Raw genomic sequence first — 72,089 nt, forward strand, 5'->3', positions numbered from 1 at the left:
GAACAACATGTCCATGATCAACCACAACCCTTGAAAATGTTTGAAAAATAAAATTATAACATATACACATACGATTTAGTATAATATTGATAACAAATCCTTGACCCCTTGATCCCCTTTGACTGGATTTGACCACTACCACTAGCACTGGAGCTCCGGCCATTAGTGGTGGCTGGCAATGGTGAAACTTTTTTTTTTAAAAAAAAAGAGGAAAGGGCATTTATGTTATTTTGGCTTAAATTTTAATTGCATGAAGGGCCCTTGGGCCTGCAGAATAATTTCATATTCATTTGGATCCTTCATGCATTTAACTTGTTTTTTAAGGTGCTAAATGAGATTCCCCCTTACAAATTTGTATTTGCAAACTAACAATCGTAGCATCGCTATGTTAGTTATTATTGAAGAATAATTGATTCAAAAGTGCACCCAAGTCCATTACCAAATGTCAACCAATTTTTTATTTTTCCTAAAGATTACTACTAAAAAGACAGAAATCGTGTATTAGTAAAACCTTCTGATTGTCATCTAAAATTGAAATGAAAACTTATAAAAGTAAACTTTCCCTCTGTCAGTTTTTTTCTAAAACCCCATGTCAAAATTTTGGCATTCCAAAAGACCAGAACCACATTCTTTCAAGGACCGGATGGACTGCGCGAGAAAAACAAAGTGGAAACAGTATATTTAATCTCATGTTCTCTTCCTCTCTTGCAACCTTCTTATCAGCATTTTTATTTTATTTTTTTTATAGTTGGCTTTGTAAGCATTTTCCTTTTCTTTTCTTAAATCATTTTTGTAGATAGGTTTTCATTTTATTTTTGTTCTATTTAAACAGAGTCTTAACCATTGAAGCGTCACCATACTATATATTTGGCATCAAAAAGATCATATCACCAACCCAATTCCATTTCCCTCTTCTTTGTGACAGTAAGTTCTGTTTTTTTATTATTATTTTATCTACATAAGTTTTATTATATGTTTTAATTGTATCTCATGAAATCATTTTAATTTGGGATAAAAAATATTTAGGAGAAAATTTGATTGGGCCATAATGATATTCTTTATGATTATATAGGAGAAATTTTCACTATGGGAAAGCCCACAACTATTGATAATTTTATTTTTTTTTTCAAAAGAACAGCTCAAAATCTTGAAGTAAGGGAATCAGGTGATCCTGCTGTGGAAACCAATAATGAACAACAACAAATTGATGAACCAAGAGTGAAAATCAATAATGAGCAACAATAAATTGATGGATCATAAGTGGATAGGGATGAAATTAATCTTAATTTACTAAAAAAAGACCAAGGAAAACAAATTTCAATTTAGAAATATCGTGTTAATGAGCGTGATAAGATTGTGCTTATATTAAATTAGCAACCTATCAACCTCCTTTATCTAAATTTCCAACTTCTAAAGGATCATGTCCTCATCATTTTCAAGCTTCTTGTTTCAAAAAGTTTCCTAATTGGTTGGAATATTCACCAACATTAGATGTGGCTTTTTGCTTACCATGTTATTTGTTTAGTCATGATCCAAGAAATGATGGAAAATATGCATTGACATTTCAAGGATTTCAATCATGAAAAAAAGTTAATGACGGTGTTAATTGTGCAATTCTAAATCATGTTGGAACAATTCCTAATTCTCCACATAATTGTTACGTACAAAGTTGTAATACTTTGATAGCTTAATACCAATATATAGAAAAAGTCCTTTATAGACAAAATTCTCAAGCTATTACAAACAACTGTTTGAGGCTAAAGGCTTCTATTGATACAGTTAAATGACTTACTTTCCAAGCATGTGTGTTTATCAGTGATGATGAAACATTGACTTATCTAATATGGGAAATTTTATTGAGTTGATACAATTTTAGTCCCTTATAATCCAAATGTTGCTAATGTTGTTGTAAGGTCTCCTTACTTAATCACAATTGACTCTGCAAATTCAAAGTAATCAAGGGTCTAACCCCCAACAAGGACTACCAAGTTTGTAATTTATAGATATAAGATTTCAAGTTTTCATAGTTTACAATTATTCAAAAATTATTTAATAAATTTTCAATCAAAGTAAATATTGTTTTAGATGTATGAGATATCTCAAAAGAGTAAAAAGATTCAAAAAATCATTAAAAAATATTGAAACATGAAAAACAAGGCAATGCATCGTAGCTTGTACACATGCGTCACTATTACCCCTTTTCTGTGCCGCGCACCATGGTGTGTTGTACATATCAAATGGCAATTTTGCTGTCATTTGACAAAAACCTAACGCAACTTTCGACGCACCCCATTTCTTTGTCCAACTTCTGAATGAAATGATCTAGGTGTCTACAAAAAAAAATCTTTTTATAAACTAGCTAATGACATGAGTTTTACTTAAAATTATGTCACACAAGAAAGATGGACATCCAAACATATTTTCATAACTTTTTACAACTCAAAGATCTCTAAAACCCCACACATATGCCAAAAGTAATTTCTAACTATAACATCTTGAATTTCTTAATCTTAAGTTTAGAGGTTAATCAAGGATGAAGTAAAAATTAAAGTGAGATTAGAGATTCAGAGGATTAATTGGTATTTTGACTTGTTTGTGTATTGTATGAACAGATATAGGTGATAGGAGTGCATTTTGTGTCGAAGCAAGTGCTCGTGAGGAGAATAAATCTCATTGTGCCATGCATTTCGACTTGTGCTGCGTGCACCGTGACACATGGATTAGAAATTCACTTCATAAGTCGTGAATTTTCAGAAATTTTAGAGAAGAGAATTTGAGAAACACATGAAACAGAGAGAGGAGAAGGGCTGAGAAGATAGGTTAAGTCATTTTAGAGCGGTGGAAGATGATTCGGATTTGTAACTTGCCAAGTAAGCTACGTATAACTCTTACCTTTCATTCTACACAAATTTATTTGAAAATGAGTTATAGAGAAATTGAATCAGTGGAATTTGAGGGGTTTGATTCTTTCCCAATAGTAATAAAAATGTTCTTGGAAGTCAAATTAGAGCTTTGTGATTGGTTTAGAGTTGAAGGGTAGAGCTTTGAACTCAGAGGCTCAATTTTGGCCTTTAAGAGAGAAAGTTAGGACAAAATCTATCTTGAGGGAAATAAGACTAGTTGGGGTGATGTAAAATAGTAATTAGGTAGTTATAGACTTAGAATGGATAAATAAAAAAGAGTTTACAGATGAATATAACCCTAAATAGTAAAAATAAGTTTTTGGTCAAAATGGACCAAATGACTAAAATTTATCAAATGTGTTCAGATTGACATATTAGATGAGTGAGTAGAGAAAGGAAGCTTGAAATAAGCTTGTATGATAGTGAAAATCCACGGGTAACCTTTCTACTGACAAAAGGGTTGAAGTAACCGAATAACTTTCTTTGTTTGACTGTTTATTGTAACTGCATGCTAGTATGTTATATAATGCATGAACTAGTTTTGAATTGAGCATGTTTTGTGGCATGAAGTGATTGTGTGTGTAAAAATGACTTTGGTCGAAATGAGCATTAAAATTGTGTTTTGTAATGTAAAGTGCTATGTATATATATGTTATATATAAGAAAAAGTAAATTGTAAAAAGGGAACCTTAAATGGTTCGAGAAAGCATGATCTGAGTGGTGGGAGTTCATTCGAGTATAGATGATAAAGACCATATGGCAAGTTTTCTTATTACCTTGTTAGGGTGCGGTGTTGGAAACAATTTTCCTTAATTCCTTGAAAAGTGCTATGTTAGAGAAGATCTCTTGAGTGCCTATTAAGGTACTGTATTGGAGATGAGAGATTCTTTAATATCTTTGTGATACGAGTAGGAGTCAACGATGCCCCATTGTGTGTATTGGGAGAAAACCATCGTCCGTATTATGCGTTAGAACATCTTTGACTAAGTGATTCTACCATTGCAGGTGAGCTCAAGACTAATGAGAGTGTACATTGGTCTAAGATGAGCCTATGGCTTTATGTCGGGGTGATTTAGAGGTTTGGTTAGTAGAGATCATGCTAGTATTTTATGTGATATGATGAAATATATTGACATAGCATGGAATCCTTTGAGATTGATGAAAAGTGAAAAACGAAATGTGATGTGAAGTAAATACTACTTTATGAGATTTTAGTGATATACTATGCTTACTTTCATATTGTTGCATGTGATAGTCAATAGGAGTGAGTTATTCTATTATTGAGATTTTTATCTCACCCCCATGGTTACATATTTATAGGATCGGGAAGTGATCAGGCTAAGGGGAGAGAGTCTAGATCGGCTTGAGTTGTGAAGCTGTGTACTTTGAGGTTGTGTAATGAACTAAAGTGAAAGATTTTATATATAAGTGTATATGAGTTGCCATAGGTTGCATGCATGTATTGAATTGAGTTTTTATGAAATCAAGCCTAAATTATGTGTTTATATGTTGTTTGAGATAAAGGGGCTTCGATTTGAGTATGTTTGCGTTGCAATGATTATATGTTGGTGAATCTTAAGCCAAAGGACAAATTATGAGGAAATGAGTAATTTGGGGGCTAAGATTGTATTGTGATTATGATTAGTGAATCTTAAGCCAAGGGACAAATTATGATGGAAATGAGTAATTTAAGGGCTAAGATTGTATTATGGATATGATTTCATATGTATAAGTCGAGAAATAGCCAAGTAGGCTAAGTTATGCTGAGAAATGACATAATATGTTAAGTTAGTGAATTGTGAAAATTGGCTATAGAAGGTCAAATTTTAATATATGGCTATAGAAGGGACTATTTGTACAACACACCACATGCACATAATATCAATCATATTAAATTTTTACTCCTCAACCCCTTTAACACCAAAAACAAGGGGGGAGGTTTTAATATTGCATTTAACTATATATATTCATATGCAAGATCAAATTAACTCTTCTATACTTGCACTAGTATTTTAGTCCTATCAATATTTACAAATCCTCTAAATAGCAATCCAAAGACCAAAATACATTCCAAAGATCATAAACCTCTATAAGTACAAGTGTATGTAAAATATGACCTAATTGGCAATATCCAATACATTACACAAAATAAATGAGGTGTGGAGGCTTTACAGTAGAAATTCCATGAATTCATAAGCCTCTAGAGTCCTTCCCCCTTTTGTATCAAAGCTAGAACTTATAAAATATTCAAAGAGGGAGGTGAGTCTAGCCACTTAATAACCAAGGTATACTTATCATATACAGTTACATATCAATTAATTTAAAACACATGATAGGAAGTTGAATACTTAAATTTTGTTTTTTTTTACATAACAGAAGTTACACTTTTACTGTTAAGTTCATTTTCATATTTTGCTATTCAAATCACAAGGTACATTATCATAGTACTCATAAACCTATGACGATAACCCAATTTACAACTCAATGCACATTACCACAATACAGGCAACTATGTGGAAATGACATATTCACTATCATGACTTGCCACAAACTTAACAACCAAACGGCACATCGAGTATACACATATGTATGATCAATTCCTCCTTATACCCTTTTTATACCTTTTGACTAATACTATGGGCTATACTATCAATCAGGACTTCATTCGTATGATTGGACTATCCAAACAAAAAGTAATTTATCGTATCCTATCTAGATCCATTACCTGCAAAAGATTTGGAGTTAATAAATTTATTTTGGAAGATTTGAATTTGTTGACTACCTTAATAAAAGGATTTAAAATGGATGTGGCTTCTATCATCTTTGACAAGATCAAATAGCTAGTTTAGATTAACAGAAAGAGGGATGGAAAGTATCTGTTATATAGAAATATGATTTCTAAAATCCTGGAAGATTAGAAAATTATGTACATAAAGGGGAATAAAGTACTAGGAAATGAAGTGATTAACACTACCACTCATAAGAAGATGGAGATTATAAAAGAAAAGAAGGGTGGAGTAGGAGTTCAAACAGAAGAACAATCAACAGCAGCTCCCAATACTCAGGCTAAACTAAGTCTTCAAGCTACTCATCCTACCACCATCAAAAGGTGTCTTCTTGGATTTAAATGTAGTTAAGTGGTTGGATAGAATATTCAAGATTCAAGTTAAGCACTTCACTCAATGCCTTGAAAGACAAGAAAAGGACTTTAATCTGCAGTTGAAGAAATTGTTTGAGGAAATCAGAGATGAGTTCAAACAAGAACTTAGGTAGCTAAGAGCTTTGGTGATAAGTTTGGGAGGTAGACATAAACCAAAGGATTTATTTGATATTCTTCTTAGAATGCCCACTCTTCCTCATGATGACTCTGTACATAAGAATGCCTAAGAAGAACCCTTTGAAGATCATGTCTTATTACACACCTCAAGGACTTCCACTACTATTCAAAGAAAGAGGAAATATGTAGAAGTGGAAGTAGGCAGTGATTTGCAAATCCCTTTAAAGATTGGTAATCTTAAAGTTAGGTCAATCTCCTCTACTAGTTTAGAACTTGTAGCTATATTTGAGGTTAGTTTAGAAGAGGTAGAGTCTCATCCACTTAAAAATAGTGAGTTTTCATTAGTAATAGTAAAGATTGTTAGCGAGTACATTGAGATATTAGATGATGATAAGGAGCAAGAATCTATCAAACAGTCTCGTCCTTCTACTCCTTCCTTCTCTGGCATCAACTACATATAGGCATTCAAGGATTTGATTAGGAGAAATCTTGATTTTGTACTTTCTCCTACTCCCCTTATTATAATTTTAGAATCTAGGGATACCTTCAAGCCTCCCAAGAAGTTTAGTTCTAGGCCAGTTTAGGGTGACAGTGGTGCCCACTCAACTTATACTCCATGACCTAATCTTTTTGTTCTTGTAACCTTCTCTACACCCCCTGATGACAAAAAAAGGGAGAAAGTTAAAATGCAAAAGTTATTTCTGAAAAGGGCTAAGTTACAAAGATAAAGGAAACAGAGAAAAAGGGTACAGATCTAAAAGGGCTCAGAGGAAGTGGTTGAGGATTCAGGAAGTAGAAAGTATAAGGGTAAGACTATTGTAAGGAGAAAGAAGAGTACTCCTTCTAGACTGAGTAGATTCATACTTAAGGTTGTGAAGGACTTGCCTCCTCCTAACACTTTTGAACCTAAGACTTCCAAGCCTTCATCCAAGTCTTCTAAACCTCAATCATCTTAACCTTCTGTACAATCAAGAAATTCCATAAGTTAATGGACTTCATAAGTACCATTTTCAAAGACTAAACAATGTGTTTATTTTTTAAGTTGAATGTTCTGTCTTTATCTTTATTAAAATAACTCCTGTAAATCTCTTGATTATACATATTCAAGTTCATATCTCTATTTCTATTGTTACCTTAGATTTTTTTTTGTTTAAGGAGAGACTAAAGTCTCTTAAAGACTAATGATTTGCATCTTAGTTTTGTCATCATCAAAAAGGGAGAGGAATGTTAAACCATGGTTTTGATGATTATAAAGTAAAAATAAGATTGTGTTTCACAAGTTATTTAATCATAATTAAGGTAATTGGCTAAAGATTGAATTAAAACTGACTTCAAAGGTAGGTTATGCATTCCAAACAGTGTGGCCCAAAATCTTTTCTAATACCTCATTTGATTCTTTTGAAGAAATTCTAACTTAGTTAAGTATTTGACTTAACTATAAGTAGTTAAGTATTTGACTTAACTATAAGTCTTTTGGATACTTAAGTATCCTTGTGTAAGATTCTTAGCTAAATCTATTGTTAAAAATCTTTTTCTAGAACTTCCTTTTGCCTAGTGTCTTTAGCATTGGTACTGTGCCCTTAGCACCAATTCTATTAATCTTGTTCCTTCATAACTTCTTTGCTAAGTGTGCCATAGCACCAGTACTATGCCTTTAGCCTTAGTGCTACCCTTATTCTCCATACTTTTCTTCATTCAAAAACTTTATCTCGTTCACTCATTTCCTGTCTAGCATTGTTACTCATTATGATAATGTTGATACTATTATTTAGAATACATAATACTTTCTTCTATTAAGTGTACTCTGAGTTAAGTTGACACCTGAGATGTCCTTCAAATTTCTCTACTAACACATGTGCTACTGTTATAATATCAATACTTCTTTAACTTAATTCTTAGGGACTTTGTGTTATTTGATTTAATAGCGGTGCTATCTCTTCTTAACACCTATGTTATCTTGCTTCTTGAGAAAACTCATTATTTCCACAAAAAATGCTAAAGATCTTCATCATTTATGAAGAAGCTTAATTTAGATACTATCAGAATAACACCTGTGCTATTTTCATTATGCTTTTGCTTTTGTTCATCATAGCACTAGTACTAACCTCAATAGCACCTGTACTAATTTAGATTTTTCATGCTCTTTTTACATTCTCAATTCTAAACCCTTTAAAACTTATAGCTTAGCTACTCTTTTCATCTGCAATCAATTATGTTCATTTTATAACCTTCTTAGAATCTATCTAAACATAATCTTTGCTTGGATCAAACTCTTTATGACTCTTTCTTAACTCATAACACCAATGCTAAATGGGAACATCGGCATAAAAATTCACCTACTTTTGTTAAAGCATATAATATTTACAGCTATTACGTTGTGTAAAGAGAACTTTTACCATAAAGTACTGTTACACTGCTTCAACCACCAGAGAAAACTCATAAAATGTCAAATATCTAGAAAAGCTCAAAAAAAAAAAAGAAGTGGAAGATGAGTAACTAATATCCAATGCAAGGATTAATGAGTCTAACGAATCATTTACGATTGTCAATCATAAATAGGCTCATTTATGAACAACGAAGATAGAGAGTTGTATAGCTACCAAGAAAGAAGTTCTATCATTAATTCACATTCAATTTTATATCAATTTTTAGTGTAACATTTATTTCTAGTGAGCTTTACTAATTACATATTCACTCTTTGGGAGAGTTCATAACAGTAGTAGTTCATTTTTGAATGTATTATGTTTATTCTTGTTTTATATCATCAAAACATAGAAACTTAAGCTTGGGGAGCTTAAGAGTATTTAATATTACCTTTGTAACGGGAAGAGATTGAGCCTTATTAAGAAGTCTATTAATGTATCAAGGCAACCAAGAGTCCGATTTAATCTTGGTGATATAGTTGAAAATTTCAAGAGGTTCCTGAGAACTGAACATAGAATCAAGTAGTAAAACTCAAACTAAGACAAACCATTTGGGCAAAACTCTTCTCCTACCTCTCATGTTTGGTAATATCATTCCTACATTTCTCTTGTTATTTTTGTAAATTTACTTTAATTTTTAATTAGCCCAATTCACCCCCTCTTAGGGTCTTTTATAGGAAGACGATTCAATTGAGCATCACTATCATGTCAACTTATTTATTGTTATCATAGATACTTAATTATAAGAAATGAATAGGCAGATTCAATGAGACTTCAATAAAGTTATTAACTCTTGTCTTAGCTTTGGATCCAAAAGATGGCTATAAATTATTCAATATTGATCATATTTGTGAACTGGCATCAAGATTTTATCCAAAATGATTTCACTGAACAATAGAGGATACATATAGGAAGAAGGCACATTATGGGCATGACATTCCTCACCATCTTGATTTCAAAAACATCTCAACAATTTCTCAACTATGCCAAGGATTGAAAAGAACTAGGAAAGTTGACAATTGTCATTTGATTGATTAGTTGTTGTAGCTATCGTTGACTTTTCAATTTCAAGTGCAACAAATAAGAGGTCATTTTCAACTATGAATATTCTAAAAAAATAGCTGTAGAAATAGGATGGATTTTCTTGCAAATTGTTTGGTTACTTATATAGGAAGAGATATCATTGAAAAGTTTAACACAGACTCAATCATTGATGAATTTTATGATATGAAAGAATGCCTAATTTTACTTCGATAAATTATTGAAAGGCGTGTTATAGATTTTAATTATTTTAAAATTTATATATATATATATATATATTAATTCCCTTCCAATCCCCCCCCCAACATCCAATGTTGGATTGGTGCCTGGCCTTAATTCTACCATGATATTTAAAGCAAATTTAATTAACTAGCATGAGCCCTTTTTATGATAGAAAAAAGTTTTCAAGAAACATTCAAAACCACCACAATAAAAAAGGCTAAAAGTTATCTTTTTCCAAACACATACATACATACATCAGACACATGTGCGCATGCAAATTTTCCAACACAAATTTATATCACACAAGTAAAAATAATGAATAAGGAATATGTAAATAAAACAAAACAGCACAACTCATAACCTCCAATCAAATCCCCTTACCTTGGGCCCAAAAATTAAAAGAATGTACATTCCAAATCAAACATCAACAAGTGTCAAATAAACAATAAAAAATAAATGCAACTATTCTTATGGCATGGTAGCAGGGTTGGTCTTTGAGCCATTCTTCTTACAGAGTTGGTAGTCCTTGGGCTTGTCCCTTGTCGATGCTCTACTAACTATTCCTGCAACATTTAAGCATATATTGAGTGATTTTTCTCTTTGAGATATCATGCCAAACAAAAAAATAGGGGGTAAGATAATGCCTAAGCCTCTTTGAAGGTTACGGTGTAATTTAGGTCGATGAATAATTTAATTTAGTGGGTTTTCACAATCAATCATTAATCAATGTAATACAATTTATCTCAAAATATTTTTTAATATTACTGTGATAACACGCGCGTGCGTGTGACATTATACATGTTTATATAACAATTATAATTATATTGATTCATATATTAGGCTATATAATATCACAAGGATTCCTTTCAATAACAATTACACATTTTTATCTCTTTTTGGCACCTTATCTCCCCTTTATTTTTTTAAATTGAGATTCTAGGTAATAAGAGATGGTAACTAACCAAAAGTCTCATCACTCCTCATCAAGCCTCAACGTCTCCCGTCCTTTTCTTTCCTTTTTTTTTAAAAAAAAAAAACAAGAGTAATCAGAAAGCTTTGAGAAATAAAACAATGACAACTATAGATGAGTGAAATCAGGATTAAGTGGATGTAAGTTAACCAATCTCTTGTCTGCCAAAAAGCTTTCCAAGCATTAGGCACGAGGAGTACTTGGTTTTAGACAGTCTCAACCCACCCTGGAAAAATCTGTATACCTCCCATAAAATTTCCCCTCGCCTGCAATTCTCTCTTCTCTCGCGTGATTTCTCTCTGCCGCCATGGACGCTCGCTCATCCGTTCACTGAATTTGGATAACCAGTGGTGGGCCACCTGCCCACCTTGTTTTGGTTTCCTTGTTTTTACTTTTCTTCTTTGAAAAAAAATATATATAACTATTAATTTTTTTATTTTTTCCTACAAAATAATTTTTATTTTCTTACTTGTTCTTTTACCATTTACCTTATTTTTCCCTTTTATCTTGTAGATACTTTAAATTTTCTATTATAATTTATTTATAATTAATCAAAGTTCATTAAAAAAAAATTAAATCTTAGCTGTATTCATTTTTAATATAATTTAAATAATATTTAAATAAATGTAATTTCTTAAAAAAGTTAATATTCTATTTATCTAATTTCACTCAACTTTATAAATTTTTCCTTCCTAAGAAATACTATGTCTTGACATTAAATCCTCAAAATAATTTCATGGTAAATTCAAATTACCATAGAATAATTAATCAAGTCCTAAAACTTCAGATGTTACAATTTTTTCCTAAGTCCAACTGTCTTAAATTATCTTAAACAAGACCTTATTCTATCATTATATCTAAAATAATTCTAAAAGACTTTCCGAAAAAGGAAGATTTTACATTCATCATTGAGAACAAAGTTCCTAGTTTGAAGAATAGCACTGATGTCGTTCATCGCCCATGGTGCTTGTCGTCGATGGTGTTCGTTGCGGGTGTGCTCGCCGAATAAGGGAATTTCTTAACGCGTTGTTCATCCTGTACCTCCAAAAAAGGGGAGGAGTTGGGGGGGGGGGGGAATATATTCAAAGTTGGTGAGGGAACTTAATAAGATGTTTGTGACTTATAAAACGGCCATGCTTCTTAGTAATTTCTCTCTATGCTTCTTGTTATTAGAGTATTAATTATTTTCATAAAATTAGAAAACTAGTTAAATGTCAATCATTTCTACAACTTGTTCAAATTATCCTTCCATTGTAATACTTCATGGAAGGGAGAGGAGGCTTAAAAAGCTACTCTCATGATTTTCAAATATAAAAAATTTCAACCAACTCATACAATTAAAAAAATTAATGTTTGAGCTAAAATACCCTTGTAACTAATGTTTACTTCTTCTTTTTTAAATCTAGTGACACTATCCATTTATGAGAATTAATTTATGAAATATGTAATTAATGCTTATTGAAATTTACAATTTTTGTTGTAATAAAAAATAATAAAAACATAGGGTAGTCTTCCTTATAATAAAAAACAGGAAAGGAAATATTTCTTCCGTGTCAAATTATAAGACACTTTTAGATAAAATTTTATATATCAATAAATCTCATTAAATATACCTAATTTTATCTTTCCGAAACAAAAATATAAACTTTTAAAAATACCCATCATTTAATATATTGAACATAGAAGGGATAGAACTTAGTTATAAAAAGAAAAGGGGTAATATTGTAATTGGCACATTTAATAAAAACTTAATCTATCTAAAGTGTCTTATATTTTGGAACGAAAAAATACCTTTAAAAGTATCCTATAATTTGGGACGGAGAGAGTATTATTTAAGAAAATTGTAAAAGAGAAATGAGTTATAAATATTTCATTAAATATAATAAGAGATATGGATTAAAAACCAACGAATAAAGTCTTATAAATAAGAAGACAGAAAGTACCATTTAGTAAAGCCAAAAATGAACTCAACAATCACTAAAATTTATGGACTTCGTCAAAACGAAATTTCTTAATTTCGATTTTTGTGGCAGATTAGCCATGGCCACTTCATCCCATACCAGCCATATGACCCATATCAATAAAACAAATATCAGACCCGAAATGTTAAAAAATAAATCAGAACCCACAAAAGAAAAGGGCAATGAAACAAAAGCGACTCTTGTTTCCTCAACATAAAACGCCTTAGATGCAGTGCTCTAGAAAGGTGTAGCCTGAATGAAGCAAGGCGTTATTATGTAAAAATGCATAATGTACACCCCTGAAAGATTCCAAGTATGTTCCTTATTTGAAAGTGAAACTCTTGAGTACATGGAAAGTTTGAGTCAAAATGAATATTTACATGTTACATTTTTATCAAATGAACTGAAGTCTAGTCCATTATCTGTGTCCTAAATTTGAAATCCCAAAGAAAGTCTTGAATTCGTAGCCCTCGTATGAATACAGGACAATCCATTGTTTTTATGCGCTGAATTGAAAGTACCAATGGCGTTTCACCGGCTACGTTATATTGGAAGACATCATTTTCTCAAAAGAAGCAGAGATCCACGCAGTACGAGAAAATGAAATCTCGGACAATGTTAAACAATATCAGATCCCCATTTGCATCAGCAAATATTTGGTGGATCTTGCTAGCTTATCTTAATGAAATAAATAAATAACCAAATACACCTTCGTTTGTTCATGAAGAAACAGTAAGAGCTCATGTTAGCAGAGTTTGAAACCAAAACCTGAATCCCGAGGCAGCAGTTTGATATATTCTCAACATCAAATTTTTGGTCAGCTGCACAGTGCAAATATCAAGTAAGGTAGAAGGTCTGATTTGCATGAGATCTTCAACTCAAGGATGCCTGCAATGTGAATCCAAAGGTGGGCAAGGAATTATTCACAGAGATGTGGAGGCAATTCATCTATACATGTTGGAAGCTGTTAACTAAGGCTTGTCAGTTGTCACTTTCACTGAAATAGCTTAATCTATGTTGGAAGGATACACTATGCACTTGTATAGTTGTGATTAATTCTTAATCATTTAATATGAAACTATCATACATCTAATATTCTCTTTACTATTTATTCTTTCCTTTTTGTTTTTTTAAATATCAATTTCTTTTAGTCCCAAATCAATGATACCATGTTAAGGTTTTACATTAATCACAAATTACAACTTGTTACTTACACCAAAATAGCTTAAGCTACTTTGGAAAGGCTTACCACACACTTATATAGCTGTGATTAATTCTATAATCACTCAATGTGGAACTATCATACATCTAATAACTGAGCAATTAGTAAAGAACAAATTTAGATTTAGATACACTTCTTCAGTATGTGCTAACAGATTCTGAATCAAAAATGTGACATATGGATCCAAATTAAATATGACAAAGTTACCAGCAACATGTGAGGCGAACAGTGATTGAAGTTTCTCTTTCAGTTTGTTCTGTCCCATATAGTGTTGTCAGCTAGTTACTGCCATGAGAATGGATTGATGACATTGACCTTCCTGATATAGAAGCAGTAGGGCTTGTAACTTCCCTCTCTGCATTGCCAAACGTGGCTTTCCCATTTATCATCTCTACAGCTATTTGAGAAACTTCAACAAACCATTCATCCTCTGGCAGCACACTGCAGTGATAAACTCAAATTTTCAATGAAATCGTGATACAATAATACAATGTTTGGTAGGTAGAAATGTGTTTTCTAGAAAAGAAATGCATTTATCTCATTTTCTTTCCAAGTACATTTCTCATTTACTTTCTAGAAAACACTTTCCACGTACCACATATTGTCTAACAGTTTTAATATAAAAGACCAAATCAAAACGTCAGCTAACTGTTAGCTAGGAAATAAAGCAGTATGTTTCCTATTAATTTGATGATGAAATACTTTTATGATTTGCCATTTAAGAATAAATGTGAATATGAATATTATATACATTTGAAATTCTGCTTCTGCTAGATGAATGTACCTGTTAGGATCTAACCCAGAAGCGGCAACAGCGTCAATGGCCCTAGCAATCATGTTTTTAATAACTTGAGAAAGCTGGCGAGATAAGTAACGACCTTGGGATGTAAATATTATCACAAACTGCATATCCAGATAGAGCTGCACATTTTGTCAAACAAAAAACAAGTGAATTTGGAGTATTTAGGCACTAAACCAAAGTTTGTTTGATACTCATAATAGAAAGAATAAAAAGAAAAAAGAGAAAGGAAAAAATACTATGGATAAGAAATGATACTCAAGTTTTTACTTGAAACAAATAGTAGAAAAGATAGACGATATTAAATAATGATAATTGAAACATAACAAATATATATTGCCAAGAAAAATTAATTTTTATCTAATTTAAAAGCTAGCTTTAAGAACGTGTTTTAGAGAATCCTTAGAGCCACTTTCATTATATTTGTGCAGATTACTTGAATTTTTTTATTAAGTAGAATGCCGAGGCACGTTTATAAAGTTTCGATAGCCAGTAACTAGCAAACGCTAGTCTTAGTACAAGACACTAGATTCCGCTTAAGCACAATGACTTAGGTTCGAGTTCACATGCATGCAAAAAACAACTTTAGGAGAACTCCTTCTAGTTTAGGCTTACCAAAGCTCAGGTCAAGATTAATCGTAGATTGAGGGACCTAATAATAGGATCTTGTTGCCATGGGAGGGAAAAGGGAAAAAAAGGCGGGGGGGAGCCTTCAACAGGTTTTTTTTAAAACCCCCAAGTATCTTTAAAAGAAACTTGAAAAAATAATAATATTGGAGAACTCTGATACTCATCATGCATTAATGCCTACCTGGCTGTAATTGATGATATCACAATAATATTAATTACTTATCCTTTATTTAAATTTGGGATAATGAAATTTTCTATCCCTCAAGTTTACTTCAATTATTCATTAGATCCCACAAGTTTAATTTTGATCAATGTAGCCTTTTACGTTTTCTTAAATTATTATATTAGTCTTTTAAGTTTTAAAACATAAATTAATTATCAAATTAATTTAATGTGCAAAGAATATTGATGACTTAACATTTATATGTATTTAAATAAGAATATATTAATCCTCAAATCAGTTTAATTTTTATCAATCTAAACCCTTATATTGCATTTTGTTATTTTGTTTTTGAAAATTTGAGTCTGTTTTTTCTTACCTGTATAATTACACTTCTTTTCATTAATCTACATAGTTACCATTAATATTCCCTCATTCATGTCAGTAAATTTTAACTGTGTTATTTCCTCTTTAAAACAATAAGAACCAAATTGATGATTAGGGCAAATTTAAGAGACAAAATAGATAAAAATTAAACTTGAGAGATTACATCAATAATTGAGACAAACTTGAAAGACTAAAAGTTTTATTATCTCTTTAAATTTTATCTAAAAGTTGATAACATGTGAACTAAGCAAGCCATAGGAATTTGGAATATTTTGGGTTTGCAAGAGAGTTTTCCTAATTAATTATGCCAAACCTTTTCATTCTGGGAGCTCCCAACATTACTTTTACATCCTTATAAAACCATATTTTAAAATAGCTTTTCCATCCAGCTTTATAAAATATTTATCAAACACTCGACCTACTTTAGGAAGTAAAATTTGAATGAAATGAAAATTTCTTTAGCATCCATAATGCATTAGTCCATTCTTAGTTGATAGTGGTTTCAAAATTTGAATAAAACAAAATTTAAATTCATCAAACAAAGTTAACGTCATGCTTTGTACACTAAAGAATTTTCCTAATTAATTATAACGAGCCTTATCTTTTGGGGATCTCCAGCATCATTTTAACATCCTTCTAAAACTATAGCTTTAAAATAACTTTACTGTTCAACAATATGCATATCAAACGCTTAACTACTTTTGAGAGCAATTTTTCAAATAATTGAAAATTTCAATGATATCCAATAGATACAAGATTTTTCCTAACAAACGTGCAAGATTAAAGCAAATCACAAGAAAAAAAAAGAAATACCTGTCGAAGGCCAAAACCACCTAAAGGTACTTGACCTGCCTCAATCTCATCCCAGAATGCTTGATCTTCAGAAAGCCACAGAATCACTGTTTCTGACATTCTCATTAGTAAAGTAGTAGCAAATCTTTCCCTACCAACAAACATATCTGTAGCGATGCTTGCCATTCGAGAAAGTTTTAAAAACAGCTCCTACAATATCATGAAGTGAAGGCCTACCCTTAGACTTTAAATTAAAAAAAATGAAATAAAATAATACTAGTTAACAAAAAAATATTAGAACATCAACTACCCTTGCCTCACCCCCACCTTTTGTTACTACATGAGATGGAGAACGATGAAAGATTATTCTAACTTCGTAAGTTCTGTTTTAGTTTCATAGAAGCATTCAGTTTTCATTCACAAAAAAAAAAAAGTGAAATAAAACTATAATAACCCAAGCACATATGGCATCATCAAAAGGGAACAAATCAGTAAATTTGGTTCATAAAATTTATAAATTTGGTTTATAAAATCTAGTAAACTAGTTTACTCATAGATCAATGCTATATTGCATAGAATGGGTACGGATATCCGATCCGATACGGCGATACAACTAATTTTCAAAATTGTAGGATTCGGGTATGGGAATATTTATAATATATATTTCAACATTTTATGATATAAGTATAGGTATTTTGATATTTAAAACAAGAATTTCTAAAGTAATATAAAGATATTTACAACAATCAACCAAAATATTATGTTTTTTCAAGTTTTTAAGTGATATAGTAAAAAATTATTAAAAAAAAACTATATTACAAGTGTTAGAATATGAAATACATATGCTGAAATATCTTATAAATATTGTATCGGATACGGATGTGTTTACTTTTTTAAAGCATTGGTGCTTCATGCCATAAGTATGTTCCTATGAAAGATTCTTCAGGTAGACCCTATCCACACAAAATTTGAGACATTCTTGGGTACAAGATTCAAAGGAAGTCCACCGCGTTAAAGTAGTATATCTTACTCTAGACTCTTAAATTATTTACGAATGTGGTTCACAGAGGACATGGTAGAAACTGTTTATTAAAAAAATAAAGTTGCAAGCAATCCATTCACGAATGGACATAAAAACATATCAGAGATGGGCGGGCCCCATAAAAAATTGTGTTTGACATGCTTATATATTTCTTCAAGATCAACTTTATCCGCCATTTTTTAGTAACGCGTCTTCCCAAAACCTTCTGTGGTCCCATTGAAGTTGAAAATACTCCTACATCATAATATGGTTAATCTCTATTTAGTACTCCAGTCCCAAATATAAGACCATTTTAACTACCTTCACAAGGATTAAAAAAAAAGTAGTTAAAAGTGGTCTGGTATTGTTAAAATGGTTAAAAATTATCACTACTTTCTAAGACTACCCTCTAACCAAAATCTATCCATCTTAATTACCTTTAAATTATTTCTTATATAATCTGTCTTTACAATACAATTACTAAGGGCATCTATGAAAAAGAAAAATTTAATACAATTGACTTTTTGTAAAGTATCCTGCATTTAAGGGCAACACTAGCCAGAAGAAAATGTCTTATATTTTGATGCAGAGTCTGTATGCTGTTTTCTAGGAGATACTTGTGAATTTGCTGGTGTTGTCTTGCACTTAAAACCGTTAATTTGGATTTAATGATTTGGATTTGATAGTTTTTAAAAGTACAAATTAATTTGTATTGTTAAAATTTGACACCAATGATTCAGATTTAAAGTGAAGGTGCAGTGAAAAGAAAATGCAATGGGGAGAAACCAAGTCTAAATTTGTCACAGTGAAAGCAAATTTACCTGAAAAATTGGAGAAGGAAACCAATCAGGCTCCTCTGCATGACTATCCATACTCAAATACATCAATGCATTCAAGCGTGTGTTCCCATCTTCTGTGAAAATGAGTTCAAGAGCATGTTGCCTGCAGAAGCTATCTCTTAGGCGATCAACTTCACGCTGGAGCCTTTTCTTCAGCTCCCTCTGTTCAGGAGCCTTCTGATATTTCTCCGGTGCACCTCTTTTCTGAGATTCATCACTTTTGGTGCTTTGAAAAACCTTCACAACAGCACGTGGGATCAACTCATCCGCTAGCAACAATGCATTTGCCAGCAATGCCACTTGTTGTGCTTCTGTCTCAGCTACCCTGACAATTTTTGGCCCTGTGCCTTCCAGGTTCTCAGTTTCCACTGAACCAGGTAGTGCATTTATTAAGAGATTGGCATAGGATTTGAACAGCTGAAGAAGACCTTCATATGCAAGATTGTCCAACTCTAGGAATTCTAGAGGGCCAACATCTTCGAAAAACTCCTGAATTCAGACAGTGGAAAGCCGTATTAATGAAATGCCAAAAGTCAAGAACATAAGCATAGCAGAGGATGGTAATGAAGAAAGAAAATAATAAACAGAGTGAGCTTCAATGATGATTAATCTGATGTTAACAATTACAATATGCAACTGGTTGTCGCTAACTTGCTGGATAAGATTGGTTTTTGCAAAGTAAAAGAGGCAAGCTCAACATTGCTTTTCTATTTTTTTATTTTTTGACTCAGAAGCTGATATGGATATTCATCAGGACATGATACAAAATATAAACACGTAAAACTTAAAATAGAATGTGACAACACATATATCTGGGCATATGCATTAGAGTCGTATTCATATCATAACTAGTCTCAAACTCCTTTGAAAATGCACGAAAGCTTAGAAACAAATGAATTGTCACTCCAGTAAATAGTAAAATAAAAGTATTTTTTTATTTGTCAAACAGTACTTCGATATTATATTCCAAAAAGTTCTACTTGATGATAAGACGTTAAACCGCATGTTTCAAATTCTTCAACTGACAAAAAAAAGAAAAAAAAAAGGAAAGAAAGAAAAAGAAAACTCAGGAAATAACTAAATTATTAACATTTGTTATTTTATTTGAGTCAATGGTTTATGGTTAAGATCTCTAACAAATCTTCAAAAAATGCCCATCGATCTTTAAGTGTGGACAAATTACAGTCTCACATACTCTGTACTGAAGCTTAATTTCAATCAAGAGAATAGAAGGCAGCAAAGATCGAGTTTATGACCACTCGGTCATAAAGCTCTAATATCATGTCAAGAACTACTGCAATTCTAAAGTTCAATTGTCATGCGCAAAACCATTATTCCTTTTCTTAGTATCTCAAGAAAGAGCCATTCAACGTAAAAACCTGAATCATTGAGTTAAACTTCTGAGCACTGCTAGAAAGCTTGGGTGCTTGGGATGCGTTCATCAACGAAGCAGCAGAAGTTAACCCAGAAAGCCTACTGCTAGGTGAATAAGCAAGCAACCAATCATCTGCAGCAGCTCTAGCAGCACAACATTGTTCAATTCTTTTCAAGTTTGTGTTCAGAGCATTCTCAACAAAGGGCCTGAATTGTTTCAACAACACAGGAGAAAGTGCTAACCCTTGAGCCTCTAAGATGTAACAGTGACTCAAGCAAACTCGAACACAGTCAGAAGAAACTCTCAAGCTCCCAGCAGATGCTGTAGATAGCAGAACATGTTTCTTGATGAGAGAGGCAAGGTTGTCAGCCTGCTTTACAGCCCAAGTGACTAACTCGGAAGCATATGCAGGCTCTTCTTCACCAAACACTGTTATGGAATCACTCATTGCCTGTGAAATGGTGGAAAACACAAGCTTTGAGAGTTTGGCTGTGTATGCTCCTCCACTATGTGAGACAGACCTAAGACTCTGCATGGTACGATGTAACTTCTCTTGGTGAGAGTTCAGGAGTAATGTGTGTGCACGAGGACCATCTCCTAGATTTTTTAAAGCTAGAGCAGATGAACAAAGCTCAGAACTACGAGTTGAAGGCTGGCATATAATTTCTGCAAGCTGATCAGCCAATTTGGTTCTGTGTTCTGTAATGGCAGCTTCTAATACAATTAGCGCACTTGGACTTAGAGCTTTTCTGTCTTTAATTTCTTCTACCATGGCATCTCCCTCTTTTAATTCTACCATGGCTTCTTCTATTCTTTTCTCGGCTAATAGGACTTCAAGCTTCTCAAGATAACCTGTAAGCCAATTCTCTGTCTTTGATTGGTCAGCTTTTTCATCAAGCATGTCCTCTGCATCAGAATCTTTGGCTCCAGTGATCAAAGAACCAAGTCGGCTTCTGTCTGCTAAACCATGAACCAAAGCAGCCTGAGTGGATAGGAGATTTCTCATGGAAAGCAGCTCCCCCTCAAGATCTGAGATCTCTTTTGATGTACTATGTCAACAGATTGCAGGGTGCATTAGGTTCTTGATATAATAATAGATCGTATTTTTTTGCTACAGTTAAGAAAACCATTCTCCATCTCCTTAAAATTTGCTTGAACTTACCTTTAATTCAAGTGATTTTTTAACATTATAATAAGGAAGTGGTTTAAAGTCTATTTATAGATATTCCTTATATAATAATAGATCATCTTTTCTGTTATACTTAGGAAAACCATACTCAATCTCCTTAAAATTTGCAACTTATACGTATATATCAATGATCAATTTCACTAAAAGTTGTACATGACATGTTTAGTCTTAACGTATAATTATATGGTTGCAAAGTAGTATAGAATTGGATTAAAGCAATTACCTGTAGATATTACAGCTACGAGTTTCAATTCTACTCTATGCAATGGGCGTATTTAAGATACAATAACAAAATTACCAGAAATCTGAAGTTGCAAAGCTTATACAAGATAAAACAAATAATAAAGAGATAAGTAATAATCTTGGAGATGAGTTCCATTAAAAAGTGTCTTTGACATACTTATGCATCTCTTTATAATTAGTTTAATCTTTTTTTTATCTTTTTTAATTAAGTTTATCTAAATCTTTTTTAATTAAGTTTATCTAAATTTTTCAGAACCAATGCATGTTTGAAAAGTATGTGAAGCAAGAATAAAAAGTAAAGAATGTCTTCAATTAGAGCAAACTAAAGCTGAGGAGGAGCACACATTGCTAGTTGAAATAGCAAGCACTGTTCATAATGACACAGCTTTAGTCAAAATCGAAAGAACTTCTGGATTTATGCTTTCTTCCAAGCAGTGAGCTTCAATATCTGACAAATTTTATTTCCAAATTGTGAGGGAAATACTTGTCTTCAACCGATGATTTCTAAATTGGAGCTTACCGTATGAAAGCTGAATAATTAGCAAGAACACTTTTGCGCATTTCTTCTGCTGAAGCCCTTTTCAACTCATGAAGGTAATTGCAGGCGAGTTTTATATCCTGCAAACAATACAAACACTGATTAAAAATAAAAGCAGAAGAGTGATAAATGTACAAAACAAATGGTAAACTTCAGACGTTATATAATTATCAATAGCATTACTGGCACACAAACTTAAATGGTCAAAAGCATACTACAATTTAGGAACACATTGAAGGAGAAGGATACTAAGACATCCATGAAGCACTTGTATTTCAGTAAAGTAAAAGTGTAAAATCCGTGATTGATATACATCTAATACGTGTATTAAACACAACATAGCAGTTCAAATTGTACCATGAATTTTATCATAATTGTAATTGAACACATCTTCTTAGATGGGACGTTGTGATTATTGTGCAATGACACTTGGAAGGAAAATAGCTCAATTCCTTACAGGATTACCGAAGTATTTTATCAGTAGTATTCTTATGTCGATTGTTAGAGTCACAAACTTTTGTCTCTGGGACAATTTAGCATGTAAATATGAAGCTATGACAAATAGGTTCAACAAAAACCGCCAAGATAATCTTGCTCCGCAGGCTAATCCTTCAAAACGCTTTGTAGTCCAACTAATCAATGATATCAAGAAGGAAAAAAGGGTCTTTCCCTGTTTCAACTTACGATTTGCGATAAAATTATTCTGCTAGCATATGACAAAGATATCAAACCACATTATTCCAATGAGATGCTTTAGGTCCATCAATGGCATAAAAAATTCACACATTTCCCCTATACCAGTAATGGAACCCACATTCAAAACTTGGAATTTATCGGCGCAGAGAAAAAAAAATGAAGGAAAGAAAAATGGGAGGCATAGAAGCAAACCTTCTCGTTCATGCTACGAGATTTGGTAGTGACGTATTCATTGGGATCAAAGGAAGAGTTCTTGAAGATCTTTAGCTTATCGCTGAGAGTGAGATTAGGATTAGCCTCGAGCTCTGAGGAGTCTCCCATACTCAATGAAATGGATCCTCTCGGGGTCGCGTATGGAGTGTGGTCCATTGTGTGAGTATCCCTTGAGAATAAAAAACACAAAAAAGATATTTGATTTGGTTAAAAGTGGATCATTTGATGAGATTGAGAGAAAAAGTGAAAATCACAGTAAGGAAGAGAGTTTGAATCTGGTGGCTAGAGGAAGAAGAAGAGAGAAACTCAATTGAATCAATCGGAAACAAAGGCGGCAAACATGTTTTGCAGCCATTCCAAATACGTACGACTCGCTTTGGTTGTTTTTTTGATTGGTTCCCAACTTATCAAAATAAAATAAAATTAGTGTAATACTTTAATTTAATTTATTATTAACACTTTCAATCTAATTTAAAATCATTATAAATATTAATGGAAGGATCCAAAATAAAAGGAAAGAATGGCATTAAAATTTCAAAATAATAAATTTATAATAGTTAGGTCTCAATAAAATTTTTTAAAATAAAATATCAATTATAAATATTAATTTAAATAGTTATAAATTCAAGAATTTTAATTGTAAAAAAATTTAAATTTTAAATATAATTATAAATTTATAGTTAGGATTTTTATTTATAATTATTTGAATCAATATATACAATTTTTTTTAAAAAAATTATCAAAAACTTAATTCACATAACTTCTCAATTTTAAAATTTATAAAATGTTCATGCCTATATAGGATAAAAATTGGAAGAATGACAATAAAATTTGAAAATTTAAAATTTATGATAGTCAAGTTTTCAACAAAATTTTTAAAAAATAAATTATAAATATTGATTCAAACAGTTATAAATAAAAATCTCAATTGCAAATTGAGATTTATATTTATATTTAAATATTTTATTTTCCATTATAATTCATAAATTTATAATTATTTGAATCAATATTTACAATTTTTTTGAAAAAAAAATTGTTGGGCACCTAACTATTATAAATTCTAAATTTTAAAACTTTAATGTCATTCTCTATAAAAATTTGGTTTATTTTGACGAGTGTAGTAATATTTACATGTTTATTTTGTTTAACTTGTATACTCGTTGCATTGTCCGATGAACTTGGAGCGCAATAGCTATTTATTTTCAATTTATTATTTCATTGTGTAGGAGACATCTGAACAAGAAATAATAATATTGAAGTTTTGATTGGTGTTGCTATCTATTGATGTTGGCATTTATTATCATATTGCATTGTTCAGTTTTCATGCTATTCTAGAAATTATATTATGATGTTGATTGTTCTTAATTTGTCATATTGTATTGCTAAAATTTTTAGTTGATGTTCTTCTCAATTGACACGGTTCTTGCTATATGTTGTACCATATATTGTAATATAAATCATTGTCTCGATTTAGATTTCACTTTTTAGAATACTCCATTGGTCTTATTTATATGGAAAAAAGATTATTTATTTTGATTCATTTATAGGGCACCTTAATGATTATTTTGTCTATCTATTCTTTACCCTTTTATCTCTATTAAATGTTAAGATGGTTATTTTGGGAAAAAAATATTGGGAAGTAAGGCTGAACACATTGCCCAACAACTCGAAAAGCTCAGCTCAACTCGAGGTTTTTTACCTGGCCTAAATGGAAGAAAATGCTACCCATTAATTTTTTTAAGCATGGTAGGGTTGGCCCAAAACTCAGGTTGGGCAGGGCTAAGGCCAGTATGTCCAACCATCATGCCCAGCCCAACCCAAGGATGTTATTTTAAAATGAAGACATTAAACAATTGAATTCGAGGAAGGAAACCCTAGATCAATGAAGTCAGCCACAACTCACTACTCACTTCACTTTAGTCTTCACATCTTCATTCACTTTCGCTTATCTCATCTCGTCCCTCCTTTGAAGAGGCTCCTCACAGCTTCCTCTTCGCCTCCTCGCGGCTTCCTCTTCTCATCACTCCCTCTTCGCCTCTTTGGTCTTGAGTTCAGACATCATGACTGGTTTTACCATTTCAAAGTTTTCCTTTTTATGAGTTCATGACAGGTACCTAATTGCTTGAGGTTGCAAAAGCCATATCTACTGTCAGCATGTGGTTGCTCTAGTTTTGTGAAGCTGTGTCCATTGTCTGATGTTGCCTTCCTCAGCTTCATTCTGGCTTCCTCGCTGCTCTCAACATTGAAGGTAGGTTTATGTAAGGTCTCCCTTACTATTCTCTAATTAATTCCAATTTCAAGATAATCAAAAGACTATCCTAAAAAAATTACCAAGTGTATAAATTTTACAAAATGAGGATCCCAAGTTTTTCAACATTAAAACATTTCAATAAACCTTTACAATTCAAAATCAGAGTAATTAAATTTCTGTAAAAGCATAGGATCACTCATAAGTTAAAGCATATGCAAAAACTATGAAAACAACAGAAGCTGTGTAGAAAAGCAAACATGCACCGTAGCTTATCATACATGCACCATGTCTTATATGCCTCTGTGCCATGTGCCACAGCTCAAGCACTATGTGTCGTGGTGTATTGCATGTGTTTGACAGCACTGCTTCTATCATTTGACAAAAATAGGGGCAAATTTTTGATTCGCTACATTTCTCTGTCCAACGTCCGGTTGAAGTAATCTAAAATGTTTACAGAGAGCTTTCTCCTACCTCTAACTAATGATATTAATTTTATAATCATAACATAGTCAAAATTTGGATACCCTTTTCAATTTTACTATACAACTTAGGTGCCCAATTCACATTTCAAGTGCAAAAAGACAAAATCACATCCTAAATCACACTGAAAAGACCAAAATGAAGTTATGCAATATACCACATCTTACAATTTCAACACCTTTTCAATGTTCAACCCTTAATTTCAAAAACAAAAGAGGGAGCCACAATCTCATAAATCATTGTACCACATCAAAATAAATTGCATATTTGATCACTTCTCACTTGTACTAGTATTTTGGCCCTATTTTAAAATTCACAATGAATACATATATAATCCTAAAGCCTAAAATTACACAATATAATATCACAATCTCATAGTGCAAGTAAGCCAAAAACATAAATTTCCCCTAGGTGGAAATATCATGCAAGATTATACATATTAATAATAAAAAAATGAGGCCTACATATAGGATAGTAATCCTATGCCTTAGACTGTTTCCCTATGTCTTATCCCCTTGAGCTAGCTCCTGTAATATTTAAAATTAATAAGGTGAGTACAACCACTTAGTAACCAAGATTCCTATAACTTATACTAATGCATGTCAATTAATTTAAATACAAGTGGCAAAAAAATCATTCTCAAATCATTTAGCATGTTCAAGAATACTATTCACATTTCTCATTTATAGTAGCATATAATCATGAGACAATGACTTGACAACAAAATTTCACATAGATATAAGACTAATCACATCATTTTCATCACTAGGGTCACAATACAAACAACTATGTGCCTTTTTATGCATGATCGCACTTCCCTTATATCTTCCTTATACCTCTTACATAAAACCATGGGTTATAACATACTAAGATCATCTATGAATTGAGACTACCCAAGCCATTCACACATGAAGGGCTACCTAGCCAAGATGGCCTGTCACATTTGTGGCTTACAGTTTTTCCCATCTCCCACAATGTGAGGTGTCATTCTCCTTTGATTGACTTTCTTACTGAACAAGTAGAAAACTAGCTAGGTTCAAATCCCTCATTGTACAAGTGGAATAGTCCCTCATCGACCAATTGGAACGATAAATATAAGGCAAACCATCAAGCTTTGATGGCAACCTTATCACATGAATTTCAACTCATTACTCCTCTTCTTAGATAAACTCCTACCTCTCATGATCATACGATGCATAATAATGTAACATTTCAAGGCATGTGATTACTCGAAGTACAAGCATGCAAAATATCATCATTGTACTCAATTTATGAATGAATGTCACATATACATGCATAACTAAGTCATTAAACTCCACTTTACTTCATATCATTGAACTCCTCACTATAAAATTTATTGAACTCTATAAAGAACACATCATAAAACTCCATAAAATACTATTTCCCTTTCTTTTTTCACATATCAAGTCATTGAACTTCATTTAACATATAATCATTGAACTCTATTAACAAACCACACCATTGAACTTTAAATAAACCATGTCATAGAACTATACTAACACCTTTCATAGTTTTGCATATACCACATCATTGAACTTTACAAATTTATAATAATTGCTTTTTAAGTAATTTACACCACATTTGCATTTATGACAATTTCACACACTTCAATTATGAGGTATAAATCAATAAATCAATTAAAAAATAAAAGCACAAAAAAGATTTTTTTCGATTACCTCAAACTTTTGAGAGATCAAAGGTTTTTACATTTCAAATTTACACTTTCCAAGCTTTACAAAGCTTAAATAATGCCAAAAGTGATTTCTCTAGATTTAACCACAGTATAAATCATCAATACTCCTTTTTAGATAATTTTTACTATCTAATTTAAACTTCTCCATTCTTAAGATTCAATCCTTTCACATGATACACATAGTGTTTCTTAGCTTCATCTAACTTTCATTAACTTCATTGAACTCCCAATTAGTCATTAATACATCCACATTGCCCCAACTACTACATTTATAGTGGGATTTTTAGGTATTCATTACCCTATAATTATCAAAACTCATAACACCATAAATGCTATGTTTTAATGGCTTAAACAATTTTTATTAACTCTATTTAAGTCAATAAATTTAGACCTGTAGCCTCTATGGATCAAAATCATCTTTCTTAACTAAACCCTAACTTTCAAATTCAAGAAAAATAGAAGAGAAAGAGAGATTCAAGCTTAAGGAACTTACCTTTAGTGTTTGGAAGCTCTAAAACACTTCTAATCTCAACTCTTTAAGCCCTAACAAAGCTCTTTCATTTCTCCTTCTCTTCTCTTTTGTTTCTCTTATGTTTCTTCTATATATTTTCACATCCTATATCTATATATTTGTCACCACATGTTGTGGCGCATGTACCACACACAGCACCATGTGGCATAGAGCAATATCTTGTTTAGATGGCACCGTGCACCATGACATCTTGTATACACTTCCCAACATATGGCACAGAGCCATTTCTCTATGTTTTTCTTACTTTTTCATGCCCAAGTGATCTAACCTCACTCTAAACTCAATACTAAGGCTAAAACCACAATCAAAAACACCCATTAGCTTTTTGTAACCACATACCACAGTAATTTACATAATTAACCTCATTTATCTAGCTAATTAGGGGTCAGATTTTCCTGGATGTTACAGTTCAATTCAAGTACTATGTGGAGTACCTAAAAATATGTACAAACATACATCCCTTAAGTCGTTGTCAAGGAAACTTTAATCTAATGTTTAATATTTATTTCTATGCATAATTAGATTTATATTAAATTTTTTAATGCCTTTAATAATTTTTTTATAATAAAAAGTTTTAGTAATTTTGTAGAAATTTTGGTAGAACCTCCTCAATAAATAGGACCTCTCAAAATTCTATAACACAAAGTTTCAACCAAAAATATCAAATCAGTCAAGAGCAAAACTCTTTCTAGCCAGCAGACAAAATATATATTAATATAAATAACTTAGCTATAAACTATGTGGAGTACCTAAAAATAAGTTTATAAAATAAAATTTTATAATTAAAACTTTACATCAAGACAAAGCTTAATCCTAAGCTCCTCTAGTTTTAGTCAATAATAGACTCCTCAATATTTATCAGGTAGTTTAGTGTCAGCTATACTATTTGAGATCAAAATTATTTTTAGCGAATAATATCCCAATAATAAATAATTAAATATGAATAAAAAAAGTTAAAAACAATTATATAAATTAAAGAGACAATGATTTTTGTAAAAATTCAAATAAATTCAGAATAAAAGGATTTTATATAATTTTAAATGAAATCTTGAACCATTAAATTATCATATCAAATATGCTATGACATGATTTCAAAGAAGCAAATAAACGAAATAAGTAATTATAAATATATTACTAATTAAAATAATGGGACATAAAATTATTAAATAATCAAATTCATATTTATAGGGACTTATTAAAAAAATTAAGAAAGGCAGACACACAATCCACAAGGGCAAATAACCAAACGCGCTTATGCCATAAAGACAAACGTAGACACACAATCTATAAGGGTAAGTAACTAGACACGATCGAAGCCATGAAACAAATATAGACACACAGTCTATGAAGGTAACTAAACAGATGTGGTTGAAGCCCGTTAGCAACCAGTGTTCTGTATAAAGTCCTTTTGAAAAATTAATTTGCAAACATGCGAGAAAAATAATTATTATCGAATTAAAATTTTCTCTTATCTATATTAGACTCGCATGAATTATGTAAATACCCATTCTTTTTAATATAAAACTTACAAGCTTTTTCACAAATCTTCATGATTGTCTTTGTCAAATAAAATATTACTAGAACTTGTAAAAACAATTTTATCAATATTGTAAGCACATGATATGATTTCAAGAAAGAGAGTTATTCAATCAACAAAAGTAATCAATATTAGATAAATACACACACACACACACACACACACATAAATAGATATAATTGTGAAGTGTTGAGGGTAATATCTTGATAAAAAGAAACTTTGCTAATAAATTATTTGGGACGTTATTCACTTACCTGATAATTTTTCAAATAAATAACTTGCTCTTAACTGATCCTCTTGTAACAATGTTTGCTCTGTAAATCCTAATGCTGAAATAATAACATTGTTATTTTATTTTAAATATTTGTTTTTGTACCTTGTCAATCCAAATTAATTTAAAAAATAACATAGCAATAATTAACTTCAATATATATATTTATATATTGTTTCCACAATACTTGGATCATAAGACTAAATAATTTTCCTCATCAATTCCATTTCCTGAAAGTTCACTAACATAAATATAATTAATCAGTTTTCCAAATTCCATTGTTCAATAGATAAAATCAACCTTTACTCAAGAAAATTAAATCCTCATCATCCACATTCCTCATGGTAGCAAAGAAAGAAGGACAAATTTCACAATCTCAACCCAAAACTTCTCAACTCAATAATTCTAAAGAATTCAACTAGTTACATGTTATTTTTTTCAATATTCAAATTTTATACAATGTCAATTTCAATTCACAAGATAACAACATCCAAACCATTTATATTTCTCAAAGAAATTTAATGAAATTTTTAGGAAATACACAATCAAATAATTCCTTCTTATAACATATATTTTAACAAATATATTATAGTCACCAATCTACAAGTTTCATATCTAAGTTCTTCTATCCTAATCTCATCCTAATTGATTCATTAATCATTAACCAATCCAAATAAAAAAATCAATTTAACTCAAAAATTATGGTACATGTATATCATTAACAAACTTTAATATAAATTTCTAGCTTAAATTTCAATTTCCTTTTTCCCTACACAACATGGGCAGTGGAAGAATCCTAAAAAAAATGTGCAATTTCAACCATTCCTTATGCACACACATAGGTTTAGCACAATTTCACCCACTAACACGCCCCACACACACAAGATCTTCAAAGAGAGGAAAAATGACTTAGCTTCTCACCACACAGCAACTAAAAAGTAGAGAAATGAGAGGGGAGAAATATCCAACTCCCATGCTCAATAATAGCAATTCACGAAGGAGACAAAACTCATGGCCAAATAAGGAAGAGAAGAAACCATGATTCATACCATAATATAGTGGTCCACAGCAAGCACAGAGCAAGGAAGAATAAAGGGATCTCAACAATGTCACAACAATAGCAAGTGGAGCTCTTACTCCTATTAATGGCATGTTGAACGATAGAGTTTGAGGTGACTAGATCAAGGATTCAAAACTTCTTAGCAGCATTTTTTCTCTCCTCAGAGTCCCTATGTGAGCTAAGACAAGGGAAGAAAAGGTAGCCCCTACCTAGCAAAAAAGCAGAGAATGGAGTGGCAACAGCATCAACATCAGCAACATTGAAAAACAAAAAGGAAGAAGGCAGATGAGAGGAGTTTTTAGATGTTAAATCCTAAAACATCTAGTCCTTTGTTCAGTTAAATGAGAGATGATGAAAAGAGAAAAAAAATATCAACTGGAAGAGGGCACAATGATAATTCTCAAAAGGAGAGTAGTAAAAAAAAATCTCACTTTATATCCTGATATTTGAACCTAAGACCTTGGAATTTAAGAGCCATAACAATTACCACTAAGCTAATAGTTCAATCTTGATAAGTTTACTTTAAAGATATAAAAATGAAAATAAATTACCTTGTTAGAAATTTTTCTAAATTCAACTTAAATTATGGGTTATTACATAAAACTTCAATAACATTTGCGTGACTGCCCACTTCATTGATCCTAAAAGGAACCTTCAAAAAGAGAATTCTTAACTTTTGCATGATTGAAAATCACAAAGGTGACATAATAACTGCCCACTTCATTGATCCTAAAAGGAACCTTCAAAAAGAGAATTCTTAACTTTTGCATGATTGAAAATCACAAAGGTAACAAAATAGGAAAGACAATAAAGCAATCATTACTACAAAATAAGTTTACAGGACTGCTTTTTTTTTACCTTAGGGAGCACTTTTGTATTGAGCACTCCAAAATGTACATGAGCACTTTTTTTAAGCATTCTTGTATGTACGCTATACAGGAGCGCTTTTCGAAAAGCACTCCCGTATATAAGGGCACACATCACACACGGGAGCGCTCTCTATGAGAGCACTCTCGTATGCCACTATATCAGAGCGCTCCTGTACGCCACAGAGCGCTCTAGTGCTCTCTATAAGAGCACTCCCATATGCCACCATACCGGAGCGCTCTTTTAAAGAGTGCTTCCGTATGAACCATATAAGAGCACTCTCTAAAAGAGCGCTCCTGTATATAGGAGACCATATCATAACGCTCTTAATCAGAGCGCTCCCGTATGTTACTTTACAGGAGCGCTCTTCAAATGAGCGCTCTCGTATATTACTTTTATTTTTTAAATTATATTTTTTTAAATTTCTCCTTTTATGTCTCTTTAACAATGGCAAATCATAATATCAAAAACTAATTTAAAAATAATATCAACATAAAAATTTATATACAAGAAAAGAATTTGAAATTGATACAACAATTTTAATTTCCTAACTAACCTAGTTTAATTTCTAACAAGCCTAACAAATGAAACTATTGTTATTTTTCTAATATTGAAATCTAACTTACTATTACAAACAGCCAATAATATATTCTGACTACTCTTCAACTAAATCTTCTATTTGCTCCATAATAAAATGCAAATATTTTGCTCCAATAAAGTACTACACAGGATATGAAAGCAATATATAAGTAATTAACATTATATTAACTTAATTTCAAAGCTTTTGACTTACATTTTTAGGAATGATCAAATCTTGCTGTGTGATTACTTCTCTCGTAAACTTCATAACATAGTATCCACACTCTCAATCTTGTAATTATGTAGGTACCTATAAAATAATAAAAGATGTCATTATCAAAATATGGTAGAAATAAATTCTAACTTAATTTAAAATACTTTAGCGATTAAATTATATATATGATGCAAATATTTGCTGTCGAAAATCCGGCAGAGTCTCCCCTATAACTTGGAAGTTCCAGAATTGTAAAAATTCTACATCAATTCCGAACAACATATTCAAAATAACAAACATAAAATATCAATCAAACAATCATTTAGATACGTACCAACTTGTTTTATTAAGAAAATAATACAAGTCTTTATTCTTTTTCATGAATAAAACTCAATAGAATTAGGTCATTTGGTGTTTAGAGGGAGACCTTTGCCACCTCGATAACGTGATATAGCCCTATTATATAATGATTAAGCATACCAAGTAAAAACTAATTGTTATAATAAACATGTATAAAGAATATAGAACTAAAAACTTACTAATTAAATAATATCCTCATGGATTTGTAGTTCTTAAAGTCACTATCTTTTAATGAATTAAGATAATAAATCACAAGGACGAATGGATTGATACAATCAAGCACCTAATGTTGCTTGAAAAAAGAAAATATTTCATTAACTAAAATATCAACTAAAGTTAAAAATAAACAATAATAACAATTTACCATGGATTGTGAGGAGCTAAAAATAACATGTTTCTTTTGCCTTTGGCTTTGAATGCATTAGTAATCTTTTGAGAATAGTACTCAACACTATAGGTACTAGTGTTATGCAGGCTAATAAATAAAAAAATTTTTACCAATAAGCCCGACACTACAAAAGTATGATATAAGTACCTAAAATGAAAACAAATAGAATCATTCACAACTAAAATTAAATAAATACCATAATAAATAATAAAATTGAGAAAGTACCTGATGTATAAACTAATTTGTGTGGTTTGTAGCCAATCCTTGGTCAGAATCTCATTAATATTTTCAGCTGCTAATTTTTTGCTAATCATTTCACCATAAATGTCGTTTTCAAATTCTACTTCATGGATCTTATTTTTAAATGTTGTCTACATAATCACTTCAAGTGCATTTTGATGAGGATATTTCAACTGAGTGGATTTTGTACTGGTCTTCCCTGCCTTAGTCACAGAGGTAGATCCCTTCGACGGCTTTCCTTTCACTTTGATTGGCTTCTTTACAACTTCTTTAGATTTTGAGGACTATAAGATGTAAAATGGATTGGTAAGGCCGTAAGAAAACAAGAATAATTTTAAAGAACCATCAATTATTATACCTGTAACTTAATGAGCTTTGTAGGCCAAGCCACATAAGTTCCAACGATCATCAAAATTATGAATATATCCTCATCTCCTATTTGCACTGGCAATTCAGCATCATTTTCTATTGAAATAGTTATAGTCACCTTTAAGTGATCAGGAGGCAATGGTCTGGAGTGTATAGTAACACTATTGTCATTATACACAAATCCGAGTGCCACAACACGACAATGTGGTAATTCTAACCATAATTGACATTGAGACTCGCCTTAAAAATTAAAAATTAATGTTTTAAAAAAATGTGAAACATAATTTGTGAATAAAGAGAAGATAATATAAAGAAAAATTATAACCTTAGGAAAGTCTTCTTTAGTATGGAATGAGCAACTATCTTTATCACTGGGGCTACCTTGTGGCACATTTACAACTCCAATCATTTGCTCAAATCTTTTTTCCATTTTAGCTTAAAATTTTTTTCATTCTTGCCTCCATTTCTGCCATCCTTGCATGAAAATCATCTTCAATAAAAATTTTAAACTAACGTCTAAAGTAGGTGCCCTAAGAAATGCCAAAACCAACTCCTCTAACACGACTAGAGACCTCTAGAGCTCCCAATGCCCTACCAAGAACATCCACATGTTCACCCACATATCTTGTGATATTGATTGTGATAATACTTCCTGTTGAATAAATTATAAACTAATTATTAAGTAAATAATGTAAATAAAGTAATACACTAAAATATTAATACTCACACAATCCTTCTAGATTTTTCGAGTGCGTTCATTAGGTAATTTGCTTTCTTTGTCTTCTCGAGTAGTCTTCCAAACAAGAGCTTGAGAAATTGGAGCATTAGGTCTAACTTCTTCCCTCTATTTAAAGAAGATATTAGAATGATTAAAAAACATTTCCTTAGATATATAAGTAATATCAACAGAAAATATTAATTAAAACTTACCAAACCATGCTCAATATTTGGATAGCTCTTTCTTCCTGCTCTATATTGAAAAGGAGTACTTGCGACTCTAGAGTGATTGACCTAGCTGATCTGTTGAAATTTAGCCTGCTGGTACATTTTAATAAATTCGTCCTAATGCTGTTGCTGGATCTTTGGATACATTTTAGGAGGATGAGGATTGAATTTTTCATTTGCATCTTTTAGATGATATATTGTAAGAGTAGCTCAAAACTTTCTATGAGCATATACTTCTTTTCTCATGATGTAATGCCTATGACTCTCATCCAGGTTAAAAGATATACATAGATCTTCCCATATATTATTTTTTGCTTCTTCAAGCTGTAGGTCATTTTTCTTTCTCTAGTCTGTAATGCAACAGGGAATATAATGATGAGCTAAGACCCTTATGTAACTAACCAACTGAGGAGACTTAATTAATTGGCCCCTATCATTCCAATTTATTAGTAATTTATAACTAGCTGCTTGTGCCTGTATCATTGCTTTCATAACAGTTTTATGCCATTTAACCTCCTTGAATGCTTTTTCTTCAGTGGGTGGAGCATTACCAATTTTTATGTGCTAAATCTGACACATAAAATACTTGTCGAGCTTGTGATGCTAAAATGCATGGTTCATCTTTATGAGCTACCTTATTAAGATCTACTTGAATAAAACATAACTCGTCAATTCGAAAGCTATTTTTATTGTCAACCCATGTGCAACAAAAGATAGGTTCGCGAAATTTGATATAATACAATTCCCAAATGTGCTCTATAATCCCAAAATATGACAACATCCCATAGATTAGGTTCTTGTCTTTAAAAATAGAGATATACATTGATTGAGCTTTAAATATTATACTATTATTTTGAATAGTGCTCCAAGCATCTTGGCTTTTCATATAAAATGTAAAGTCATTAATTACATAACCTATATAAGAAAATACTTCAAATCTGGGACCCCTAGCAAAAAATCTCAACCTTTTTGATGGGTGAGACTCCTCAAAGATGTGAGCTTTAAACAAATATATAAAATGCCGGTTGTGATATGTCGCTAGCCAAGTTTCATTTTTACCTTTATTTTGACTCTTAACTATAGCCTTGTGTTTGTTGATATTTGGTTGAACTTCCTCAGTGTTGTGTAAAACATACAAGTGAACTTGCTCCCATTATGTCTTGTCTATGCTAATGAGTTTCTTTCCAATGATTCCACCCTGTTCACCTGTGGTGTCCTTTCTATACTTTAGCAACCCAATGGCATCCATATTAGAGAGATATCCAGTGTGTAATTCAACTGCTTCTTCCATGATGTACCTCTCAACAATACACCCCTCAGGCCGACTTCAATTTTTTACATATCCTTTTAATACTTTCAAGTAACGCTCTACTAGGTACATCCATCTCAAATAAGCAGAGCCACACAACTTTATCTATCTAACTAAGTGAAATGATAATGAACCACGATGTCGAAGAACGAAGGCAAAAAATACATTTTGAGCTCGCTTCAAATCTTAGCTATTTTATGTTCTAGCTTTTGGCAATTTTTTCGGGTTAATCACCTTGTTACAAATTGCCTTGAAGAAGAAACAAAATCTAGTAATCATGGCTCTCACCTTCTTTGGCAAAATGGATCGTATACCTAACGGCAACAAATTTTTCATGATGGTATGACAATCATGAGTCTTGAGACCTACTAGTTTGAGGTCTTTCATGGATATGAGGCTACTTACATTTGAAGAATATTCTTCTGGCACTTTAACTTCATGCAAGAATTCATAGAAAAACTAATTTTTCCTTTCTAGACGAGGTGTGAGCTACTAGAGGTAAAAAAGTATGTTTTCCCTTCCTCTCTGGTGCCAACTCTTCTCTTAACCCTATGTTAATCAAATCTATCCTTGCATTAATACCATCTTTACTCTTTTCTGAAATGTGGAGTAACGTGCCAATAAGACTGTAGCAGACATTCTTTTTGATATACATTGCATCCAGGAAATGCCTAACATCTAAAGTCTTCTAATATATCGTAGCTCAAAGAACATGGACTTCTTTTTCTAACCATTCTTAACAATCTTACTTGCAAATGGTTTTCTAAATTCAATATTTAAATCTTTGACCTTTTCAAAGAGCTGCTCACCAGTTAATAGCATGGGAACTCTACCCTTCTCTAGGTGGCCATTGAAGGCCTTCTTCAATCGTCAGTAATGATGTGTTTACGAAGAAAATTATCAATGACTAATGAAGACATTCTTCCTACAATGTTCCAATCGTACTAAACAAGTGTGCTCTTCACATACTGGACATGCATCTCGTCTTTTGATACTGTATCCTGATAAATTGCCATAAGCAGGAAAGTCATTTATGATGCCAAATAACATTGCTCGCAGGATGAAATGTTCTTCTCTATACCCATCATAAACTTCAACACCTGTCTCCCATAAAATCTTTAGATCTTCAATCAAAAGAGCTAAGTACACATCTATATCATTTCCTGGTTGTCAAGGCCTAGAAATCAACAATGATAGCATCATAAATTTATGCTTCATGCACAATGCTGGAGTGAGGTTGTAGATCATTAAAATAATTGGTCGTGTACTATGAGTACTACTTTGCATGCCATGTGGGTTCATTCCGTCAGTGGCTAGTGCGAGGCGTAAGTTTCTATCTTCAACCCCAAACTCAAGGTACATAAGATCAAACTTTTTCCATTGAGAAGAATCTACAGGGTGCCATAGCTTGCCATCCTTAATTCTCTCGTCAGCATGCCATGTTAAGTGTTTAGCATCTTCTACAATGCTATATAAGCGTCTATATCTTGGTATGATTGAAAAATACCACAATGCCTTCATTGGGCTACATCCATTTCTCTTGTACCATGATACATCACATTTTGGACACCTGTCTAAGGTTAAATACTCTTTCTGAAAGAGGACACAATCATTTAGACATGCATGTATCTTCTCATGGCTCATCCCAATAGAACAGAGTACTTTTTTAGCCTTGTAAGTATTAGGTGAAAGTTCATTGTACTCAGGTAACATTTCATATAAGAGTTCAAGCAAATCTGTGAAACTCTTATCACTCCATCCATTCACTGCTTTTAGGTTTTATAGTTTCAAAATAACTGATAGTTTTGTAAATTTTTTACAACTAGGGTATAATAGTTTATTAGCATCACTCTTCAACCTCTCAAACATCTCAGCACAGTCCCTAAGATCCTCTTCAATCATTTTATCAAGACGGTCAACATCATATATCCCACTATCATGATCAAATGTTAAGTAGCTCGCACTATCACTCCAATCATTTGCATTATTCCTTGTCTCCCCATGCATGGTCCAACAAGTATAAGTTGGATCAATCCCATTATATATTAAATGATCTTTCAATTCTATTGGCTTTACTCTTTATCTATAGCAACATTTCAAACAAGGACATATGACTCCACGGGGGTCTTGATCACGACAAAATGTAAATTCAATGAATTCATCCACACCATCCCAATATTCTTTAGATAGCTGATTAGCCGACATCCACTTACAATCCATATCGCTAATATGATTATCAAAATTCAATAAACAAAAGACTTAGATTTCTATAAAAAAAAATTCAACAGCATCTTCCTTAAAAGAAGAACCTTCCAAATGATCAAACAATCAAATTACACAATACAATACATTTAAACTAAAAAATTAATTCATCGAAATAAAAATTTAGTAGCATAATGCAACTAAATTTTGTCAATCAATTGTAATTTAATTAATAATAATAATCTCCCTTAAAAGTATATTTCATAAATAAAATAAAAATGTTCAAGTAGTTTCCTCAACTTTGATCTAAATAATAAACTATAAATACTCCATAATTCTAATATAAATAACTTCAATTCATATATTATCTATAATATTGATTATTAAAAAAATATATATGAAATTTATTCTCAAATATATATAAATATATCAATATATTGCATTGTAAATTAATTATTAAAAAAATACCTTCACAGTATAGTCTTCATGGCGAAAAACGACAGTCTTCACGGCAGCCGCGGAGATCTTTGCAGTGTTGCTTCCTCCGCTATATAGCAGTGACACACGGCAGCAATGGAGGTTTTCACTACGCCACTTCCTCTGGTGTACAACAGTGGCACAAATCTGGAATAGCAATGCAGATCTAGAATAGCAACATAAGAGATGGCGGTGACGGTGACAGCGACACAGAAACAGAGAAAGATAGCATGACATAAAAATGAACTAACAGCAACGGACGATGATTTGGAATAATGAACAGCAATGGACGATGATTTGGAACAGTGAATAGTGCGGACGACGATCTAGAATAGTGAACAGCAACGGACAATGATTTGGAACAGTGAACAGCGATAGACGATAGATTGATACATTAATGATCTGGAACTCGTTGGGAATGCACGGCCTCAGCAAATGAGAAAGAGGTTTGAAAGAAATTGAATGGGGAAAAGAAAATTGACGGGAGATAGAAAAGTAAAACCCGCTAGCATTCTTCTGGAGTGCTCATCAACGAGCGCTCCGGAAGAGTGCTCCTTAAGATTTTCTTCCGGAGCACTTAACTACAAATACTCCCGAAGGTCTTTTTAAATTTTTTACAATATTTTATTTATATTAATTAGGAGCATTATCTTATTGAGAAGCCCTGACATACAGGAGCGCTTATTTAGAAAAGCACTCCAATAAATTTCACATTCACATTTTAGAGTGCTTTTTAAAGAAGTGCTCCTAAATACCCGCTCTTAAAGATATATTTTGTAATAGTGAATGCACGATTGATTAGGGGATTGATAAGGTCTTTACAATAACCATAGACAATGTATCAGCAAATGACTAAGCTCTTTCACATCTCAATAGGAGGATTAAATCTTAGAAAGGTTTAATATATGGTGGGGATTACTTACAACTAAGGTGTTGTGCACATGTGCTCAATCTGGTGGTGTCTGAAGGCTTACAAGAATTGAAAGAAAGTTTTAATGCTATTAGAAATCTTGTGAGATATGTGAGGTTATCTCCTTCAAGGTTTTTAAAATTTAAAAATTGGTCTAGAGAAGAACAATTACACATGAAAAGCCTTGTGTTTGTAGATGTTACATGTTGGAACTCCACTTACTTAATGTTAAAAGCTACTTTGAAGTTCCAAAAAGTATTTGAGAGGATGCATGATTAAGATGATGACTATCATGCACACTTTAACATAGATGATTCTCACACCTCTAGGCATGAAAATGAAGATTCTTGTCCTTAACAGCAATATGCTAATGAAAGAGATTAGAGTAAAGCATGTGTCTTTCTCACATTCCTCAAGTATTTTATGACATCACTTTAATGTTCTCGAGCATACTTTATGTGACATCCCATACATGCTTCTACCAAATTTCACATGTTAAGCATTTATTGCAAAAAAATATTGTCAATTCTAATCCTCTCTTAGGAAACATGAGTATGAGCATGCATATAAAGTATGATAAATATTAGGGAGACATAGATAATATGAATCCTTTATTGGTAGTTGATGTGATTTTGGATCCTAGGTACAAATTGCCTTATGCAATCCACATTTTTTATAAGATTTATTACAATAATGATGAAATATTTGAAGCCGTGAAAGCAAATGTGAAAGATTGCCTCTATCACCCTTTTGAAGAGTATTCTGCAAGCCTATCTTCTCAATCTAGTGTCACCCCCTCTTCATTTGGAACATCTAATGTGGATAGACAAATTGATGATGATGAGCTAGGTCTTGAGTGGTTGGAAACTTAGAAGGAAATGCCTGATGATCCTCAAACAGAGTTTGAAAAGCATCTAATAACTAAATTAGCAAATAAAATGATTCCCCCTAGTAATGATTTTGATATTTTGTTATGGTGGAAAACAAATGCCATTAAATACAAAGTACTATCTATAATGGCACAAGATATATTGGTCATTCCTATATCAATAGTTGATCATATAAGAGCTCATTATCTCCTCGAATGACTAAAGGACTTGTCTGTGCTTAAATTGGTTGCTTGATAGACAATCTCTATCAGAGTTTGCTAATAAGTTACATGAATTTGATAACTTTGAGGAGACAGATAATACTGTTCAATCTGGTAATACTTTCTTTGTATTTTTAATTTCCCTTAATTTCTAGATTATAAAGAAATTTATAATTTGATTCTTGTGTTATTTATTTTTTTCAGATGATTCAACTATCGTTAAGGGGGCATAATATGATATTATGATCAAGGAGGCTTGATGGAAGGGAGGATAAGAGGATTGGATTATTTATGCTTGTTTCATTACTATTTATGTGTTACTTGTGTGTTGTTTTTGCTTGAACTTAGAACCTAGACAATATTTGTTTGTTGAGTCTTGGTTTATATTTGTGTTGGGCTTAATTACTGGCTAGAACAATTATGTTTTTGATAAATGTTGCTACTTTCAAGCCTATTTTATTATTATTTCTAAGAAAATTCCAATGAGCCAAACAGGCATCTCAGCTTAAAGATGCACGAGTTGCCCGATCTTACCACCCAACCCCTCCAACTTTGAGCATTTTTTGGCCATAAGCGAGCATTGGGCTCAATGTTATGCCTGAAGGGGCTCTAGGGTTGGGCAACGGGCGGGGGGCTACGAGGCCTAACCCTGCCCATGTATAGCCCTATTGGAAAGGTTATTAAATGATGGAGTATTCACTTTTAAAGTACTTATATTTAACAATAAGATTTAAGGTTTTCCTTAATTTCAATAAAACATGTTGAAAATCACTTATAATTTTTTTTTAGATTTATTAAATTTGGTTTACATTTTATTTTACAATTGTAAATCCTTTAAGTAAGCTCAATGCATGTTTAGTGCATGCAATAAGCCTTGAGCCAATTTAAGGTGTTCAAGGCTTAATGATCAGCTTCACAAGTACATGAGATTGAAATAGTAGTAAATTTAGAGTATTTCGAGTCAAACCCAAAGCAAGATAATAATATTTTTTGTTTAAGAAAACAAATAAGTATTTTTTAGAAAATATTTAATAATTTAATAAAGAAAATCAATAAAAGCGATGAGAACGATAAACCAACCAACCAAATGAATGTCAGGGATCAAGATTCACCTTCTAGAATAGATTATCCTAATTCAGTTAATTATCTCCCCTTCTTTTATAATGACAACCATTTCTAAGGTATTCTAATTATTTTTCAATATATTAGGATGTATTAAATTTAGCTCTCACTAAATTCTACTATTTAATTAAACTATGAAGTTATGATCAAAATCACCACAAATTCTTAAATGGTTGTTTGGATTTGCGTTCAAAATCAATTAATTGTACAAAAACCACATTTTGGCAAAGATTACCCAAACACTTATGTTCCATGTTAAAATCAATTATGAATCCAAAATCATGTTTTATTAAAAATATCCAAACACTCATTATATATGTTAAAATTAATTATAAATCCAAAACTATGGTTTTCTTAAAAATATTCAAATACCTCTTATTATGTCAAAATCAATTGTGAACCAAAAAATATGATTTGTAAAATAATTTATATGATTTTGGATAAATTTTTAGAAATGTATAATTGAAAAATTGAATTGAAAAGTAGGTAGTAGTAGTTTATGAGATAATTGTAGTTTTAGATTCATAATTGATTTTAGCATGAATGGGGGTGTTTGAATATTTTTAAGAAAACTATAGTTTTAAGTTCATCATTAATTTTGGTATGTATAATGGGTGTTTGGATTTTTTAAAAAAATATTATTTTTGTTGCACACGAAAATGCAACATAGATGGCGCGTGAGATTGGAAGTTTTGGCCTTCGAAGCAAAAATAGAGAAAATAGGACTCACCACCAAATTTTAAGGAAAATCCTGAAAAATCATTTAAAGAAAATAAGGATGGTTTGCGAAATCAGAAACATGTTCAGGAGTTGATTAAATGTGGGAAAGGTGTTATGCATCCAACAACATCCATTTATGAGAACGGTTACCTAAAGTTAATTGTGCTAAATTAATATGGCTTTAAAGTTATTTTAATTATCCCTTTCTTTTTCATATGTTTGATATAAAAAAATGATAATAATAAAATGAAGAATATGTATTTATTTACAATTGAGGACTTAACTCAAAATCAAACTTTGAAGCCTACGTACCCTATGATAGGGATCAAAGTCCATGTAATTCAAGATTAAAAGTTTGTTGGTGAGAATTTTTTTTGAAAAAAATTAATTAAAAATAATTCACTGTTTTGCCAATAAAATAATTTTTTTAAAAGTTTGATATGCATGTTTTAAATTACAAAAATTAATTTAATTTTAATTATTTTTTAAATTTTGAAATTTTGAAATAAGAAAAAGGAAATAGTTTAAAATTATTTTTTCATATTTTATTATTTTTAAAAAATTTAACCGTCATACCTCCAGATCCTTAATGGCTCATACAATAATACAATTAATCTAAATATTTGTGAAAATTTTAAAATCTCACATGACAAAAGAGTCTAACAACTTAATTTATTTTACTTAATATTTTTAAGTATTAATAATAAGTTTCTAAGCATGTATATATATGTTTTTCAAAGAATCTTAATCGTCATACTTACAAAGCATTATTGACTTATACAATAACATGATTATCTTAAATATATGTGGAGATTTAAAATCCTTACACAATAAAGGATTAAATAATATTCATTTAAGCATATTTCTAATTTGATTGATTTATTATGTATGTGTATAATTTATATATTTCTCTTAAAAAAAACTTAATCGTTATGCATATAAAGACTTATTAACTCATATGATAATATGATTATCTTATAAGTCTATAAAAATTTATAAATCTCACATGACGAAAGATTTAATAGTTATTATTCAAATACATTAATTTACATAATTAATTCATTAGTTTTTTTAAATGTTTATTATATTATTATTTACAAAATCTATTTATTTATTTACTATATAAATTAATAATCATAATATATGTGAGAATTTATTATTTCACATGATAAGGTGATTAATTTGAATGTATATGAAGATTTTTTAAATCTCACATGATATCATTTAAATATTTTTTTTAAAATGATTTAAATCATATTTGGGAAAAGATAAGAACAAATTGTTAACGTAAGTAATGGGCCATTGGAACCCATATTTAATATACATAAATTAAATTTTCATACCTGCAAAATCTTATTGATTTACACGATAGAGGATCATTTTATGGGGATTTTAATTTTCTCTTGCGATATTGGTTATTCAAAAATATCCCTACTATGCAGCTTGTCATCCAAAAATTATTGTGTTTGACTCTACATATGAACTCTAAAAATCTTGTAATTTTACACAGCAAATTGAACATGTAGAGAAATATGGATACAAAAATTTAGCTCAAAAATGCCTTTGTACAGGAACAGAAAAATTCATCAATTAAGCTGTAAAATTGACTAGAGGTTTATTGACAAACTCTCAAAAACTAATATAATCAAATGGATAAATGAGACCTAAAAATTTTATGTCTCAAACAACAATTAGAGAGTGTCATGGATACAAAATTTTGAACTAAATTCACCTCTATATCAGCACATAAAATACATAAATCACGCTGTAACAAACTGATAAAGGAAAGCTTTTCATGATGAGTTCCAAAACCAGCATATTGACCGTGCAAATGGGCTTCATCAATCAAGAAAAATTTTACATATAAAAAAAACAAGAAAGGAATATTTATGCAAAATTTCTTGCAAGGAAGACCTAGGTACAGATGGAGAAAAATTAACAAAGTGAGCTATCAGGGTGACAGAATGTTTCTCAATCAGCCTTTAAATCTCACCATACTTAACAAGGCAAAATGGATCTAAAAATCATGAAAAATTTATGCCTCAAAGAAGACTTTAAGGAGAGATTGGATATAAAATTTCAAGTCAAAATAACATCTACAACAGTACATAAAAATCCTCGAAGCCATGAAACAGAACTAAGAAATGAAAATAAGTAAATATAGGAGTCGAGGCAAAGACTTTCATGCTCATAACTAGTAAACTCCTCAGAGAAATTAAGGTCACATAAATGTCCTTTATCTTAAGCTATAACAATTCCAAAAATGAATGATTCCAAAAACTGAAATCTCAAGAATAATAGGTCAATTGCAAGTACACATAAATCATCAAAATCCAGAGCAATGTGTTAACATAATATGTACCCAACAATCATCAACCCATAGTAAACAACTTTGATAAACATCAAAGGAAGTATTTCAATCCTTTAATTCATATCTTCATTCAAGCATGAATAAACAAATACATATACCATAACCCAATTCCTAACTCTCAAATTTATGACAACAAAATTCTCTTGAACCACAAAAGGATTCTTTTAGGTTGGTAGTAGTTCAATTTTATGCATTCCAAAACCCATATAAACTTGATGAAACAGAATATAAAAGTAGTCTGGAAATCAAAATATTTATTAAATCAAATTTAAGATTGGCTTCAAACCTTTTAATAAAGATAGACATATTCAATTGGTCCTTCTTCCCCATTGAACATTTGGTCTTTCCCTCTACCATGTTTTGCTTCCTTCCTCTGGCTCTCAATCATCCTCTTGCCTTCAACTCTCTCTGCCTCAAATTCTCCCTTGCTCTCTTAGTTTTCTCCATCTACAAGCCCTCTCAGTCTTCTGTCTCCTTTCAAAAATCTCCTTAAATCTCCCTTGCTCACAAATCTCAAACTACTTCCAGGCCCTTCTCCTAAACTCAGACTCCTCTTTTTATATCTCAAAAGAATATCATACCTAAATAGTGTGAATCTACAAACTTTAACTCAATTCACCTTCTCCTTCCTCACACAGTGTTGAATTTCATCTGCAGAGCTGCTTTTCTTCACCCCCAATCTGTGCTCTTTTCCTTTGCACAGTGATTTCATTAGAGGCCTGAAGATCAATAGCCTATTTGCATGTTCCCTTCCTCTTTGATTGCTGCGTTCTGAAAAACCTTGGATGAAGCTGCACCTATGTCTCTTCTCTCTTTGCGTGCGAGTGTACATTTCATTTGAGAACATGCTAGAGCTGTGAACGAACAGAAGGGTTAAATACGTAAACATCATATGCGTTTAACCTTTCAATCTAATATCCCTTTTTTAAAAAAAAATCATAACTCTTTTTTAAGAGAAAATTAGCTCAATGACTTTAAAAAATACAACTCCCATGAATTATGGATGAAATTTTTAAATATTTTAAAATATAACCCATTCATAAAATCAATTAGATGTATTTTAATTTTTTTTCTTGAGGTTAAATTTCTTATTAAAACACAATATATTTATTGTAATTAATTCTTAACTGACTGAATCTTTTCTATTTTTCCTCTAAATCATTCTTTTTTTTCTCTGAATATAAAATTGCTTGTGTCTTTCTTCATCTCAAAAATTTTCTTCTCCTTTTCTCTCTCTCTTTTTTTTAAGAACACTATAAAAAGAATATTAAACATTAAAAAAGAACTAGTGTTCACACCGTGCGATGCATGAATAAAATATCATTTAATTAAATTCATTTATATGTTTTTAAAGTTATCTTCTCAAAAGATAAACTACATTGTAAAGTATTTTTATTATTATATGGCAATAATTTTAAATCAACAATATTTGTATTATTTAGTTTTTTTGTTCTGGAATTAAGCATGTGGTCTTTAGTTGGATCACATTATCTGCAATTAATTGGACGTACAAATGAAAAATGTAAATAATATAATCAATTAATTAATATAATCAATTAATTATAACTAATTATGACAAACAAGTACAATTTACAAGCAAAAAAGTTAAGCGACTAACCACTATATACTATAACCAAAAAATAATAATAATTTATTTTCAATATTTTTAAATATATCTTAAAATACAACATTAATCATTTTTTTGGGATGCCTTATTGCTTTTATCGTGGATTATTATCTTTTAGGCTTTTTGTGCGTAAACTTATTTGCAATTAACCAAACTAATTTAAGGAGGAACTTATAATTGTTAATGTCTTATTTCATTAGTAAAATATTAAAAGAATTATTCAATTTCTTGTATAATAATAATTTACTGAACTGCTAGAAAAGTATCAAAACAAATAAAAAAGCTATATGACATTTGTAATTTGCTGTTCACAAAAATATAACTTCCTCCCATCTTACCCTAGCCGCAAAAATACTTCATACCTAGTAAATAAAGCATTTTTATTTAAACAAAAAAAAAACCTTTAAAAAACATTATAAATTCAAGGCATTCATTAATTTTTCTTAGTAATAGCCGTACAAAAGTGTGATACATTTTTTAAGGGTTAGATTATAAAAAATGTAAAACATTTTTAATGTCTCAATACATAATTAATGTAATTTTTTAAAACATACACATAATCAATAAATTACTTTATTTATTATAAATTAAAACACCTTGTCTATAATTTGTGTTGTTCTCTCTGCAAACAATTTCCAAAGCAACAATTTCAAAACTATAAATATCTGCTTTGCTTGTCATGTAACTCCTCATTACATATTTTGAAGCCATGTAACTATTAAAAAGAAAATATGCAACACCCACAAATTAGTGATTTTACTAAACAAATGAAATATTGATGTTTCTAGGATCATTTGAATGAAAATGGCTTTATGCAATAGCAGATCATACATCACAGAGGAAGTACATGGTGAAGATAAATTCTGTTAATGAGTAATCAAATATAGAATTTAATATGGCATGATACATTGTTCTAGCTATTCGGGTGCTAATATGGGTATTATCATCTTAATCGAGCTTTGCTAAACTGAAGTCAGAGATCTTGGCATTCACATCCTTATCCAATAAGATGTTAGTTACCTTAATATCCTTATGTACTATTTTCTATCTTGATTTCTCATGAAGATAAGCCAATCCCCTTGCTATTCCTTAAAAAATTCTCACACTTGTAGGTCAATCCAAGTGGATCATTTGTTCTTCACGGCCTAGAAGAAAAGAAAACTAAGGAAAAGGAAACTATCTTGGAATCACTTTACAATTTGGAATTAGGAATTTACACAAGCAAGGTGCACATGATGAACTTGTCATATTTTGTAAAACTACTAAAGCCCCACAACGATAGAAAATCACTATCATATTCATATGAAAGGGTATCAATACAAAGCAAAAAGAATAAAGCCATGAACCAAATGCTATAATAGAAAGGCAAGTCAATTAGCTGCCAATAACCAGAAGTTGCAGAACAAAGTTCCCCTTATAGGAAACAATTTACCCAACAAACTCAGTCCAATGGGCTAGTGATAAAAAACAACATTCTGTTTTCAAAATAATGATTGGATCTCAAAAAACTTATCCATAAGGCCCCTGTATGATATTTATATTTCATTCAAGATCAAACTTGAAATTAAACTTCTCAGTTTCTCATGGTTACAGCATAAGATATGCATATAATAACAGTTACCATGAGTTTTCTACTAATCCACATAAACTTTCTTAAACAAGCTAGAACATTGTTTTCAAGATTGTACAGGATAGAAAACTCACATTGCAATAGAGTCTTCAACATACTCCAATGAATCGCCAAGAGATGCCAACAAAATAAGTTTATCATCATTATGGATTAGATTTTCCTAAAGCAAAGAGACTGTCAACAAAGTTTCTTTTGTCTTGGTAGTATTAGTTTCCTTATAACAGCCAAAGAACAAATGGAACAAAAACTAGAAAAGAATAAAATCAACAAACAATGTTGATATTCATATTTCCAAGCACTTCCATGCAATGGGATAAAAAAAAAATATAGAACTAAATTTGGTAGCTAATTGACTTGCCTTTTATTGAAATGACTGAGTTTTCAAGCAATTTTCTCAATCATGTTACTTTATTTAGCATCAGATATATAGAGATTTTGAGGCACCAAGCTTGCTTCTCTAGCTCTAATAAATCTAGTTTAAATCTATTTAATAACTCTAGAAGATAAGATGATAAAAAATTAGATAAAATATCTAATAGATAAAATACTGAATGGATAAATACCTAGATATTAAATATTAAATATCTAATATCATAACCCTTTATCAATGACTTACAACAACTAATTACCAGGCAGATTGTCCATTAGGGAATAATCCAACCTATAAGAGCTGGATGGCGACAAAGTTTGGTTATAACCAAGGCTTAAAAAGTTCACAAATGCTATTAAGGAATAAAGGCTATGGTTATATTCAAGGAAAAACTAACCATACTCTATCCCCTAAAAGTACCATTGCTGTTTTGATTGTCCATGTTGATGATATCATAATGACTCATGATTTTAGAAGAAATCATGCTGCTTAAATGAACTCTCAAAAATCAATTTGGGATTAAGTTTCTTGCTGACCTAAAGAATTTCATATATAAGGAACTTGCCAGTTAAAAAAAATTAATCACATAGAAAATATACACTGAATCTTCTGGAAGAGACTACATGCTGGCTTGAAAGCCAGTAGAGACTCCAATTGAACCTACGCATAAGATGTGCTTCAAAGAAGATAGACACTGAGAGATACAAAAAACATGCAAGGAAACTAATCGGCTAGTCTCATATGAGGTGAGATGTCAATTTCTGACTTGTTAGCCAGTTTGTAAATAGAGACACATAGAGAAGGGCATTTTTGCTATCATCAGAATCTTAAGGTGTTTGAAGATACACAAGGAAAATGTCTTCTTAGTGAATTAAGCATTGCTATTAAACTAACTACAAAACTCTCAATGTAATAACATGCCCCAATCATCAATATACTAAATAACATAGTATATCTTGACAGAACAAAACATGTGGAGCTTGACAAAAAAATTAATCAAGAAAAAGCTCAAAAACAATACTTTTAAACTTCTTCACTCATTTAATAATTTCAAGTACCAGACTTGATGGCTAAAGCTGTGCTAGGAGCTAAATTTGAGAATCTGACAAGAAAGCTGGAGATAAAAGAGTTGTATCATTGCTAAACAGGCCCTATAATGAAGGAAATCAGGATATGGAAAAGCTATTCATAACTTATAAAATATTGAACATGGACTCATCCATATAACGTGCCAAGCAGAAGTCTTTATTTAATTTCCTTGAGATTTAATATCACACAGAATATTATTTGGCCTTTACTTGGTAAAGCATTTCAATTAACAAACCACCACACATTCCAAACCATCTGAACCCAAACATTCTCATCTACTAACGAAGCAAAAGTTAGACTGCTAGTCTTACACTCTAAATTTCATAAAGTAAAGAAAGCAAAACCATAATGAAAATCATAAAGCATCTAGGACATTGTAGAGATTAGATTGTCATCATGGTCATTGTATATACACCATCAATGTTTATTCAGCTACAGTTAATCCACTGCAAGAGATGAATTATGGTTATTAGAGTTAGCATGTATATCAAAAAATAGCTACTTTGAAGTATCATGAAACAGTAATTGAAAAATAAAAAGAGTACAGCTAACTATGTCTATTTTGACCTAATGCTACAGGCTTTGATGAAAATGAGAATAGCAAAAGCATTTGATATCATGATATATCCTTTAAGAAGTACTTTTAATTTTTTTTAATGAAAAGGGCAAATACATTCAAAAGGAAATGAAATCTAAAGTACCAAAATATCTCTCCGATTTTAACACAGTACAGTTTGGATAAGGATCACGGAGGCAACCATCCGTCCCACATCTAATTGTGTCACCTATGCATTCCTTATCAAAATATGAGCAGTAACAATGATATAATGAAAGGACAATACACAGAGAACACATAAAACTGTGTTCACTTAACACTAATCACTGGAAGCCATGTCGGAACCCTTAGACGGAAGTAGAGATCCCAGGCCCAGCGACAATCTGAAAAGGTTCAGCCACTTGATTCAATAGGGCGTGGAATGTCGAACATAGATCTGTCGCACAATGAAGGGTGAGTAACTACGAACGCTTCTCCACCATTGTGGGTTCGGATGGTAAGGTGGTGAAGGTCTTAGATTAAAAGGTGGATTCCAATCTTGCCCTTAGTTTATGAAGCTTCTACCATTAAGTTGAGTGAATAGAAGTGCTTGTCGATAGTCACAAACAGAAGACTCCCACCAGAAAAGGGGCAATTAAAGGATCCTCTTCCACATCCACACTATAGATGGACGAGTAAGGCCTACCTAGCGTGGATGCATGAGAAATTGAGGATATTAGAGGAGAAGAAGTGGTAGAGTGGCAGACAAAATTCAAGCGACTGAGGGAAGTAAATGATCATGAGAACTTGCTAATGGAAATTGGAGAGGCGCCGAGAAGTTAAATAAGGGAAATACTTAGGATCGAGGCTATGGAATATTCTGGATAAATATATTTGAGTATTAGATGATTAAAAAAAAAGGCTCACACTGGTGCCACTCTTCATTTACTGTTCACAGGAAGATCCTAAATTTATATAGGTATTTGATTGATGATTGATTGTTCCGTACATACAAATACCACAGTGAGCAAAAAATATATTTAAAATTTCACCTAGTGGTGCGAAATGGCAATACAAAAAATCACCAAGAATTCAAAAATTGTTGAAATCCCCCCAATTGACCCATCGACCTTCCATTTAATCTGTCTCATTGGCGCAAGACCGGCCTCCCCTTTCTCCATCTTTTTGCGTTATAACCCATTTGGATTTTAATTAGATATAATAGAGTATGAAATTAATTAATTAAGTGATAGATTTTAATCATAATTGATTATGTTATAAAATAATTTATTTGAATACTATTTTTTTAAAATTAATTTTAAAGAATTGAAGATGTTTGAATAATTTAATCAATTTTAACTATATAATTTAATTCTTAAATATCAAACATCAATTCTTTAAGAATACAAAGTTTAAATTTTATTAAGAAGAAAAAAGAAAAGAAAAAAAGGTTTAGTTTTATTTTTATTAAATTATGTGCTTTCTTTATAACTTTTTCTTAAGCTTTTTTTTTGTAATTTTTCCCAATATTTTTTGTTAGCTTTTCCACAAACACTCGTTTCTCAGCTTTCAAAAAAAATTAATTTTTAGCCTAAAAATCAATTAATTAATTAAAAACATTATCCAAACATATAGTAGTTAGATTTAGAATAAAATATAAAATATTATTTGAGATGAGGAAAAAACAAACAACAGGAACCACCAAATATTATAATAATATTAACACTACAATATTTGAAGCTCTATCTCCAATATCATAATATTATATTATAATTATAATAGTATAATATTATTATAGTTATAATAGTACAATAGATGGAGAACTAAAACGTGCAATTAATGAAGACAATAGATGGAGCTCTAACCCAAAAAAAAAAAAAGACAACAAATGGAGTACTGTTCATTTACTGTAGACATGGCCATCCCGCATTAATAAAGGTAATAGATTTTCATTTCTAAAAGCAGAAAATTAGGCTAGAATCTATTATTTATCATTAAATTTTCACCATCTTTACATTTCTCAATAACATCAATTTTTTGCAGACTGTGTTTGATTCATTTTGAGTAAATAATTTTGTATTTTTTGTATTATTGATCTACAATACTATATCATTGATATACATTATATATTAATGATAAATATGTTTATGTCTAATTGTTTAATTATACTGATATGTAATAGTATATCAACGATATAATATTACGAATCAGTAATATGAAAAATACATAATTATTAGTCCAAAATGAATCAAATATAGTCCACAAAAATTTTTGGACTCTTAATTTATCACAGAAAGTCAAATACATAAACTAATAAAATAAAAAATCATAAATATGTAGCTCCATTTCCCCGCCAACATGCTCCGTTCTATCAAGTACCATTGATGTATCTCATCTCACATTTGTCTCTCATGATTGTAACTATGGTTTGCTCACATTGCTCTGTTGTCTCATGTTCGTCTCTCTCGTATCCAGTTTCATCTTCGCTCTCACATTCATCTCTCTCGTTCCATAAATTTTTTGCATTTTCAATCTTTTGGTACTTGTAAAAAGCAGATATTAAAAGGCAATTTTTGTAAATTAATTATAAACTAAATATTAAAAAAGGTCATTTTTAAAATTTTAAAAATAATTGATTATTTCTTTTACTTGATTTTATGATATGGGTTACATGTACAAAAGCCCCTTTTTTATATGATTTTATTATTAGTATTATTATTACAACAACTACTACTTTACATTTTTTTTGGGTTTTGTGTGTATATATATATATGGGAAACATCCAAATCTTCAAGAATTTAAAAATGTTTAATTTTTAATAAGTTGATTCTCATAATTTTTTCATTGTTGAGATTATTTGGTGAAGAAATCTTAAAAAATTTAGGCAATATTTTCTCCTCTATTTTCAAAATTAATTCTAAAGACCAATTAAATTTATTTATTTTCTTTATTTTATTTTTTTGAAAAATAATCCTCTAAAAGAATTAAATTTATTTTTTGTATTTATATATTTTTTGGTTGTTTTAATGAATTAAAAGAAATAAAATCCTAGCCAATAAAAGATTAAATTCTATTAATTAATTTTTTTTTTTCCTTTTATCTATATTGTTGTTGTTGCCTAGACAAAATACAGTATTCACAGTTTTGGATTCGTAATTGATTTTAACATTCAACATGAGTGTTTGGATTTTTTTTACAAAACCATGATTTTACCTTATTTTTAATTTTTCTTTTTAATTTTACTTTTCAATTTTAATTAAAATCAATCTTATTAATAAATTTTATAAATTAATTATATACCACATAACATAATCAATTATATTTCAAAACAATCATATTAATCAATTTTTTCATAATCAATTATATCCACTCAAAAATCCAAACACACCCTAAAAATCATTCTTGATCTAGTTGTTTGCGTCTATCTCTTTAGATCTAGGTAAGTTTTTCACCTTTCAATTCATCAAACTACCTACAAACAATCTATGTAGCGGCCATCTATATGAAGAGTAATTAAAATGTGAAAAATAAATATAAAAGAAAACATAAATTTCATAGACAAAAATTATTGTTCAATAGAAAAAATAATTAAAATCAAATAAAGAATAAAATTTATCCCAGCCAGGCTACTCTCTACCCTGACTAAGAGTTTAACAAGAACTCATAGAGTCAAAACTACAATCCCAGATAAAAGACATAAAAAGAATCTAAAGAAAAAAAGAGAGAGAAAGCTTCTAACTTGAAAAACTCCTCCAGACTCCGTAGTATGCTTCTTAACCTTCAGATATGAGATTGAATGTATTAAGAGGCTTTTAGGAGATTTATTTATAATAAATTTGACCTCCATATACTTAGAATCTGTCTATATCATGCCTATCTAATTAGACATGTTGATATCTGATTTAAAATATCATTTTTTGTCTTTTCTTCCCTTTCATCCATCTATTGTCGCGCACGTCCGCTTGTGATCGTGCATTTTTGTCCACCTTTGGTCGTGCACATCCACTCTTGGTTGCAATTTTTGTAACTGAATTTCACATTTTAGGGCTTTTTTTGGATGATATTTTGTCTCATTTTCCTAAAAGTACATCAAAGTCTTTAGGTGAGGCATTTTATCTCATTTTATTTTCAATTCACACATTAAGTAATTACTATATGAGTATAAATAATTTATAAATATGCATAAAATACCTCCTTATCACTTAATTTCTTAAGACTTTTTAAAAAGTTAAGTATGTGTACTTCCTCTAGACAACGATATAGAACATTTTTTAAAATATTTATTTGGTCTAAAATATAAAGTATTAGATAATTTTTATAATTATTTTTCTAACTATACCTTAACTTCATTTATTACTCTTTTTGAAAAAAAAATAACACATTAAAATTTTAATTATCATTATTAAAACACTTATATAGGGTTTAATGAGGGTAAAATTAGAAAGATGTAAATGGTTCAACTAACATTTTTTGAGAATCATAAATTAGTTACCAATATCCTATATTTTGATCAGGAGGAAATATTAAATATGTATTTTAAAAAGGTTTCAAATAAGTCCAAATTTATTATACACTCAAGCTTAAGTTTTTTTGGGAACAAAAAACTTGCACACAAGCTCAAATTTTATATATTTCAAGCTTTTTGGCTAAAGCATAGTTGCCTTACCCTGCATGCTTTCATTGCTAACTGTATATATGTATTGGAAAAACACGTGAATTTCTCTTTTATTTGTTAAACCATAAAAACATAATAAGCAAGTTTTTTATTCAATTTCATATAAGTTCAATAAACTACTAGAACAATAAATCTAGAAATCAAGAAAGGTTAAAAAGAGAAAGAAAAGAAACCAAACAACAAAAACACTTGTCAAGAAAACTAAGCATAAACAAGCAATAAGAATATCACTAGCATCTATCCCTTCCCTGCCATGTCACATGTGAGAAAGTATCTCATAGCTTAAAGTCTGCAATATTTCAAGGAAGAACCAGTGATGGCGCTTGAACCCATTGCAAAGGATATACCTCCTTACAATCAGAAACAGTCAAATAGTCAATAGTATAGTTATCTTCTCTGTGAAAGAAAGAAAAAGAAATACGCCAAGTCCAGGTTATTGAGAAGGTTTTGAATGATTTTTACCAAGCCTAAAGTCAAATTGTGAGCTAGAGCAAAACATGTAACATCCTAAAAGTTTAATTTCCTATTAATCAAATTAATTAAGGATAATTAAGTGAGAATTAGTGTCGTGTGTAGATAAAGAGGACTAACAGTGTTTTGGGTTATGTTTTTAGCCCTAAATATAGGTCCAGAGTAAGGTTAGGTCACTCAGACCTCAAAATAGGAGAAAGACAAGGGAAAATGGCTCTGCGCCACATGCCATAGCACATGCATAGGGTGCCGCAGTGCACGAGTCATAGAAATGTAAAGGAATCCTCTCTATGCCATATATCATGGCGCATGAGGACAAGCGCCATGACACATTGACAAAAGTTAACAGTAGTAAGTTACAAAATCAGACTGAAAACAAATGAAGAAAGAAGAAGATAGAGAGAAAGCAATGGAGAACACCCTAAGGCTCTGTTAGGGCTTGGTTTTGTGAAAACTTGGAAGTATTTTGGAGCTTGTAATCTCTTAGGGTAAGTTTTCTAATCTCCATTCTCTGTTTCTCTTCCATTTTTACAGACTTTTAAGTTAGGGTTTATGTTAGGGAAATGATTTTCAGTCTATGAAGGCTATAGGTCCGAACGCATTGACTTAAATATATTTAATGAGAGTTTTTTGAGGTATCTAAACCTAATATTTATGATTTTACATGTTTTTATAGTTGGGCCATTAATGCCCAAAAATTTAGAATAAATGGAGAAATTAGAGTTTGTTGGAAATTATTAATAATGGTTTGAGAGTTTAATGAAGCTCATGAGAGCTAATAAAGTGAATTAATGAACCCAATATTTGTGTCTAAATGTTAGAAATGAGAGCTTTGGACATTTTTATGTTGAAATAGGAAGTTGCAAATTGTATAAATGGTGATTTTGGGTTGATGGATGTTGAAATCAATATTACTCAAGTTTATATAAGTTAATTATAGTTTATGGCACTTAATATACCCATTAGTCAAGAGCAAACTCAAGAGGTTGATATTATATAGTAGTTAAAGTGTTGGAATGGGAAGTTTAGAGATTGTAAATAATGATATTAATGATTGTGGACTTGGTTAATTGTAGATTAATCATCTCTAGCACCGAATTGAGCTTGAGGTCAAGCTTTAGAAGAATTTATTGAGGGGTTAACCTTTGACCTTAAAGGTTGGAGGTAATAAGGGGAATCTATCTTTTGTGATTGCGTGTTAATTGATTTAAATTCTTAAGTAACATGTTTTAGTTTTATAAAGTACAATTGAGGCTATGATGATTTTATAAATTATTATATGATGATGAATTAAAAAATCACATGTTATGTCATGATAGTGAGAATTTATAATGATTAATTTATAACGATGATTATGATATGAGAATGAAAAAATGTGTGATCGTATATGTGTATGGAGGAATGTGAATATGTGAAAGTATGTGTTGATACATTGGCATGGATTTGTATATCATGGTCACATGTTATAACTTGATGAATATAATGAGCTTGCCATTATGAATTGTAAACATATGGATATATGAGTATGAGTACATGCATGATCGTATTGGTAAGAGTTCACTTAGGCAGAGGAGTAGAGATAAAATCCATGTGGTATTGGTTACTTATAGTTGAAATCAAAAGCTAGCCTGGCTACCTACCATTGGAAGCCACTGTCTCACTATTTGTTAAAGGACTATCCAATAGTTTGTTGAGGAGACTAGCTTAGGGTTTATGACACCTTAAGGATTCGACAATAGGGGAAGCCATGGTCTAAGAGTGAGGGTAGAACTTTTTCCAGGTTGCTTCTAACAATTGGTGAGCTTGGGCAGTCTATTCACATGGATAGAGTCCTATTTAATTGATAGCCCATGGTTTTAATCGAAAGGTATAAGAAGGATATAAGATTAGTTTGATCATGCATGTTATTCAACGTGTCACATAATTGTTAAGTTTGTGACAGGTCTTGATATCTGAGTTTGCCATTGTCACATGGTTGTTATTATTGTGACAATGTACTTTGTGATTTGAATTATGAAAGTGAGATTATGATTAAATTATACAAAATGACATGTGATATTTGTGAAATTTTATTATTTGTGATTGTATGCCTCATATATTGTGCTTTGTGATTTAACTTAATATGCAATTGCATTGGGCAGAGGAGCCTTAGTTACTAAGTGGTTGCACTCACTCCTCTCTTTTAACATTTTACAGGCTTTAGCTCAGAATGAGAAAAGGGAAAAGCACTTAAGGCATAGAACTATGTGTTCCTATAGTAGGCCTCACTTTAGTTTATTTTAAGTAATACAATATTGATATTACCAATTAGGACTTCATGTTTTGATTTCATGCGTTCACTTGCATCAAATACTTCTTGAACTAATATTTGTATTCTAGGTCCTTGATATCATGTAATATGAAATAATGATGTTGATAGGGCAAAATTATTGGTGCAAGTAGGGTATGAAAGATGGGTATGACTGTGAATGCATGAAAAGGAATTTATTACGACATTTATGATATGCTACACATCCCCCTTTTGTTTTGATATTAAGGGGTTGAAGGTTAAAAATGATATATATGAGTTATATTATGCTTGTGATGTGTTGTGTAAAACCTCCAATTCTTAAACACATAATTAGCATGTACTTAACCTTAAGGTAGAGCTATCATGATATTTACAACTAATTTAATAATAAAAGATGTCTTGAAAAGAAAATGATCAACATTGACTATATAAAAACTCAAAAAGACTAAGTAAGAAAACCCTATGGCAATAGGATCCCATAAATCATTTCATTTCAAAATTGAGTTTAAAAGGTCATTTAGCCATTATAAATTAGAGTAAAAAATATATGGGAAGCATGAAAAATAATTAGAGTTGAAAACAAGTAAAAATGAGGTAAAAAGGATTATTTTTGCTTAACAGAGGTACTTGGCCGCGGCCAAAGAACATTAAGCTGCGATTAACACTTTCAATAAAGTTTTGGCTGTGGCTAATTCTCTTTTGGCTGCGGCTAAATAGTCTTGGCCATTCCTTTAGTTAAGGTCAACAATTCATAAGCCACGACCAAAGATATGACAGTATCTATCATGATAACCACCAACCACAAACTTTCGACGCTTATAAATTTTGACTCAAATCTTCAATCGACGTGATTCAAGAATCCACACACCAATAATTTCATAATCTAGCTAATGGTTATATTTTCATGTCAATCTAACATCAAATGAAGATTTTAGACACCCAAAATCACAATTTCACATTTTACCTCTAAACCATCAATCAAGTGCCTAAATCTTAAACCATAAGCTGTTAGCTCACATAAAGGCTTAAACCATACTCAGTAAGTCCTAATACACTTTTATCAAACAATTCTTAATACAAGAATTGACTACCCAACCACCACAAGGCACATAATAAGGGGTGAAAATATAATTATTTGCATTCAAACTAAATAATCACTCAAAACATGTTAAACTCATCTAACTTGTCAAAATATACTTTTTTGAACTATCTTGGCATGCTACCATAGTCAAATTAGGGGTTTAGACTCTATTGTGGCTAAAACAATCTAAAAATGACTAAATTCAATGTTTAAAGCTACAAATGCAAGTGGACTTTAAATAAATATAAGTCCATATGAAAGAACCCTAGTTAATAAACATTGTATTCAAATTATACATAAAAGATAAAACTAGAGACATTACAATTGATTACTCAGTCTCTAGCTTTAGAGGCCTTCCCTTTACCCTTATCTTAATCCTCATCTATAAATATGAAACTACAGGAGTGAGATATATATCTCAATAAGCAAGTAATTTAATCAAACATATTAAAGTGTGGCAATTACAACCATTAAGTGTTTAACATCACATAAGGAAAACTAATATTATTTACCATGCATCTTTATAATATGTTTCACATGATCAAATGCAATCGTCTTATACAACTCTTTATATCATTTGATTGAATCCATGAGCTATTATCTCATAGGTCTAGTCCATGTGACTAAACTAGCCCCGCTCTTTAATTGTGAAGGATCAGCTAGCCAAAGGCTCTCATACTCACTCTTGAACTATGGATTCCCTTTACTTGAATTTCAGGGTGTCATAAATGCCCGACCCACACTGTCCAATCCAGGATCGGTGACATTGAGCATCATGCCTGATATAACATCTTAAGTTTTTCCATTAGTAATTATCAGTATTTTTAAGGGTAATTTGGTCAATTTAGATAAATTGTTAATTTAGTGAGAGTTACGGGAGACTAATATGGTTTTTGGATCCTCGGACAGCCTTAAAAGAGAGCTAGGTCGAGGTTCAAACAAGCCATGGCACGGAAGGGAGTTTAAAATTTTATGGAGTTTTTTGTGCAATGCACTACGGCTAGCGTGTCAATGCGCCGCAATGCATATGCGAAATCAATACTTATCAAGTCGGGAATTAGAATCAAAAAACAAAAGAGAGAAAGAGAGATAATAAAAGAGCGATGGAGGAGAGCTTATGGTCTGCTAAGGCAAGATCCCTAAGCTACTTTGAGGGCATTTGAACTTAAATCACTATTGGGTAAGTTGTACATTCCCTTTTCTCCCTTTTTTATATGAAAGTCTGAACATTTGGGACAATGAGGGTTTTGATTTCGATTCCCTTAGGTTTAGACCAAACCTAATGATTTATTTAAGATCTTTGGGAGTTAAATCAAGTTTCTAACCTTAATTTTATGAGTTTCATGGTGATTGAAAATTTTTGGTAAGGGTTTGAACGAACCCTAAGTATAATTTAAAGATTTTAAGACAATGTGAGACATTGATTAGCGATTTAATGTATTGGATTATTTAATAGCATGGTTAGAGTGTGTGGGAATGGTTAGTGTTGTTAGAAAAGGAATTTGAGTATTTTAGACACTTAGAACCTAGAGAATTTGGAGTTATCCGGAGTGATAATTGATGATTATCACTTATTGGTGTAGATTGAGCTTTTCTCGAACCATATCGTGCATATAGAACATATGGAGCTAACGTTGAGCCATAGTAACCCTTTTTGTGTGACAAAGGGTTGAGTTAATCATATAGTTTATTGTGTTTATTAACTATTACAACTATGTAGAAGTAATTACAAATAATAAAGTTGTGGTTTTGAAGAGTTTTGTATATAATTTGACATTGTAAATAATTTTAGCATGAAAAATTTATTTGTAAATGGTTATGATTTTATTGAAATGTATATACTATGTATATAAGTTAGTGATGTGGAAATGTGATAAAAAGTAGTGAAAATTGTGAAAGAGCATAATCATAGGGGGTGGGAGTTCACCCGAGATATGTGGATATATGTGTGTGTGGAGATATATAAGTGAAAAATCCATATGGTCAGGCTGACACCATGGGACATCCAGTGCAGCATTATATGGGATTGTTACCATGGGATATTTGGACAGTCTAGCAACTCCCTAGTACTCGTTAGGGTGAAGTTAGAAGTCAACGACGTCTCTATCACAAGTGTGTGAAGAGAGAAAAAACCATAATTCATAGGTGGGTCAGATTACCTTTGGCAGGGTATTTCTATCATCGAAAGTATGCTCGGGTCAATAAGTGGTTGATCCAGAAGAGCCTATGGTTTCATGTCGGGGAGCATGGAGGTTTGATGGTTAGATGATCATGCTAGTGTGAAACTATGTGTTTTGTTGTTAAAAGATACACTTATCTCATAATTATGGTATACTTGTTATTATTATAGTTTTAATACTTTTTTATGGTTATTTATGGTAATAAATATTTGATAAACTATATTAGTTACTGAGATGTTTATCTCACCCCATGGTTAAATTTTACAAGTGAGGGCTTTGATAAGAGCAAGGGGAAGGAAGGGGCATTTGAAGAGTGAAAAGCATCATTGTATAGCCCATCCCTTTCTCTTTTTGGGTATTGTAGCGAATATTGTCACTAAATATTATGAACTTAAGAATATGACATTTTTTGGATATCACTTAAATGAATTTGTGATGTGTGTGTATCTTAGTCCAAGATTGATATGGTAGTTTAAGTGTGTGCTTGGCCAAGTTATATTTACAAGTGATATATATTTCAAGTGTTTTGAGTGTTAAAATGACCAATTGATTTGTGTGTTGAATTTTATCCGCCCCGTTGTATTATTGTCAATTGGGGGTTTGATGGTTATTTTGAGCGTGATTACTTAATTATATATTATGATTGAATTGTTATGTGATGTGTGGTTCCATTTGAGGTGGTCAAGGTGTCTTGGGGGCTAATGGCATTTGGTATTGTGAGTTGGACACCATGGTGTGTGATTTATTGTGAAAAGGAATCATTTTGGGTTCGGATATCCATCTTTTAAACAGATAATTGTTTGAGTATGAAACTAGTGCCATTAGCTAGATTTGTGTGGACACTTGAACCGCTCAAATTGGATGTCGAATAGCGAAACGGCGCGCTCCGAAAGTTCAAAAAAAGTCATGACATGATAGCAGGTGTGCACTGCGGCGCATGATTGTTGTGCCACGATGCAAGAGGCCGTTAAAGGATTCGTCCCTTTGTGCCATCCGTCACAACGGGCACGGCTTGTGCCGCGACGAATAGACCAGATTAGGGCTAGAAGGCTTATTTCAGCTCGTTTTGAAGTGATCTGATTTTCATGCTTCTGTGTTTGCTCTTAAATGATTTTTTAACCATGATTTAAGCTCAAATAATATTTTAAAAAAGGGTTTTTTTTGATCCCAATGTTTTAAACTAATTATTTTTAAATACCTGAGTTGTGGTAATTCCTTTAGAGGATTTTATTTAATCCTATTTATCACAACGATGCGTGAGTGTTGTCCTGATAATGTTAAGGTGGACATTACACCTGACCTATGCCATACCCATAGTTTGTTGGCAATACTAAGCACATATAGTGATCAAGCATGCCAACCACTGTGTGCAAACTTAGTGGAAACTACACCATGTGGATTTTCTATCATAATCCCTCTACTATGCTATGGTAAATTCTCACCTATTATGATCATGCAAGTTTAATTAATAAATATGAATATAAGCTCATGCATATCATAGTTATTCATCATCCTCATAGTTTCTAGAACTTGCATGCTTATCAAAATTTACACCACATTATAGTTTACAATGGCTCGTTATATAATCAACTCATAAGCCAGTCCAAGCCCACAATTCATATTTCAAATACCAAATAATATTTATATAAACATAATCATCAAGCATTCCATCACAAATATGCATGCTTACCACATCTCTTCCAATATCATCAATTACAACCACTCATCATGTTAACACATTCATCTCATAGGCAATATAGGCTTAACATCTATATAAATGTAATCACTAAACACCTCATTACAATGAATCATGTTTCATATTTAGGTAATAGTTCAAAATCAAAATATTCATCCATAAGCTCATTTCAAGCCATCCATAACGATGCTTAAAGTGTAAATGCAGATATAATGATATACTATACTTAAATTCTCAGTTACCTAAACTCTTGGTTTATCAACTAAGATTACCCATGAATATCAAATAGAGCCTCCAATAAGCTCAAATAGCACCAACAATGACCAATCTATAATTAAACACATCAATAGTTATTAATGATTAATTTTCTTTAATTAAATTTAATCAAAGCATAAACCCAAAATCTCATTGGGTTATTTACTCTATTTTTAGGTTCTATCACATATACTCCCATTAGTCTAATCAACACCACTTATAACTCATAACCTCTTTAGCTCAACTAATTAGCTCTAGGGTTTACTTCAAACCTTACTTTGAAATCTTAAAACTTCATTAGCACCATAACCCAAGGTTAAACACTTAAACAAACATTCATTAATTCCATTGAAGTCAGAATTCTAAGTAAAGTCAACCATTTTTGGATTCTCAAAGAACTACCTATAAACAATGATGAAAATGCGTGAGAGAGGAAGAGAAGAGGTTGTAGGCACTTACCCAAGTAATTAGAAGATTCAAATAGACTCAATTAAATGCCCACAATAAACCCTAGCAAAGCTTCCCTCATTCACCTTTAGACTCCCACTTAACTCTTTAATTTTTTGAGCTGAAATGCGAATCTGGAGGCTTAAAAATTGAGTTTTAATTATGGCCAAGAGAATTTTGGCTGCGAGCAAAAACCAAAAATTAAGGTTCCAAATGTGGTCCATTTGATTGGAACTAAATGTGGCCCAATAACACCTAGGGTCTAATTCTTAGCCCTAATTTTTCCAATAGACCTATTAGCTATCTGTATATTATCTTTTAATTTAAGTTAACTCTCAATTGTCTAATTTGTCCTTAATTAGCCAATTAAGCTTAATTTAAATTTTTCAAGATATTACATGTTGCACAAGTCCATAGAGGTTCATTAAGGGTGGTCTAAGAGTTAGTGTAGGTTTTTGACATATATGATGTGTTTTGGGCACCTTAATTGTGTGTTATTGTGAAAAAAGAGTGAGTTTTGTAAAGAGTTATAATTTTTGATAGAAAAATAATTTGATGATGAATTGATGCCATTAGGTAGAGTTAGGAGAAAGCTCTTTGTCGACACTTTGATCATTTCAATCGGACATCGAATGAGAATGTGGAGCATGTCGAAAGTCCGCCCTAAGAGCTATCATATGACAACCCTATGCTGTCAAATTTCATGCAATGTGCCGCGGCACGTGATATATAGACAAATGAGCCATGGCACATCATGCTATTTTGCTAAAAAATGATGTTTTCTAACTTCATTTACAAATGTTACAATACAATTTGAATACCGATGCTTTCGTAAAAGTGTCTCACTTTGATTTTCATTAAATATGTTTATTTTGAAATTATTTGAATTGTGAAAACTTAGGATCCATTTATAATACTTTTCAAACTTGAAAATTCTTATTAGGGTTAGATCTTTGATTACTTTGGATTTGGCAATTAATTTTAGTTATATACACCAGATTTTACAAAACATATATCCAGTTTTCTAAAAACATCTCTAGAAGGGACAACAGCCTAATCTGTCACTTGCTCAATTTCAAACTCATCAACTGCTTTAGGAAATGTTTGGGAGTGCCCTTGCTTCACTCATGTATTACCAAGGACACTTATCACAACATAATAGAGAAGGTGCAATAAAAGTTAGCCAACTAGAAAGTCAAGTCCTTATCTCTTGTAGGTATAATCACTTTGGCCAAATCTATGCTTAGTTTTATATCACTTTATACCATGCGGACATCTTTACTCCTAGTATCTTGTTGTAAAACCATAGAAAAGCTTATTCAAGGATTTATCTAGGGTGCTGATAGTCAAAATAAAAAAAAACTAATCTAGTTAAGTGGCAGGACATGTGTCAACCTCTTAACTCTGGGGGTTGTGGCATTAAAGATCTTGAAGTTCAAAATCATGCATTTCTCTTAAAGATGGCATATCAATTGATAAGTAAACTAAATCAACTTTGGGTTCAAGTAGTTTAGGCTAAATATAACTGGACCCAAGGATGTATAGCTAGTTTCAAGATCAAAGCCGCTTTACACTTTTGGCATAGCATTGCTGGAGTTTGGCAAGACACCAAGATGCATATTGCATGGCAACTTGGTAATGGGCAACATGTTAGGTTTTGGTTGGATAGCTGGACCAGTGATATAGGACCACTAAAAAACATTGCATTTAGTAATATTTTACCTGCAAACTTATCCAAAAAAGTTTATGACGATGTAGATGAGACAGGTCAACAGAGATGGGATTTGTTTTAGGAGCTTCTTTCCCAAACATCATCTTGCAAATTGTTGCCACCATACCTCTGTAACTTGCTAAGGAGCTCAATAGCTAATATTGGAATCTCATAAATAGTTGTGAATTCTTAGTTGCTTCTACATACAGATCTACTCAAAAACCTTTATGGAATAATGAACATCAAGCATAAACCTGGATATGGAAGTGGCCTGGCATCTAGAGAGTTAAAACCTTCCTATGATTAATCAAGTAGAATTGCTTGCTTACTAATGCTGAATGAATGAGAAGGGGTATGACTTTAAATGCTACTTATGATGTATGTGATGGTGTTGTCAAAGATATTGACCACGTCCTATGCAGGTGTCCTTAAGCTAGGCTTTATTGGTTAATGATTGTCTTGCAACATGCCATCATTGCCTTCTTCAGTAAACCACTTAAGGAATGGCTACACTTGAATCTCAATCCATGAACCATGAGCACTTATTGGAGACTTCTCTTTGACATCATGAGATGAAAACTTTAGACTAATAGGAATAACAGGATTTTCAGTGATGAGCCTCATACACCTTAAGATTTTGTTAGATACACTTGTGATTTAGTTTTTTTTATTGTTGAGGCCTATGATTGATTAAATCATTAGATCATGAAGCCTAATCTATTAACTATTACTTTGTTGTACTTGTAAATATTTATTAATATTATTCCTCTTTCACCCAAAAAAAAGGAAAGGAAATATCAACTTGAGATGTCACAAGCTCTATAATGTCTTTAAGAACAAACTAGCATTGCCATTCACAATTTCACATCTAGTAGAGGTAGCATACTTCACACAAGCAAAAACATCAGCATTATCTACTTCCACAATTGCCTCCACAATATCGAATCCCTAATGTGAGTTTTTGAAAAAGGAAACATATCTGTAGAATTGTGCTGGATGGAATATCTCTATGCGAGAACAAATTTATGTGGCTAAACTCGATTTTGGTTCTCACAGCAAATACATACAAAGAAAAGAAAGAGAAAAGACATATAGAGAGGAAGAAGAGTATGTGTTGTCACACATTTGAGAATAAAATGAACCAATACTTCCCATGTAGCATTTAACCTCCATTTATTCACTCTACATTTCGAACGTGCTTGAGATACAAAACTATTTCCACCAAAATTTTAAATTGGAATGAGAATATTTGCATATAAAGGCCTAGATTTATTTTCCTCATTAGCACAGACTTTTTCTTTATTTGATAAAGCCCCATACTTTTGGGCTTTGTTTTTAGACTTTAATCCACTAAGGGTAGACAACCTAACACCTAATAATCAATATAGCTTTCTTAACAGCAAGAAGTCAACCATAGCGACTAATAGGTTGTTTTTTCAATAAAAATTCTAGAAGTAAATATTTTAGTTTAAAATACAATCCCAAATTATAAGAAATTTCAATATACATATCTATTAATTAGCTTTAATTTCCCTTTTGGCTTACTATTTAATTCTAGCATATCAAACATGGAATGAAAAATGATGATGGGAATGGAATTCTATTTTGAGAAAAGCTTTTAATCATTATATATATAAAAGTAAGGTTTCAAGTTATGAGAGAATGCCATGTGTCTATTTTTAGGTTTGCTATAATTTCATACTTCGGGATGTCTTTATTGTGATTACGTTCTTTAGAGTCAAGTTTGGAGTTATGTGTGGGATGTTTTATTATTTATTAAAAAATATAAAATATATTATTCAGGTTTGGAATTAGGTGTGGGATGAATTATTAATTTTTAGATGTATATAAAAATCTATTTTTAATCCATTTAAAATTCAAATCTGGTCATGTTCAAATTTAAATTAATATCTATCCATTTAATAACTCTATCCAATCTAATATATGACAAAAATCTAGGTTCAATATTTTTTTGATATATAACTTAATAAATTAATATCTATCTATTAATATTAAATATTAATATTTTTTTGATACATGATTTGGTAAGGAATTCTTTGGATTTGATATTAGAATAAAAAATAAATCTAGAAATTTCATGCCAAAAAAATAAAAAATATCAATCAGATTGATAAAAAGAACCACAATTTCCTTTGTTTTACTTAGTGTTCTTTAAATTTACTTTAAATTGCTAATTAATATTTATCTATTTAATAACTCTATCCAACCTGAATATATGGTAAAATTTTGGGTTCATAATTTCAAGTATGTATATACAGCTATATATTTGGATCCAAAGTTAAATTAATATACATTTGTTTAAATATTTAGAAAAAGAATATGTGTTTTACTATGTAAATCTATCCTCATGAATTTCAAAAAATATATTTATGATAAAGTATAAATATTAATATATTTAATTATGTGGGTCTCATTATGTTAAATTCATATATTAATTTTTTCCATATTTATATAATTTGGATTCTACAACCAATTATTTGAACTGTTAATTTCATATATTAACAATTAGGATCTCATTATGTTAAATTCATATATTAAGTTTGGTAAAATTCAAATTCCTTTAATATCTATACTCAAAAAAATAAATATTTAATATCTATTATTTTGATATTTTAATTAAATCACCTCTAAATATTTCCTCCCAAATGAGCCTTATTCAATTATAAATTACTAGGTTATGCTAATAGCACATTTTGTACCTTCATGTCCAAATCAATCCTCTAATTGCATTAGGTTTATTCTCCTCTCAACTAATGTTCATATTATCCATAGCTTCTATATTTGTGATTCATGCAATTCATACTATCAACACAATGAAAAAAGATTAGCGCATTGTAATTAGGGTAATTTATGTTTGGAGATTAACAGACAGAAATACATCTAAAGAATCCAACAGTGTTGAGTTAGTTTTCGAGGATGATATAGAGTAAGTGTTTATGTCTTTTGTATTCTTTGAATCACATCAATTACATCCAATATATGATACTTATTCTATCTGTGGGACAACATTGCTATAGGGTAACATAATCTCTACAGTCATTTGAAAGCCTTTTGCGAGATATTTTGAAAATAGGTTGGATCCCTTTAAAATATATGAAATTTTAAAATTTAGGGGGTCTCAGTGTTCCTGATTATGTAAGACAATAGATCATCCTTATTAGATTAGCTTTCATTTTCTTTACCAATGTGAAATTGCATCTTAAGACAAGTTTCATCTATCATTTTGGGTTTAATTTTGTTAATATTCCAGAACTTGCAAATAGGAAGGCAACAAATGATAATTACTTAGTTGGTATGTATTTAAATTTTTAAAATTTGTTTTTTGAAAATAATAAATTTTTTATTTAATAAGTACAACTCTCCTATCAAATAAAATAAATAGGTCTAAAAGAATTATTTATTCTTTTGGACTTAGGTTTAGATTATGAAGTTAGACTCTAAATAATTTATCATTTTTATATATTTTTATTTTATTTTAACTAGATTTATCTGTTTGAAATTCAAATTGAACAATTTAGAATGAAGTAAGCAAACTATTTTATATTTTCATACAATAATAAAATTAAGTTTTGGTTATATTTTGACTGGTCCAACTTGAAAAATAAATTAATAAAATGTTTAGATCTATCTATTTGAAAATCAAATTATTATTTCATTATGAGGCAATTATATTATATCTTCATCATATTTATAACATTTTCTATCATTTAATTAGTTATTTACTATATACAATCAATAAATTAGTATTTTTAATGAAATACAAAAAGATATTATATAATTCTAATAAATATAAATATAATATTAAAATTATTTTTAAAATTAAATTTTAATTCTAATCAATTAAGATTTATTAGAACCTTTAAATTATGTTCTTTTAGATATTATAATATAGTATTTTAAATTTTATTTTTTATGATAAATTTTATAAATATAATTTAATTATTTTTTAATCATTCCTTTTTAATGTATTTTCAATTTAATCTTTTATTTTATTTTTAAACATGATTTTTATTTTAAAATTACATTTTTACTTTTGAAATATTATTTTATTATGATATTTTTAATAAAAAAATTTATTTATCTTTACTATATATCTCAATTATTTTTTATTTAATATTTTTATTTTAAGGATGCAATATTATATGATTTTTTTAACCAAGAAAAAGAGACCAAGAACAGCTTTTGGATGCAATTTCATCATTCACATCAAATAAAAAAGATTTTCAGTAAAATTTTGAATATATGTTAAACTACAACTAATCAAATTTAAATCATATTAAAATTTTTAGTCAAAAATAAATTTCTATCAAAATACTTTAACATTATATTTACATTTTGGATGATAGAAAATTAAGATTTGTTTAGCTTATATTATATTTTGTGATTTATATTATCTTGATTATACATCAAAGGTTATTATTATCTTTTAGATATTTAATTAAGGTACTTTATAATCTATATATGTATTAGTATAATTAAAATTTTTAATTTTTTTTAAAAAATTATATGAGCTTTCAAGTTTAGCCCTAAATCTTATCAATAAAGGTCAAGCTTAAAAAAATGAGTTTATGAACTTCAGCTCTTAAAGGTTGGGCTTATAAGATTCGGGTCAACTATTATTAATAACTTTATGTGCATCTTATATGTGATTTGATGCTTGAGAAGCTAGGTTTTATTGTTAGTTTGTAAATAGGTTTGGACAAAAATTTTAAATATATACAGATAAACTAAAATAGTGGTCACATTATGTGTGTGTGTGTGTAAAATATATATTTATATAGCTAAATTTACTTTAAAATATAATTTTAAATATTTATATTGATGGATTAGTATCTTATTGTAAGTAATGGAAGATATATTAACTTGAATTTTAAAGATGGATCATATTTTAAATTTTTAAATGTAAAAGTATTCATAATAATTATTTATATTAAATATAATTTGAATTTCCAAAGTTATTTCAATTATTTAAACTAATCTCATGTATAAAATATTTTAGTGAGAGATTACAAGAAATTTATTAAATTGACTAAGCAGTGATTATTTTAATATGTATCTTTTTAAATGTCACATGTCATTTAGTGTATATTTTAAATTGTGACATGTGTCTCTTTTTTAGTACTTTAAATTATGTCACTTCTCTTTTTTCAAATCAAATAATAACTACTCTATTTAAACAAATGATAATTTATAATAAATTATAAATGGGTTAGTTAGAAAAAAAATTTAAGTTTAAAAAATAATATTTTTTTATATTTATTCGAGTTAAAAAATTATTGGTTGACAATATTTAATATAATTTTGTGGATCTTAAAAAAATTTATTTAAATTTCAAAACTTTAATTCTAAACATCTATAGTTTAAATAAGATTGTAAAATATAAATAGAATTTCTCTCACATTTAGATATTATATCAATTATAAATAAGTGGTGTTGTTTACTATTTTCTTTTAACACTTATGGATTTGATTAATGGTTATTAAAGGATAATGTTGCTTTAAATGTTAATAAAAGTTAACTTTGAATGTTAATTAAAGAAACAATTATGAAAAAAGATTCAAAAATATAGACAAAGAGCAAAAATACACAAAATGATAAAGAAAATTTTTTTGGTCCCTTTTTTATAATTTTTAAGGTCCTTTTCAATAATTTTTTGGCTAACTAATGTCAAAATTATCATTTATTAACTGTAGGGGTGAAATTGTACTGTTTAAAAATTAAAGAAAAACATTACACAAAAAATAAATTTAGGAAAAAAATTTATCATTCAACCCTTTAATTAACTTTATAACATCCTCAAGTCTATTTTGCATGACTAATTTATATAAAAATAATATTTTATTTTAATATTCTTCCAGTAATTCTATGCTTTGAAAGTTAAGTTGATTGTTGGTTTGTAAATATGTTTAAACTCAATTTTTAAATATTTATGTATACAAAACAAAAAGAATAGTTACAGTTTATCTTCTAAAATATAAATTATTTTTATCCATCCCTTCATCTATATTTAAATCTTTAAAACTCAAATCACTATAAAATATTGAAATTTAATAAACTTTCATAAAATCAAATATTCTCGAAAGGGTAAGATATTGATGATTTCTTGTGTGAAGTTTCAAATTTAAAAATACTCATATTTTCTAATTAAATAATGTTATTTATATTTGCATATTAAAAATAGTATTAATTAATTCAATGATATTTTTACTTAGCCAAGCATTTTATTTAATTAATAAATATTTAAATTTAAAATTTAAATATGTAATCTAAATAAGTTAAAAGTGTAAAAAATATTGACCAATTAAATGTATAAAAAATTATCTCTAAAACATGTCTTTAGTAAAATGATTCCAACAAATTAATTTTAACTTGGAAAAGTATTTAAAATATTGGTAATACTATAATTTGAGTAGGATAAACTAATAATATTGGCCAATATATTCAGCTATTTTGTATTACTAATATAATGTAGTTAATAATAAAATGACTTTAAGTTCTTAATACAAAAGACTTTAAGTTTACTTTTGAATTTTAAGATAGATAAATTAAAATTTTAAAAAGTTTGACAATTTTAATTTAGATTTTCATGCACATATATATAATAATTAAAAGAGTAAAATAAATTTACTTCTTTTATAATTTATTTTAATTAAAGATATGTCTTCTCTATTTTTTAAACATACACAAACCTTGACTAAAATTAATATTTTTAAAACACAAATCTCATTTTTATTCTAAAAATTTCATTTCCATTCACCTAACTATTAGTTATATTAAGTTATATATTGAATTAAAGTACCTTTTCTAAATACATATGTTATCTGACAAATAATTTAATATATTAAAAAATTTTAATGCATATATATTTTTTAACATTTTATTCATATTTTAAATTTTTTAGTTTTGCAAACTTATTTGGTTAATAATTTTTTAAAATATAAATGCACAAGTTATCTAAAATAATATTTTAAAACTTATATACAAGAAGCTTAATGAAATAGGAAAGTAATGTATAATGAGAATAAATTAGTTAGTATAATTTGTGCTTATTTTTTTTAAATTTTATTAATCTAATCACAAAATTTCTAAATTAATTATTTTA

General features: G+C 30.4%; 1 protein-coding gene across 1 annotated transcript; it reads right to left on the bottom strand.

Moving 5' to 3' along the window:
- Nucleotides 1-13,159: 13,159 nt before the first annotated feature.
- Nucleotides 13,160-23,168, bottom strand: LOC129321215 (exocyst complex component EXO84A-like). The gene is made up of 8 exons (XM_054966911.1): nucleotides 22,881-23,168; nucleotides 21,975-22,072; nucleotides 20,027-21,071; nucleotides 18,630-19,136; nucleotides 16,809-16,997; nucleotides 14,804-14,940; nucleotides 14,227-14,460; nucleotides 13,160-13,685 (listed from the first exon to the last, which is right to left on the bottom strand). The coding sequence occupies exons 1-7, from the start codon at nucleotides 23,055-23,057 to the stop codon at nucleotides 14,298-14,300; spliced, it is 2,316 nt and encodes a 771-aa protein (XP_054822886.1). The 5' UTR covers nucleotides 23,058-23,168; the 3' UTR covers nucleotides 13,160-13,685; nucleotides 14,227-14,297.
- Between the last annotated feature and the right edge of the window lie 48,921 nt (nucleotides 23,169-72,089).

Source organism: Prosopis cineraria, unplaced genomic scaffold (genome assembly GCF_029017545.1).
Source record: "Prosopis cineraria cultivar Desert tree isolate PC_DT_omini unplaced genomic scaffold, ASM2901754v1 PC10, whole genome shotgun sequence".
Classification (NCBI taxonomy): domain Eukaryota; kingdom Viridiplantae; phylum Streptophyta; class Magnoliopsida; order Fabales; family Fabaceae; genus Prosopis; species Prosopis cineraria.

Excerpts from the sequence above, each read along its gene's own strand:
- LOC129321215 (XM_054966911.1), bottom strand. The coding sequence starts at position 23,057 with ATGGACCACACTCCATACGCGACCCCGAGAGGATCCATTTCATTGAGT. Across the intron at positions 14,941-16,808 it reads GTGGTTTTGGCCTTCGACAG|CTCTATCTGGATATGCAGTT; the intron begins GTATTTCTTTTT and ends CAAAATGTGCAG. Across the intron at positions 14,461-14,803 it reads TCTGGGTTAGATCCTAACAG|TGTGCTGCCAGAGGATGAAT; the intron begins GTACATTCATCT and ends TTATCACTGCAG.